The 72,089-nt window shown below is 41.5% G+C and overlaps 2 protein-coding genes across 2 annotated transcripts; both read right to left on the bottom strand.

Annotated features, from left to right (window-relative positions):
• Nucleotides 1-11,816: 11,816 nt before the first annotated feature.
• Nucleotides 11,817-30,663, bottom strand: LOC139451720 (protein mono-ADP-ribosyltransferase PARP15-like). The gene is made up of 16 exons (XM_071233037.1): nt 30,635-30,663; nt 28,974-29,128; nt 27,952-28,010; nt 26,453-26,686; nt 25,758-25,973; nt 22,710-22,761; nt 22,469-22,579; nt 22,095-22,160; nt 21,077-21,256; nt 20,268-20,450; nt 19,639-19,745; nt 17,211-17,378; nt 16,337-16,496; nt 14,950-15,089; nt 14,299-14,473; nt 11,817-13,124 (listed from the first exon to the last, which is right to left on the bottom strand). The coding sequence occupies exons 1-16, from the start codon at nt 30,661-30,663 to the stop codon at nt 12,820-12,822; spliced, it is 2,340 nt and encodes a 779-aa protein (XP_071089138.1). The 3' UTR covers nt 11,817-12,819.
• Nucleotides 30,664-41,769: 11,106 nt separating this feature from the next.
• On the bottom strand, nt 41,770-50,728 carry LOC139452885 (uncharacterized). The gene is made up of 6 exons (XM_071234522.1): nt 50,618-50,728; nt 47,196-47,261; nt 46,688-46,798; nt 44,410-44,484; nt 44,060-44,201; nt 41,770-42,088 (listed from the first exon to the last, which is right to left on the bottom strand). Exons 1-6 carry the CDS (start codon nt 50,627-50,629, stop codon nt 41,979-41,981), a joined length of 516 nt encoding a protein of 171 aa, XP_071090623.1. The 5' UTR covers nt 50,630-50,728; the 3' UTR covers nt 41,770-41,978.
• Nucleotides 50,729-72,089: the final 21,361 nt, after the last annotated feature.

The raw sequence follows: 72,089 nt of genomic DNA, 5'->3' as shown, positions 1-72,089 counted from the left end.
GCGTAATGATCTACAAAAACTATACGACCAGCTCCCAAAGCCCTGTGTCATCATGGGTGATCTAAATGGGCATAATCCTTTATGGGGAAGTTCAACCATTAATCAAAAGGGAAAAGTGATCGAGGATTTTGTTTCCGATAATGATCTTTGCATTTTTATTGATGACTCCAACACTTACTTACACCCTGCTACTGGTACCTATTCATCTTTAGATCTGTCTTTGACGGATTCAGTTTTGTTAAATGAATTCTCATGGTCCGTCCATGATGACCTATGTGGGAGTGACCATTTCCCCACGGTGCTTAAGCCCATTAATCCCGCTGATGATCCACCTTCACCTCGATGGAATTTTGTGAAGGCTGATTGGCTTTTATTTTAATCTTTATGCAAAGATAAATTACAACCTACGTCTTTTCAGAATGTTACTGACCCGATTCAGTTGTTTTCAGATCAACTGAATGAAATTGCTAATGAATCAATACCTAAGTCCTCTGTCAACCCACGTGTTCGTAAACCATGGTTTGATGCTAATTGCAAACAAGCTAGGACATGTCGTAAGAAGGCGTAGAAATACTTCCGTAAACATCCTACTGTCCATAACTTGAACATCGTCAAAATTTCAAATGCTAAGGCGAGACGTCTATGCAAACAAAAAAAACGTCAATCCTGGCAGAATTATTTCTCAAAAATTAACTCACGTACACCTATGTCCAAGGTATGGAACATGATCAAAAAGATCAAAGGCAAGGGATCACATTCTACAGTAAACCATCTAAAGGATGGGGATACTTTGCTAACGAATAAATCTGATATTGCCAATAGACTTGGGAAAACATTATCTCAACATTCGTCTTCATCAAATTACGTTCCTGAATTTCAAAAATATCAGCTCCAACAGGAAAAGAAAAAAGTAAATTTTACATCTGATAATGGTGAAGATTACAATGAGGTATTTTCACTACATGAGCTATATACTGCCTTAGGGCAAGCTCATGATACAGCAGCAGGCGCTGATAATATTCATTATCAGCTACTGAAACACTTGCCCGAATCATGCCTTGAAACTTTGTTGACTATATTCGATGACATTTGGACATCTGGGACGTTTCCACCTTCATGGCATAATGCCATTGTTATACCAATACCCAAACCTGGGCGGGATCATTCTGATCCATCAAATTACCGACCTATCTCTTTAACTAGCTGTGTTTATAAAACGATGGAACGCATGGTAAATAATCGATTAGTGTGGTACTCGGAAACAAATAATCTTCTTACCAATATACAATGTGGTTTCCGGAAAAACAGAAGTACTGTCGATCATTTAGTGCGTTTAGAACCGTTCATTAAAAATTCCATTGTAAATAGACAACATGCTGTATCTATCATTTTCGATTTAGAAAAAGCTTACGATACAATATGGAAACATGGTATTTTAAAAGATCTTCATGATTTTGGATTAAGAGGCCGTCTGCCTCATTTTATATCCCAGTTTGTAACAGAGAGGCAATTTCAAGTCCGACTTACACTTATACAGGTCACTGATCCGTTCAAAACTTGATTATGGCTCCATCGTCTATGGTGGAGCCTGTAAAAGTAATTTAAAAAAACTTGATAAGATACACCATCAGGGCCTGAGGGTTTGCCTTGGTGCCTTCAGGACGTCTCCAATTCACAGTCTGTATGTAGAAGCGGATGAACCTTCTCTTAAACAACGCCGTCTAAAATTATCTTTACAATACATCACTAAATTATATTCTAATCAGTCCAATCCAGCTTTTAATTGCGTCTTTAATCCTCTTTACCAAGATATTTACAATAAAAAGTCATCTCTTGTTCCACCACTCGAAATCAGAATCCAGTCTGCCATGTTTGCTTCCAATATTAAACTGCAAGATATAGCTCCCACTCAACTGTTTTCAACACCTCCTTGGCAAATGGTAAAGCCAGAGGTAGAAACCTTACATTAACAAAATTAAAGAAATCTGATATTAACCAATTAATTTACCAACAAGAATACCATCAACTAAGAAACAATTATGACACTTATAAATCTATATTTACAGATGGATCCAAGGATGGTGGCGCAGTTGCTAGTGCCACTGTCATTGGATCCAGAACAATATCTTCACGTTTACCTGATAACTGTTCCATATTCACTGCAGAAGCAAACGCCATTTTTACAGCACTTAAAATTATCAGTAATCAATCCAAACATAAACAATTCATTCTGTTTTCAGATTCTCTTTCATGCCTTCATGCAATCAAAAATATGTCATCCAAACATCCACTTTTAATCGAAATTATCGAGTTATTTAATGATCTTGCTACTGGCCAATATGACATCGTCTTTTGTTGGTTACCAAGCCATGTTGGTATCAAAGGTAACACAATGGCCGATGCTGCTGCTAAAGCAGCGCTCAACAAATCTGTGACACCACTTCTGATCCCATACACTGATTTTAAATCCATGATTCGATCTTACATCCGTGATCTTATGCAACAGAAGTGGGACGCCCAAGTAGGTATCAATAAATTACATGAAATTAAACCAAATATCGGTTACACCTACTTGGACTGTCAGTCCAGATTTGAAGAGGTCATTATGCGACGATGTCGTATTGGCCATTCAAGATATATACATGAGTATCTTTTGAATGGTGAGGATCCTCCGTTTTGCATCCCTTGTGATGAAAGAATCACAGTCAAGCATGTCCTGCTTGATTGTATTGATTTTTCCATCACAAGGGATAAATATTATCATGTAAAAACAGTAAAGGACCTTTTTAATCACGTACATTCTCATTTAAAATTGTGCTTTTTAAAAGAGATTGAATTAATTCATAAATTTTGATGTCCATAATAAGTTTTTAGACATTGGTAGTGCTAATTAATAACTTAGATTTTTAGTGGCTGTACCCTCGAGGGGGGTTGAAGTAGCGTAAAATTATTGTCCCCCTAAGAGGGTATGTAATTCCCAAATCATTCGAAGTATTTTTATGCATGCCAGGCTTTTAAACGTAGTATTTTTGTCATTTTAATCTTAGGCTTAACTGGTCAATTATCGTCAGTGACTGTAGGGTGATATAAATCCTGCCAGGACCCATGCAGGAAGCAAAGGTACTGTAAGTCCCCATGGTCCCTTGTGTGGTAATCTCCCTTTAGTTACTGACGATCTCTGGCCCATTTTTATATTGTGTTGTTCCTTAATACGTAATGCTTTTTAAATGTTCCACGACTAGTTTTAAATCTTATCTGTGATATTCTAGTTATCATACTGTCCTTCGATGACAGATTTTTCTAAAGTTTAAATATATGTATATTTCATGTCTAACTTCTCGTCACGATATGGCTGAAATATTGCCGATGTGACGTAAAGCATTACCTTACTCACTCACTCTGGCCTAATGTCACGTCAATCATGAAGAAACTGAACATACGTAGAGAATACCAGTATCATCTACAGTTGCATTAACTTGCCAGGTAATATAGGGATCCACATATAGCGCTCAATTCAGTGTAGCTGGCATCCTTGCCACAGGATTCGTGGCACAGCTTCGTGGCATACATCTCGTTCCTCTAACGCTGCCAATGTGTAGATAACGAATGTCAATTGAAACGCCCATGCCTGACATCTTTGTTCTGTAGTTCATGTAAAATGTTAATAGTGTCACTTGTACTGAGTCTTCTCTTGCCAAACTAGGAGTCCACTCAATATGGTGTTGGAACGACCTCTCATAAAACCGTTTGTGGCGTCATGTCAATGATTTATGCCAATGATGGCACAGCGCTAATGTACATTTCACAAACAATAACAACAATGGACGGATAATGATGTAATTAAACAGCACGAAGCAAAAATACAATGCAAATGAAGAGTTACTTGAAATAGGCCCTTATCCGTGCCCCTGTGGTTAATAACTAGTTGCACGTGGTTGTTACCATCTGTTACAAACAATTTATGCCAGTCTACTGTAATGGCAACACATTTTACAATGCAACATCACGTCCTAATATCATTTATATGATATATGTTTTGATCACATAATGGGTTGGTTTCTCGGCAGGATAAAGCCAACGGATAAAAATGATATCCGTTGGGTTCATATGCGGATAGAGATGCAAATATCAAACGTCAAGTAGGGACTACTTTCACTCTTTATAAACAAACATGGCGATCGAATCAGAATAAACCATCGGGAATTTGGATAAACTACAGGGATAAATGCTATCATTATCAAAAGAACAGTCTAATATAATGAAGAGCAGTGTCTAACTGTGACGGAGCTAGCGCATTTGGCAACTTTGCAGATATACATTTCGAAACAATTTTGCGAGGGCACGAGGCCTAGCCAAGCTTGTAGACCTCTGTGGCTTGAAACCTTCTCCACAAACTAAAATAGTTGGATTTGGCCTAAATGTGTTTAAATTGTTAAATTGTTTCGTTTTGTCGCTGTGTGTACATCTGTCTACACTTCTTAACGTTATGACAGGACAGACTGAGTGTCAACAACGTCTGACCGTGGCCGTGACGTCTAAATACGTGGCTCGCTAAATACAATGTTTATTTCTAATGCAGGATATTTACCATCCCCAAACACACACGCATGAGACCTCTATATCTTTGTCAGTTTTTAGCTTTAGTATCTGTATCAATGTATAACCTTTGTGTGATGTATATATTCCGTGATATTTAACGAAACAAAAACTTACGAATTGATAGTGGTTGACTGCGTGAAGAAATGTTTTAAAAGTTAGTATAGGAATGTTACTTTGATGTGTACACACTACCAATGTACCAATGTACCATGGTACCACGTGTGCCTCTCCCCTTGACGATCCGGATTAAAAGTGGTCTTCAGCAACCCATGCTTGTCGTTAGAGGCAACTAACGTTTCGTGTGATCAGGCTCATTGACTTAGTTGATGCATATCTGCATATCCCAATTGCGGAGAAATCGAAGAAAGGAGACGTTCGGACTCAGATTTAGATAAGAGATGACCATATATTTTTGAAAAGTGCCAACATTAATGAACATATTTATACTTTATCTTTCCTCTTAGCATAGTGGGCCTACCCGTTCTTTACGCTACACGAAGTGAGAAACCATATTCAGTGAAATATGTTGGTCTGTATTAGAAATCGAAATGATGACAGCTAATGTAGCAAGCTCTACGACAAAGGGATAATGTCGAATTTCCATTCCCCCCTTCTTTTCCAGGAATATACAACTAGCTCTTGCTGATGGCTCTACTGATTTTCATCGCTATATTACCCTTTTCCACCAATGGAATCTGTTTCGGCAGATGTTGAAGACTGGTGTTTAGAACTATATCAATGAAAATTGGAACCTGGAAACATACTAGTGAGTGAGTGAGTTGGGTTTAACGCCGCTTTTAACAGTATTCCAGTCATATCACGGCGTGTCAGCTTAATGTGGGAGGAAAGCCCGAAGTGATGCAGGTCCCAGACGTTTACCACTTTGGTGAAACCCACGAGCACGCGTATGGTGCTGACAAACCTAGTAACATTATCAGGGCGAGCCAGGATTCGAACCCACAATCATAGGTTTCTGGCGTGCCCAAGACACGCAACTCTGCACAGCGAATCGCGGCGCCTTAGACGACTGGGCAACCCGTGGCCCCAAAAACATACTAAATATAAAAGTGACAAAACCCTTTTCATAATCATAAGAAATCCACTTTAAGATTCCGACTCACTCATAAGCATGTGTTTGTAGCGTTTTAGTATCATATAACCAGTCACTCGCTTTATCCATACGATGTCTCTATATAAATGAGTGCGCACGTGTAACAGCGCCGGAAGTGTGTATTGAGCGCTAGCAGACCACATGGCTGCCGACTACACTTGACAGAGTGTATGGACATGTAATGAGAGAATACAACCTTTCCCTGGAAAGCCGAGTGTTTGTTGTAGCTGCCAAAGTCATCACACAAATTGGCGACGAGGTAAAACTGGATGTCTTAGCGTTTTTGTGGACATTTTGTGTGATTAACGTCCGTCGTGTTTCACTCACTCCATAAACATGGCGTCGTCTACCTACGGGAAGATCGACGAATTTAATACAGAGACTGACAGCTGGGACATTTATTGTGAGAGGTTAGACTTGTACTTTACGGCTAGAGGTGTTGATGACGAGGATGATGAGATGAAACGGGCTATTCTGCTTAGTGAAATGGGTAAGACAGCCTACACACTTCTCCGGAATTTGTGCGCTCCTACGAAACCTAAGGAAATGAGGTTTGCTGAGATAGTGAAAGTCATGCGCGATCATCAACACCCAACACCGTCAGTGATAGTTGAAAGACTTAAATTTCACAAGAGGGATAGAAAGTCTCAAGAGAGTGTTGCAGCGTATGCTTCCGAGTTGCGCAAATTGGCAAGTACATGTGACTTTGGTACTACTCTTGATGATTCACTTAGAGACAGACTAGTTTGTGGCATTAATAATGATGCAATACAGAGAAGATATTAAAGTTGGTGCTTCAAGTGTTTCAGCAGCTACAGGGGGTAACATGCACAAGATGTCATCATCTCAACATGCTCCTGTCTACCCGCCATGTGACAGATGTGGTTTACGAAATCACAAATCTCCGGACTGTCATTTTCGTACCTCAAAGTGTTACAATTGTGGTAAGATTGGCCACATTGGGAAGGTATGTCGTCAGTCACAGAATAGTAAAGATTATCGTTGTGGACGTGGCTCGTATCGATCTAGAGGTCAAGGTCGAAGTCGGGGTCAGCACAAGCGTTCAGCGACAAATCAGGTCACTCCGGATAACTATGATGATGTTGAAAGTGAAATATATGACATTTACAAGATGGAGACTAGCTCTACACCTTTTGTTGGGAGGAGAGAGAAGGAACCACCAATGTTTATTGATTTAGCACTTAATGGTCAGCCATTAAGCATGGAGCTGGATACAGGTGCAACATTTTCAGTGATTAATGAGGACACTTACAGATCGTTAGGGAAAGATCCACCCAAACTAGGACCTCCTCATACCTTGTTACGTACTTACCTAGGTGAGAAGATACCTCTGCTTGGTTCATGCTCAGTGAAAGTGAACTACGGCAAACAGTCAGCAGAACTGCCAGTGATTGTAGTGAAAGGGAGAAGAGCTAATCTCTTTGGTCGCGACTGGCTGCGACATGTTCGTCTAGACTGGGGAACAATCCTCAGAGTTGATTGTGATGATGTGCAAAGTATCCTTAACTCACATTCCGATGTCTTCAAGGAGGAACTTGGTGAGTTGAAAGATACAAAAGTGAAGATTAACATATCTATTCCTTCACAACCACACTTCTACAAGCACAGGAACATGGCCTATGCCTTGAGGGACAAGGTTGAGAATGAACTTGAATGATTAGAGCAGCAGGGTGTCATAAAACCAGTGCAGTACTCAGAGTGGGCAGCACCCATCGTACCAGTGTTGAAGTCGGATCAGTCTTCAGTGCGCATATGTGGAGATTACAAACTAACAGTCAATCAGGTAGCTAAACCAGATTGTTACCCAATACCCAGGATTGAGGACTTATTTGCATCACTCTCAGGTGGTCGCAAGTTTACGAAATTGGACATGAGTAATGCCTACCAGCAGTAAGTGTTGGATGATGATTCCAAGAAACTCACCACAATTAACACCCATAAAGGTCTATACGAGTACCAACGATTACCTTTTGGGGTGTCGGCAGCTCCTGCTATCTTCCAGCGGACAATTGAATGTCTTCTCAGCGACTTGCCACATGTGTGCGTCTACCTCGATGATATTCTCGTCACAGGTGTTGATGATGCAGAACACAACAAGAATCTGAATGGAGTCCTTGACAGATTGCAGAAAGCAGGTTTGCGTCTAAACGCTTCAAAGTGTCACATCAAGAAAGACTCAGTCACTTACCTGGGACACCGGATTGACGAACAGGGACTGCATCCATTAGAGGAAAAGGTAAACGCTATTGTGTCCGCACCAGCTCCTCAGAATGTGACAGAGTTAAAGTCATTCCTTGGGATGGTACAGTACTACCAGAGATTCCTGCCAAATCTCTCCACGACGTTAGTGCCACTACATGGGTTACTACAAAAGGACGCTCCATGGTCATGGACCAAGAAGCATGATACAGTATTTTTAAAGGTGAAATCTCACTTGTCTTCATGTAAGGTCTTGACTCACTACAATCCAGACTTTCCTCTCAACTTAGCAGCTGATGCTTCTCCATATGGAGTAGGTGCCGTCCTGTCACACATCATGCCAGATGGTACTGAGAAGCCTGTGGCGTTTGCGTCACGTTCCTTGTCACCTGCAGAAAAGAACTATTCACAGCTTGATAAAGAAGCACTGGCAATAGTGTTTGGCATAAAGAAATTCCACCAGTATTTGTTCGGACGGAAATTTCAGCTGTTATCAGATCACAAACCCCTCATGGGTCTACTTGATGCAGAGAAAGGCATTCCAGTGATGGCGTCAGCCAGACTCCAGAGATGGGCCTTGATGCTGGCAGCGTATGATTACAGTATTGTGTATAAACCAGGCTCAAAGTTAGCAAACGCAGATTGTTTGAGCAGATTGCCTTTGCAAACCTCTGTGTCTGTGCCGCCTGTTCCAGGAGACACAATAATGCTCCTTGAGAACATGGCAGAATTCCCAGTGAATGTGCGACAAATTCAGTTTTGGACAAGGAAGGATCCCTTGTTAGCTAGAGTGAAGAAGTTAGTGGAATGTGGTTTTCCAGAAAACCTGAAGCCAGATACAGAGCTAAAGCCATATATTCAGAAGAAAACTGAGCTAAGTGTTCAGGATGGTGTGATTCTGTGGGGTAACAGAGTAGTGGTTCCACCTCAGGGTAGGAAACAGTGTGTAGATGTGTTGCATGAAGCTCACCCTGGAATAGCGAGGATGAAAGCTATTGCCAGAGGTCTTGTATGGTGGCCGTGCATTGATTCAGAGCTGGAGAACAAGGTCAGGACTTGTTCCATATGTCAGGAGAGTCGTTCTTCACCCTGCGAAGCAAAGTTACATCCGTGGGACTGGCCGTCCAAACCATGGTCACGTCTGCACATTGATTATGCAGGTCCCTTACAAGGTCAAATGTTCCTCATCATCGTAGACTCTCACTCCAAGTGGATGGATGTTTTCCCTGTCAACAGTGCAACTACGAGTGCCACACTTGAGTGTCTTCGGAGAACATTTTCCATTCATGGTCTACCTGAGACAATAGTGTCTGATAATGGGACATGTTTCACAAGTGATGAATTTGCTATATTCATCAAGAGAAATGGTATTCAACACATCTGTACATCCCCTTACCATCCAGCGTCCAATGGACTGGCAGAGAGGAGTGTCCAGACGTTCAAACAGGGATTTAAGAAGCTCAGCGGCGGTTCCATCAACACCAGGGTGTCAAGATTCCTGTTCAGGTATCGTAACACACCGCAGACTACGACAGGGTCATCTCCAGCGCAGTTACTATTGGGAAGACGTCCACGTTCCCATCTTGACTTGCTTCACCCTGACATCGGTCTTAAAGTTCAACATAAACAAGAGAAGCAGGCAAACTACCACAATAGACATACAAAGTCACGAGAGTTCGCTGTCGGTGATCTTGTTTACGTCAGGAACTTTCTTGGTAAGCCTAAATGGTTACCAGGGGAGATAATCCAGTGTACAGGTCCTATCTCCTTCAGAGTCAGCTTGGAAAATAACAAAATGGCGAGGCGACATGTAGATCACCTCATCAAGCGTTATGTGGACCCCGATGCTGTGAAACCAGAATCCCCAGAATTGTTGGAAGAAAGTGAAGTGTCAAAGTCTGTCATCACTTTCTCACCAGAGCTCCCAGAGCCTAGTTCTGTACCAGTATCACCCGCAGACACGCCATTTCCGCGTACCAGGTTACCTACATGTGACACCAAGTGAATGAACATTAAGTTTTTGAATTTCAGTGTTCAAGAATACTCCAGTGAACTTTATGGGAAAATTTCCATGGAACTCTTTGATCAACGTTTCTTTGATTTCTTTCTCAGTGACTGACGAGTTAGTAACATTGTTCACTAATTGCTTAAACAACAAGTTGTTAACTAAAGGGGGAGGAATGTAGCGTTTTAGTATCATATAACCAGTCACTCGCTTTATCCAAACGATGTCTCTATATAAATGAGTGCGCACGTGTAACAGCGCCGGAAGTGTGTATTGAGCGCTAGCAGACCACATGGCTGCCGACTACACTTGACAGAGTGTATTGACATGTAATGAGAGAATACAACCTTTCCCTGGAAAGACGAGTGTTTGTTGTAGCTGCCAAAGTCATCACAGTGTTTATGGATCACAATCAAACAGAGATGATACTAGGTGCTTGCGAAAAGGTGAACATATCCTGCCCATCCGTCTTATTATTATTATCCATCACAAACACGTGCAAAGGCAAGTCAAATGTACACTTGAAGATATGGTACACGGGGACGTGTGGTTCAGGTCAAAATAGGGAATTGCATCGGGCATAATTTTGGTCACTGATGCGACACCAAATGATAAAGCAATATGTAGTTAATATCAGCCACCAGAAAGGTGCGATGTTACCTTTTCAAATGTGTTAGGTATTTAAAGATAAATGTACATATAAGATAAATACTGTGAACGGAATTACACATTTTACTTACAGCTAATCATTTCAATATAGGTTTCAAACAGCATGTTACGAAATTCGAGAAATTTAACGGTAGACATTCAGAGGGATTTACTAGATATGACAGGTCGTATGTTAACATGGTGTTCAATGCCATCCCATTCTATGAGCTTGATATGGAGTGTTCACACATTACTCGTTGGCGCTCAATGTTTTGACAAACATTATGGCACTATGTGCCCTTTACGCCCTATATTCGAGACTGATTATTCTCTGACATTGATGTTTTGAATTTAAGTGGAAACATTAACTCAACTTGGATATACTAGACAGAAGTTCGTTCCCAACATCATATATGTCTTCCTCCTATGATTTCGAAACACGAAAAGAATACCATTTGGGATTTATTCAGTATAAATAGTCATTGGCATTTCAAGTCAACTTCGGAACGTCTGAGTTACAATGCATTGTTCGACAGCGCCAGGAAGGTGCACAACAATTCATCATCAACAACAACAACGTCTCAGTAAACTTAGGAAGTAAAGCATTTGAACATCTCGGACATTGCTCTGATCGTGGTTGATTCTGTGTATCTCATGAGGTAGCAAATCCACAGTGTTCAAACTGGCAATTTAACACTCATTGTTTAAACGGCCCTTTGGCCTTCTGACACTTGTTAAAATGCAGTTGAGACACAGATTACCGAACGTGTTGTGTGATAATACACTTGTGCCCTGGACTATTATAGTCACTGCAACACGACATGTATAGTTCCCCAAACTTCCTTTCTATTCTCTGACATCAAGGGCTGGTGCTATATCGTATTGTTTTAGCCTATACTGAGCTAGAGCAAAGTATATGTCATGGTGAAAATCTTGAGTATGATGGACCAATCTAAAGCATTGATTTCAATAAACAATGAGTGCTCTTGAACTCGGAGGGTCTATCATGACATGAAATGATTGTGTTCGACACTGGTCGTATTGGTAACATATGTACTATCTCAGACTCTCCATATAGTATTGTCAATGCGCATGTTGACGATGAATTATCTCTTGGGGGAATAAAGGACAAAATCGACATCACTGTCCCGGAACGCTTTATGCACAACATGTAAACAATAAACAACAATTGCACAATGAGCGGAATACCTGCTCTGACAACACAAACACAGCGATGAGCGGACCTTCCAGCTGAGGCATACAAGAGGGGTGAACAATTAAGGCAATAAATGTCATACTATAAATAACAGTAATTAACGGGAAGTGATAAAGTAGCCCTGGTTGGCTGTCAGTCAATATTCAATGAAATGTTGGTGGTATTAACAACGGGGATTAGCGCCTAAAACTTAATGACAATTAAGTTATGGAGACATTGCTACAGGGTAATTTGTCTTTGGAGTCAAATGTACTTCAGACAATGGTAGTCGTAAATCAGTCGCTATGACAGTATTGATGTGAATAAAACTGAAAACAACCATTAAGATGTGACATTTACATGTATATGATGATCCTTGAAGAAACGCAGGATCGTGACTAAAGCGAGCTCATATTGCTGATACATCCGTATAAAGGGTTAGTAGTAATGATCAAGTATAAGCAGATGATGGCCATGATGACAGCATCACTATGGAGATACTGTTGGTTTTGAAAGACTTGGACAATAAACGTGGAAAATATGTGACAAGGGCTCTAGGGGTTCTCAAGTCTATGTTCGATAGGTTGCCCACAAAGAACATTCACCTGAGCAATGCTATATTTTGATATCTTAGTGAGCGGAGAAGTCCCCTGTATACAGTTATAATTGGGATATTGAGACATGGAAGTAACCAGTGTTTTGCTGTGCAGAGTTGCGTCCCTTGGGCACGCCAGAAACTCTGATTGTGGGTTGGAATCCCGGTTCGCCTCGATTATGTTTCTAGGTTTGGCAGCACTATACTCGTGCTCATGGGTTTCACCGAAGTGGTAAGCGCCTGGGATCTGCATCACTTCGGGCTTTTCCCCCACATTAAGCTGACACGCCGTGATGTAACTGGAATACTGTTAAAAGCGTCGTAAACCCAACTCACTCACCCACTCACTGTTATTACATAATGGGAATGTTCCAATGAAGAGTTGAGAGGTACTAAGAGTTCTTTAGGGAACCATTGGTACTTCTGACGCTGTCCTGAGTTCTGATTTATGATTCTTGCTGCACTGACAGTTGGAAAGAGATGAGATATTCAGGGTAGGAATATGTGTCCCGGAAGATGGTGAACAGCGATGGCCGTGAAGCGTTGTCAGTGGTGGAGTTAAACCTGACAGATTTCGTGGGGTTAACAAGGGGAGCGTCCCTCATGGTGGCATTCCCCTTGGTGTATCTGCCTGTCAGGACCCGAGCTTGGTAGATGTATTTGATTCCGTGTGTGTCTGGCGGAGAGTACTTGTCGTCAGAAGAGTAGATGACACTCGTGGCAAAGTACACACCTTGTCCGTACTGAGAAGCTAAAATCAGAAAATTGAAAAAGAATGGAATCATGTGGTGACATAGAACGTTTGGCTTAACACTGCTATGAGAAGTATTTCAGCCTCAGGTGGGAGACAAGCCTGAAGCGATGGATGTCGTAAAGGCGTTTACCACTTTGGTGAAACCCAACAGCACGGGTATGGTGCTGGCAAACCTAGAAACATAATCGGGATTCAAACCCACAATAATAGGTTTCTTGGGTGCCCACGGGACGCAACTCTGCACAGCGAATCGCGGCGCCTTAGACGACTGGGCCACCCGTGCCCTCGCTATCATGTCCCCTCCGTTTCTACTGTTTGAACCAAAACACATACACGTAAGCCATACAAACCAGATTAAAATCATTGCTCCATTCTACGGGGTGGTCAGGATCGGTGACTAGGTTAATTCTTTTCATCGTATACGGCGAAGATGTTGCTCATAATATCATCCACAGGTTTGCTTGGGACAAACTCAATCATTTAAATCTGACTGCGGCGGAAAACAACAAACCCTGAATCAAAGCCATGACCACTGGTTTCTGCCACGCCTGCCTCGTTTGAGTGTGGGAGTGAGTTGGTTTAAGACGGCTTTAAACAGTATTTCAGTTATATTACGGCGATTTGGCGGAGGAAAGCCCGAAGAGATTGAGATCTAGAATCTGGGTTGGAAGCCACGATGACAGATGGTGGGTGCATATAGATTCTCTTACGCATAAAAGGCACATCTTAAAACAGTTTTGAGGCGTCTTTGGAATACAACTCAAAATGTTAAATTCTTTCTAACACCTGTTGTCATCACGGATTTTTACTGATCCATTCAAATAGTTTTAATCACTTTTTTACCTTTTTCACCCCATGACATATAATTGAGACTGGTTATTCTCAGACGCTGGCGTTTTGAATCCCTTTTAGGCCAAATATAATATTCCCGTTTCTCCCCCTCTGGATAATACAACATGGTATTGTGTATATATCTAGACTACACAACCAACCAACCAACCAACCAACACAATTGCGTGGATCGATGCTCATGATGTCATCACTGGATTGTCTGGTCCAGACTCGACTATTTACAGACCGCCGTCGTATAGCTGGAATATTGCTGAGTGAGGCGCAAACAAACTACCACTGGTCTCATTTAGTTAACAGGTTAATCTGATAGTCAACTAACCGTTCTTTCCACTGTAAGACCTATTAAAGCCATATTTGTTGATATTGGGAATCGCTTCGATGTCGGTTCCGTGCCAAAGGATGCGTTCATTATCTTGAGAGGGGTGTTCCTTCTGCACAGTCTGTCTCTCGATCTGAAACTGCCTGTACAAGTGCGGAAGCTGAATCCTTTCGATCTGAGATGAAAAGAGAAGACACTGATATGCTTTTGTTTGTTTGTTCAACGCTGCACTGAGCAATATTTCAGCTATATGATGGCGGTCTGAAAATAATCGAGTCTGGAGCAGACAGTCCAGTGATTGATATCATAAGCATCGATCCACGCAATTGGGATACGATGACATGCATCAACCAAGTCAGCGAGCCTTGACCATCCGATCCCGTTAGTCGCCTCTTGCGACAAGCATAGTCGCCTTTTACGGCAAGCAGGATTGCTGAAGACCTATTCTTCCCCGGATTTTCACGGGTCTACTGATATTGGTCAGTGGGATATTAATTGATATGTTTGTGTGCAAGTCTCTGTACATGTGAATGACAATGTTCTTGCATAATGTCTCCATCAATTTTTAATGCATCTTGAAAAGTAATGCTTAAATGAGTTCATATAGACTTACAGCTAGGTAATCTTATTTCGGATGTCAACTGCGTTTACCTTAAGGATGGTTACACGTTTTGCCTTGTCTCCAAAAGACTTCATCAAATTGTTCTTCACACATATGTATTCTCTGCTTCCTTCAGCCACGCAGAACACCCTCTGGTCAGTGTCTACACTTTCCCAGCAAATTGGATAGGCTAGACAGACAAACACAAATATTCACGTCAGGAAATAGAACAGCTGCAGGTGAACATGGCATGTAGATGCTTCATTCTTCGATTGAAATGTTGTATTTGTTTGTTGTTTAACGCCGCACTTCATCTATATGAAGGCAGTATGTAAATAATCGAGTCTGGACCAGACAATCCAGTGATTGCCATCATGAGCATCGATCCACGCAATTTGGTTAGTTTGTTTGTTGTTTAACGCCGCACTCAGCATTATTCCAGCTATATGACGGCGGTCTGTAAGTAATCGAGTCTCGACCAGACAGTCCAGTGATTGATATCATGAGCATCGATCCACGGAATTGGAATCGATGACATGCATCAACCAAGTCAGCAAGCCTGACCACCCGATCCGGTTAGTTGCCTCTTACGACAAGCATGGTTTGCTGAAGACCAAGTCTATCCCGGATCAATTGAAATGTTTTAAGTAATGAATTAATGACCTGTCCATGTTGCCATTTCTGCATTTTAGAGAGCCCGAGTCGACCAAGATTTCAAGAACATCTACCGAGAAGATAAGATCAAGACTGACTTTCCGATTCTCGACTCGGGTACAATGTGTGAAGCCCATTTCGGGTGTACCCCGCCGTAATATTGCTGGAATATTGCTAAAAAACGGCGTAAAACCGCACTCATTCACTTCATGAAGGAACAAGCACCTGCAGACCGCCTCCGTGGTCTAATGGTAGAGCGTCCGACCGGAGAGCGGAAGGACCGGGGTTCGATCCCCGACAGCGTCATACCAAAAGACGTTAAAAGATGGTACTTGTTGTTACCCTGTCTGGCGCTCGGCATTAAAGGGCTAAAACAAGGACTGGTCGGCTCGGAGTCAGTATACTGTGTCTGAGTGGGGCATGGTATATCAGTGAGCTAGTACTATAAATCGGCATCAGTCCGGCCTAGTACAAGCAGACACACACATACATACACGTGCATGCACGTCGATATATAATTAGTGCAATAATATTGGACGCGACGTTAAACCCCATTTCACCTCACCTCACCTCACAAGCACCTGCACCGAGACATGGCATTGAAAGACTAGAAGCTTAAATCCATGTCAAGCCTGTCTTTATTATTTCTTCTAAAATGTATCTTAGAGATATCAAGCCAATATACTTATCACTTTATACAATTCGTCTACAGTAAGGAAGACTCCGAGATAACAACCCTAGGTAGAAGCTGAACTGATATTTAACCAAAAGGATTACACTCACCCACAAAACCAAACTCAGCAACTGTTTGTAGCATCTCATCCAGATGATGACTCACTTTGGTAAGGCCGTTATATGGACCCTTCAGAATTACCGTTCCACTGTCTTCTACAATGTCGACAACCACCCCCTCTTTCTTTGCAAACACCAAAAGGTCTTCAGTCTGAGGTTGATAAGAAAGGTACAGTATTGGTTGCTGAACATGACATCGAGAGGAAATGCAATGAAAGCTATTTGCTTTGCTCAGATCTTAATTTTGTTTCTGTTTATCCAACCTATAAGCTTCACGGTGCACGTCACCTCACAATTCAACTTAGGCGACATCAATATCGGTTGTAATTTTAATTGTATTAAAATGTAAAAAGTGGATCTACATTAGTCAGAATGGCCTCAAAATCCTGGTGATGTATAGTAGGAAGAATTGCATACAATTAAAGGGATATTGAATACTACCCACTATTTGTCAATCTGGGAATCAGGGCCCCGTTCCATAAAGCGTATGTAGCGCTAAGACCAATGTAACTCCCATACTATAACAAAGTCGCAGCGCTAAGATCGCTTAGTTGAGTGTGAGTGAGTTGGGTTTAACGCCGCTTTTAACAGCATTCCAGTTATATCGCGGCGTGTCAGCTTAGTGTATAAGGAAAGCCCGAAGTGATGCACCACGAGCACGGGTATGGTGCTGACAAACCTAGAAACATAATCGGGGCGAACCGGGATCATAGGTGTTTGGCGTGCCCAAGGGACGCAACTCTGCACAACGAATCGCAGCGCTTTAGACGACTGGGGCACCCGTGTCCCCTCGCCTGGTGGAAAGGGGCCCTGGAAGATTACCCCGGGGACCATTCCTTACATGGTTTTACTGCACATGTATTACCTGTGAAGACTTCAGCTTCAGTGTTCTCTGGTCCACGACTATCCTGGAGTGGTCTTCATCACATCTGTCTGCCAGTTTTTTAAAGATGACGTCACACTTATTTTCCTGGCAGAACACTGAGACTAACGCTGCAGACTCGTTCCTACTACGGTGTTCTGTTGCAGGCATCTGCAGATTAAAGTAAGTTATTATGTATTGAAATTCAACACGTTATTTCACGCTAAAATGTGTAATTTCATATTCAAACATGTAATTTCATATTGAGACATATTACATATGGAAACAATTTATTACATACCCAAACATGTTATCACATTTTCAAACACTTTAATGAATACTAAAACATGATCTGACGTACAGTTCATAAGTATACTAAACCAAACTAAAAACTTCACAATCCTAAAATTTTAACATTTTGACCAGTTATCATTGTGGGCCCTTATTGTGTATTTAAACAGTAATGGCCACGTATTGTCTTCAGATAACACCCGTTTCTGTGCAGGTGAATCGATCAAAATCATGTGCACAGCACTATAGTGGCAAAAGTAGTTTTTCACGTGCAACTGGTCACGTGGCCATAATATCGCACATGTTTTCAGCCATACTTGTTAGCAGTCATTAACAAAAAAGAAAAACACAAGAAAACAAAAGTCTTTACGGCCATTTGTCATGTCACGCCTTTCAAATGTGCAAGTCGACGGACTGTTTATGATTTACAAACATGTCTACAGCAAACGGGTACCACAGCTGATCGCCCTCGGCCAGGTCGACCACGTGTAACGTCACATGCAGAGGATCGTCAGATTGTCTTCCGTCACCTCCGTAACCGATTTTGGACGTCTACATCAACCAGAAATGAACTGTTTAGGGGTAGATTGAGTGCGCAAACTGTTCGAAACCGTCTGAGGACTGCTCACCTTCAAGCACGACGGCCATACTGCGGGCCGATTCTGACTCAATTACACAGACGTCAACGTCAATTGTGGGCACAGCGACACTTACGATGGACTCAGAGGAATTGGAATCAAGTCGTCTTAAGTGATGAATCCCGATTTAATCTTTGATTTGCTGATGGTAGGGCGAGGGTGTGGAGGCGTTGACATGAACGTTTGATCTTCCAACACGACAATGCAAGACCCCCACACAGCAATTTTGACAAGGAATTTCCTTCAGAATGCGGGAGTCAACGTCATGGACTGGCCGTCAAGGTCTCCTGACCTCAATCCCACCGAACACGTCTGGGATGCTCTTGGCAGAAGTCTGCGCACTCTCCAGAACCAACCACAGAATTTGCAAGATCTTGGCACCATTTTGCAGCAACAATGGCGTCGTCTTCCCAATCATGTGTTCACAGGCATCACAAGGTCCATGCGGAGGCGTTGTGTGGCAGTTGTCAACGCACATGGGGGCCATACACGCTACTGAACTTGTGTGCTATTAGATTCTCGTGCTTGGGACTTATGATTTAAACTGTTGATGTTATTACCGAATACCGTAGGTGCTTGGAACAAATTATGGTTACCACCGTTAATTAAAATCCTTCTTGGACATTAATGATTAAAAATTACCTTCTCTGATACATTTGTTCTTTGTATATCGTATATTGGATTACTTTTAAAAATGTGAAGTTTTTAATTTGAATAGGTCTTCAGCAACCCATGCTTGCCGTAATAGGTGACAAACGGGGTCGGGTGGTCTCGATTATTTTACAGCCCGCTGTCATTTAGCTGGAATATTGCTGTGTGTGGCGTTAAACAACAAACCAACCAACCAGTCATAAGTATGTTATTCCAAACACATGTATGTGCTTACATACTATATACGCAACACACTGAGACGCTGATAAATGTTTTAAGAATAATATTTTACATGTACATGTACATGTACATGTATGTCGGCCAGCAAGATATATTTTACGTCCATTTCCTAAGGTTCATGGGAAGTGTGTTGATATTTGTTTCTGATTTTTCTTTCGGCATATAAGACAAATAAACACTATCATTCAGTTAAAAATGTAAACACTCGTTGGTGAAAGGGTGTTCAACATTACACGTGATGACTTCAGTTGTCTGCATGTTGCACGTGATCTTTCTCTGCCCGCTGTCATCAAATTCGATTATACCGCTACGCTATTGTGTCACTATAAGGTATCGCGATGTTTTTGTCTGGTATTTCTAGCACTAAGACGGTTTATAAGTGGGATAAGACACTCTTCCTCGGGCTTGTTGAGAATGTAAACACATTGAGTAGGAACAATCTCTTGTGCCTTTGGCCAGCGTCATTTTCCCTCACCCTCGCGTTTACATTTTCAACCAAGCGCTGGGTATCGTGTTTTATCCTTTACTTCGCGTGCGAGTCTTCGGCTTGACGAACCAACGCTTTAACCACTTGTTAGCCTAACCGCCACTATTAATGATATTGGATTTACCTTTTTCAATACACTACTGCTTGGTGTTTCAAGCACACCGTCTTCCGTAGGAACCTTTGTTCTGGAGGTTGTCCTCTTAAGTGCCTTTATACGAGACTTCAGTCTTCCTGTGAACGGAACATGATACAAACGAAAGGTGAAAAACAAATGATTACAAGGGTTTGTTGGATGTTTTGGTGTGATATACAGGAAGGTATTATTGAGGGATGATTACATACAGCACGTGTAAAGACAGGCCAGAGGAGCTCGCTTTTGGTCAGTAAATAAACATGTATACTACCTATCTATAAGACCCGTGAAGATTCCGGGGTAGAATAGGTCTTCAGCAACCCATGCGTGCCGTAAAAGGTGACTATGCTTGTCGTAAAAGGCAACTAACGGGATCGGATGGTCAGGCTCGCTGACTTTGTTGACGCATGTCATCGATCCCAATTGCGTTGATCGATGTTCATGATATTAATCACTTGATCGTCTGGTCCAGTCTCGATTATTTACAGACTGCTGTCATATAGCTGGACTATTGCTGAGTGCGGCGTTAAACAACAAACCAACCGAGTTATTTCCGATTTACTATTGTTGAGCACACCCACTATTAAAAACATCCACTCGGCTCTTCCCGTTTTACACACCTGCCTTAGTACAGAGTTCTGGTATAGCCCTCAGCACTGCCTCTGTGTACGTCGCTAAAAGGGACTTGTTGGGGCAGAAGACTCGGATCGTGGTCACAGTTGTTGTTTGCAAGGTCGTTACTGCTGCAACCATTTCCCAGGCTGCCTTTTTGTAGGCATCTCCAGGAGAACCCGGGAACGCATCTGTTGAATATAACGTGTAGACTGCATAGGAATATTTAGGTTCTGCAATGACTGCAAATCGTATCTTTATGTTCAACAAATCTGCCTCTTGTAGTCTGTCCACTCGATTACTATGAAAATAAATGCATCTATGGCATAAACGTGTTGGATATTCTTCTTCTGCGGGCCGTAAGTAGACCTCAATCACCAGATTATTACTTGTAAATGTGAACAAACTAAAGTTGATTATTGTTGAAAAAGATCCATAAAACATTCTTTTGTTTCCTCCATAATATTATACACATGTGAGTAATTAAGCATTGTTTATTTTTACTTTATCTTTACTTAAAATTCATCGTCACGATATGGCTGAAATATTGCCGAATTTTCACTCACTCACTCACTCACTAACTCACTCACTGCCGTAAAAGGCGACTATGCTTGTCGTGAAAGGCGACTAACGGGATCGGGTGGTCAGGCTCGCTGACTTGGTTGATGCATGTCATCGATCCCAATATGCGTTGATCGATGTTCATGATGTCAATCACTGGATTGTCTGGTCACTTCTGTTTTGTTTGCTTTCTCTGCACTTTCTTTACATAATGACCAAGGCGACTTAATTGCCGTAATGTGTTTAACCAACATACCAGCTGGAACAGCAGGGAAGGCAATAGACGTGTATTCGTCTGTCGCATCCACGTGTTTGATGCACTTCTTCACAGTTTTCTTCCAGCTTCCAAAATGTTTCGGGGCAGTGTGCAGGATCTTTGTGCACAGTAAACCTGGAGCCCCGGACAGGAACAAGCCCTTCTCCTTCATGTCCCTTGCTGAAAACGTCATACTTAGGGACATGGTTATTCTGTACTTTGTAAAGGCAGTTGAGTCAAGAATAAAGAAACGGCTTCGTTCAGTCATTCCGTCATGTTTTGTATTTCCTAGTATAAATCACAATCTGTTCAAGATTGCTTCGTGATACTCTAAATACACAACCCGTGAAGATTCCGGGGTAGAATAGGTCTTCAGCAACCCATGCTTGCCGTAAAAGGCGACTATGCGTGTCGTAAAAGGCAACTAACGGGATCGGGTGGTCAGGCTCGCTGACTTGGTTGAAGAATGCCATCGATCCCAATTGCGCGGATCGATGATCATGATATACATCACTGGATTGTCTGGTCCAGACTCGATTATTTACGGACCGCCGTCATATAGCTGGAATATTGCTGTGGGCGGCACGAACCAAGCCGAATACACAACACCAGACAATAGATGAACAGACACTTTCGCTATTCATGATCTGTTTTGCGTTTCCAGGTAAACTGAAGGTGAGATTTGTTCCAAGAACTGTTATTATTTCCCAATGAAAATTTTAGTATCAGGACAGATGAGACTGGTGCCAACTGTTTTTTGGTTGTTGTTTTTTTTTTGCCTGTGTATGTGTTTGTGACGGGTGGGGCATGATACACTCCCCCTTCTTCATTTCGTGTACAAGTAACCTACTTTGCTTTTAGATTAAGGAAAATGATCTTTAAAAAAATCTAGATTATGTTAAACTATTAGCATGAAGATTTGTTTGTAAAATGGGTAATTGTCACCTTCATGAGTAATCACAGAAACATTCTCCTCTCATAATCTGGGTAATAAACTATTAACATTGTTCAAATGTACCTCCAGCTTGACATTCTTCAACAAAACCATTGCCACATTTTATTCTCAAAGTTGCTGAAACGTCACCTGAATAGAACAAAGACATATGTACACTTATATTGATAACACAATTTTAGATGTGGTAGGTGTGTTGATATGGAAAAAGATGATAATCAGTCAAGAAATTATATCTACACCTGTGACCTGAAGTCTTAAGTGTGAAGTTTGAAAATGTTGATGTAAAAGTAAGTCAGATTTTAGAAGTCTAGCACAACACGTGAGACAGACATTAATGGGAACATTTCCAAGACTTGATATATCTGGCATTTGGGTCGTCATGTACAATTTGAACCTGTATCATAGTAATCTTATTGAGCTGTGAATGATTGCCCTACCTGAATCAAAAGACAGTTGTTTTGTTGTGGGATGAACGATGACATCCGAACAATCGTCAGTTATCTCCCCTTCGAGAAGGACAAGGCTCAGTTTGCCAATCGTAATGGTTTCTATGGAGACAGAATTAGTAATGGCCAAATAAATGTGAACTGTCATAAAATGGAATCTATGTATTATTAAATACGTTGGACTGTTATTGGAAAACGTTTTCAGACTTTTATTTCAAATACTATGCATTACCTGAGTTCTTATCTTCAGACGCCGTTACTTTGTGTTGGTGCCGTTTATAAGCCTGAAATGGTAAAATACACTCCTGTAGATGGTCAATAATGGTCTTAGTGGAGGAGACAAATCAAACATAAAAATGACGAAAGAAGGGTTTCAAAAAAAGTTCCGACACACCTCAAATAACATACCCATTATAAACACCACTATATTACTGATGTAACTTAAGAACTTTGTATGAAGGACGAATGAAATAATGCCACATAAAGACTAGTATGTTAACCATGACCTGACCATCATTTGCAATGATACAGGCGAGGCAGAGAAGCTGACTGAAAAGATGCTTGGGATGTTGATCGAAATGTCAACCAAAGATTGGACTAACTGGGCAAGCGTTATCGGCTGGTTGTGATCCTGTTGTAGGCGTCGACCCATCTCATCCCAGACTTGTTCTATGGGAAAGGGGTATGGAGAAACAGCCGGCTTTTGCAGTATGCTGCCTCATAAAAATCTGCAACATGTGGGCGGGCATTATCTTGCAGCAACGCACGTGACGTCCCTGCATTTGGACAAAGGGTAGAACATGATCTCACACGATGTCGTCCCGGAAGAATACCCCATTCACATTGCCATGAATAAGTTAATGATAGCGTCAATGATGAGTTCTGTTCTTCCATGAGATGAGATGCCATCCGATATCCTTATACGTCCAACCCCAAACTGACGACGCTGAGTAAAAACGTTCTCCTGAACGCCTGCAGACACTTGCACGGCAATCAGAGATGTCCAGTGAAACCTGGAGTCATCTGTGAACAGCATACTGTTCTAGTCATGTCTGCTGAACCTCTGATGGCGTCTACGCAAAGCTAGGCGTGCCTGGCAGTGTTTGGCGTGTTTGGCGTATTGCTGGACGTCGGGACCTGATAAAGTGCTCCCTCAACCGGGTGCGAAGGGTTCTGACACTAACTGGTCAACCCAGGATGTGGCAGTTTCGTGTAGATTCCGTAGGTGCACCAATCGAAAATGATTTTTGTTGACGCGACGTCCCACATGGACGACCGGCCCATGGTAAGTCGTGATGATTGTCGTCCTGCTGTAGATAACCTCTGAAGAGAGATGATATTGTGTTTTGAACCATTCCTGTTGGCAGCCTAGACGTTGATTTTCAGCAAGCCGTGTCGTAATGTACGGTCAAACAAAGGTGTTTTATGAACATCTGACAACTAAACAAACATTCTGTGCTTGTCACACACATTCAACAGTATGTGCGAATATCATGCTCCCAACAAACACGCAAACATTCAAATTAACATGACCATGCAAAATGTGAATTACGGCCGTAAAGTCGATTAGATGTCTTCATAAATTGAAGGGGCGGTCGGGTAGCCTAGTGGTTAAAGCGTTCGCTCGTCACGCCGAAGACCCAAGTTCGATTCCCGACATGGGAACAGTGTGCGAAGCCCATTTCTGGTGTTCCGTGATTCTGCTGGACTTTTGCTAAAAGCGGCGTAAAACCATATTCACTCACTCATAAATTGAAAGGTGCATGATTTGATTTCAGAATATATTGCATAATTATATAATAATTCATACCAATCACAGTTATTTCTCCATTTACTATATTTACATGTCATTTACATCTTTGAGTGTTCAGAACAATCTATCAACAAATGACAGTAAATGTCATCTGAGGTTCACTGTGAATACATTATGTGAAATGCTTGACCTCTCGTACATATAACATTTATGTGGAATTTAGGCTTAAGACATTTAGGGAAGAAGTAAGCATCCCCCTTGGCAACAATTGGAAATTCTGCTTGGATTGGTAAAATCAAAAGAAGGGAACTTAAGCTTCAGGTATATCGATGATTAACCAAATCACACAAGTCTTCCCAATTTAAACGTTATTTGATGAGGGTAACAGGATTTTAGGCTAAGAGTTTTGTGGTAGACATGTGGATGACATTTCCAAATTTGACGCATCAGTGACGAATATGATGTCAAATGCAATCCTTAGTTTGACTTAAGATTACAAAGAGAGAGTTTTTTTTATCAAGGTTGCAACATTCATGACCTCAGGAAAGTTATCAAAAGGTTTTATGGTAAACATGTGGATGACATTTCCAAATTTGACTCATCAGTGACAAAAATGTCCGATGCAATTCCCTATTTTGACTAGTACAATATGTTCCCATGTTTTGTTCAGGTGAACAATTGACTTGCCTTTGCATGTGTTTGTGACGGGTGCCACCGGTGGGGCAGGATACGCTCACCTTTTCGCGAACATCTTGTATTATTACTATTTGGTTCATAAACACATGCTCATGATATAGTCGGAATTGAACAATCAACTCAGTATGCAGATATTTCTACTGGATATGGAAAGGGTTTTGTCGCTTTATTATACTATAATCATATTCCCGTGTTTGTTTAGGCGTTCGATCCGTGAAGATCCGGGGTAGAATAGGTCTTCAGCAACCCATGCTTGCCGTAAAAGGCGACAATGCTTGTCGTAAGAGGCTACTAATGGGATCGGGTGGTCAGGCTCGCTGACTTGGTTGATGCATGTCATCGATCCCACATTGTGTGGATCGATGTTCAAGATATTAATCACTGGATCGTCTGGCCAAGACTCGATTATTTACGACCAACCAACCAACCAAAAATGCTTAGGTATTCACTTGACTTATGTTTGCAGGTGCTTGCGACGGATACCACCAATGAGGCAAGGTACCAAGACACCTCGTTTCATCTTTATTTTATATTGATTCATTAACAGAAGCCTATGATAAAATCGGAATTGTACCACAGACCACTGACAGGAAAGAGTCTTGTCTGTTGATATACATCATAAGAAATACTACATTAGTAATATTAGAAATACTAAAATATCATTTTACGATAAAAGCGACAAAACCCTTTACACAATTTTAAGAAATATGTGCTAAAACAGAGTCCTTTGTATGAAGCACATCCTGCCCCACCGGTGGCACTGTCACAAACACATGCAAAGGCATTTCGGTAGTTCAAACACTGGGCTCTCTACAGGTTTCAGGTACCTACCTTTTCAAAGTCAAGGTCTTCCTGGAGACCGACGACATGCACGTCCGCTAGGGAAAGGGGGACATCGGCAAACTCCCGAACAGTATCAACAATGGATGCTACTGTCACGTACTTCGGATAGCCAAGATTACCAGATCCAAGGGCAGGAAAGGCAATGGATTTGTATCCTTCAGCCGAAGCGGTGGTGATGCATGAGCTGACTACTTGTTTTAACACCTTACAAAACAAAAACATTGGATACTGTCACGTATAAATATGTGACTTAAACAGTACTGATCTACGTTATGGTAAGCAGAGAGAACTAGATCACCTTGTTTCTATTATTGCCAGAAAGAATTAATCACAAAATAATCAACTGTTTTCAGGGATATATTAAATTTGATACGAATTAAAGAATATACTACTTAAACACATGAAGATCCGGGGTAGAATAGGTCTTCAGCAACCCATGCTTGCCGTAAAATGCGACTATGCTTGTCGGCGACTAATCGGGTGGTCAGGCTCGCAGACTTGGTTGATGCATGTCATCGACCCCGATTGCGTGGATCGATGCTCATGATGTCAATCACTGGATTGTCTGTTTCAGACTCGATTATTTACAGACTGCTGTCATATAGCTGTAATATTGTTGAGTGCGGCGTTAAATAAAAAAAAAAAACACACACTTAAACAAAAACGTAAAAAATCAGCCTTACATCTTCTGGACTAAGCTGCTTGTTGCTCCAGGGGGGCAGGCAACAGTGGTATATTGCCTTACACTTTAGTCTACCTCCAGATGTGACAACCATCCCACCAACATTTAATCCTGTTGGACATTTTTTCCTACACTCTTCCCCTATCTCTTTCCCTGCAGCCTCCAAAACACATCTGGAAAGTTGGCCAGTCAGCATGTCCAGATTTGATCCCACGGAACTAACGATGACGTCATCCTGCAGTCACAAAGTCAGCCGACGTTGATGCTGATAACGAAACGTGTAGTTTCAACTTAACTTAACAATGACGGCTACAAACGAATTTAAATTCAGAATTAAAAAAATGACCTCAGACTTAAAATGTAACGATAACTTCAGGCTACACAATCGTGCTTTTGTTGATACCATTATACAAGACATGAGGAAGAACCATGTTAGCAGACGCAATTTGATCACTACAGTTCCTGAATACCCATGAAGATCCGGGGTAGTATAGGTCTTCAGCAACCCATGCCTGCCGTAAAAGGCGACTATGCTTGTCGTAAAAGGCGACTAAAGGGATCGGGTGGTCAGGCTCGCTGACTTGGAATATTGCTGAGTGCGGCGTAAAACAACAAACAACCAACCAATTGCGTGGATCGATGCGCATGATGTCAATCACTGGATTGTCTGGTCCAGACTCGATTATTTACAGACCGCCGTCATATAGCTAGAATATTGCTGATTGCGGCGTAAAACAACAAACCAACCAACCAACAGTCGGCGTCATATTTAAGCAACAATTGTGCGTGAGTGAGTGAGTTGGGTTTAACGTCGCGTTTAACAGTATTCCAGTTAAATCATGGCGTGTCAGCTTAATGTGAGAAAGCCTGAAGTAATGCAGGTCTCAGACGTTTACCACTTCGTTGAAACCAACGAGCACGGGTATTTGGCTGACAAATCTAGATACATTATCGGGGCGTGCCCAAGGAACTCAACTCTTCTCAGCGAATCGCGGCGCCTTTGACGACTGGGCCACCCGTGCCCCCTAAACAACAATAAGCAAGCTGATCGTGAATCACTTATATCAAAAGCACAGAACAGTAGTATGGAATACTGTAAGGGACATTCTCGCGATCTCACATTCTCGCGATCTCGACCTTTGGAAACGAGGTAAATATGCCCAAAACACGAGAATGCGAGATCGCGAGAACGCGCGATTTGGCCAAAATCTCGTGTTTAGGGCATATTTACCTCGTTTCCAAAGGTCCAGATCGCGAGAATGCGAGATCGCGAGAATGTCCCTTACAGTATTCCATACAGTAGCCTTAAGAATGATTATACATCATATGTGATCATGATCCGAACTGCATAACACAATTTAAACCCATCATAAGATTTAACGCCAGCAGAGCATGAATTCATGTTAAATCATGATATCAGCTTACATCATTTCAGTCATGTTTTTAAAGTTAAAAATAGTCCTGCCTTGAAACTGTCACTGTGTACAGAGACTCACTTACCGTGACCTCTGTTATCTGCTGCTTGAGAAATGACAAGTTGACACGTGTTGCAGTATCTTCTGTAACAACGAAACAATTTGATCGTTTTTTTGTTAGCGCGGTACATGTGAATATTGATTTATCGCTTGTCGCGCAATAGGTTTTGTTTTTGTCATGTAAAGCCTGTGATTTATATTTACAAGTCTGTTGTTGATATTGTAAATCAAATAACTGTAATTACTTTATTTTTATCATGCAGGACATGTTTTCGGGTACTGCTTTCTCTGGAGGGGGGACGCCAATTTTGTTTCCTTCACAACAAATACTTATCAGGACATTCGGCATGTCCAGCTAATATCCGGGGGAAATAATATTTTCCCAGCATTTTCTATAAGAGAAACATTTCAGGTCAAGCTCTTTAACCCCCCAAAAGTCAGTCCATAATATTCCACAGCCTGGACCGCATCCGTGGTCTAGTGGTAGAGCGTCCGCCCGGAGAGCGGAAGGTCAAGGATTCGATACCCGGCCGCGTCATACCAAAAGACGTTAAAAGATGGTACTTGTTGTTATCCTGTCTGGCGCTCGGCATTAAGGGGCTAAAACAAGGACTGGTCGGCTCGGAGTCAGTATACTGTGTCTGAGTGAGGTATTCATGTTAAAATGCGGCATGGTATCTCAGAGTGCTAGCACTATAAATCGGCATCAGTCCGGACTAATACAAGCTCACACGCATTGATCCCAACTGTGTGTGTCGAGGTTCACGCTATCAATCACTGGATTGTCTCATCGCGACTCAATTTTTTACAAACCGCCGTCATATAGCTGAAATATTGCGGAGTGCGGCGTAAAGAACAAACAAAAGAAACAACAAAAATGGTTTTACGCCGTTTTTAGCAATGTTACAGCAATATCACGGCGGGGGACACCAGAAATGGGCTTCATTCATTGTACCGGTTTCTGGAATCGAACCTGTGTCTTCGGCGTGACGAGCGAACGCTTTAACCACTAGGCTACCCGACCGCCCCTCCACAGCCTGAACTCACCAGTGTCTATCTCCTTGACTTCTAGGATACATCCTTCCTGCGCCTGAAGAGAGCTCAGCACACACTTGCCATCCTCGGACTCCAGGAACGGCAGGATCTGCGGCCTTTCTAAATGGTATGTTTCCTCAAAGGGACCAGCCATTCTTGTGGGGTATCTGATCCAACAAATTATATGAACATATATGATAGCTACGCGATAAATAGCAAAGAACACAGAAGAACGAAGGGTGTGGGGTTTTTTTCATGATAAAACATTCAACATGTTCTATCATGACGTCAGTTCTGGAGATTCGAATATGTGCTCGCAATTTGATCATATATTGGACGACGTTATTTTTGAGAGGAAGGTGCCCTAGTTAGTTGAACGCCATAGATGTTGCAAGGCTATTCAGATAAACGTAGTGGCCGAACGGTCGCGTCCAAAAGTGGAAGAGGTATGACAATTGGTATTAGGAGAAAAGGTACAGGTAATCGACGTGAGGATTGTGAGAACATGGGGAAAATAGCAAACGTAACCCACCTGTTCATAAAATGGACTTGTCCGACATTTCCTAGGTCGGATTCTATTCAGGGAGTCTTCATCATTAAAATCATGGTAAATATTTCTCAAGCTTGTACATTCTATCAACATCCTTACATAGGCTGTCGATGTTGATATCTCATATAAGAAATAAACGTCTCGTGGTCTTTGTTTATCATGCAATAAAACACCACATGGAGACTAAACGGGCTGCGCCCCTCATAGTTTATTCTCCCTGTAGAGTTTTATTGTAAGATAAAAAGCGAGCACGAGTCGTTTATTTCTCTAATAATTAAACACGTCATACATGTAATGCTGAGAGTGAGTGAGTGTTTTACTTCACTCTTATCATCATGTTAGCCATAACAGATGGCAGGGTGCACAGAACAGACTTCATTTATCAACGTGGGGAGTTAAACCCAGCCCCACAAACGTTTTATCCACTCTGTGAATTTATACCGACTTTCAACAAAGGAAGAATGAATGGGAATGCTTTACTGTTTATATTCCAGAAGGAGTGAGTGATTGAGTATGATTTGACGCCGTTTTTAGCAATATTGAAGCAATATCACGGCGGGGGACACCAGAAATGGGCTTCACACATTGTACCCATGTCGGGAATCGAACGCGTGTCTTCGGCGTCACGATCCAACGCTTTAACCACTAGGCTACCCGACCGCCCCTATTCCAGAAGGAAGAACGTCAAAATAAGTGTGTCCACAGTTAGGATCCCAGGTGAGCACGCCGCGCTTATGCTCGTCATCGTGGATTTCAGTGAGTGAGTGAGTGAGTGTGTGTGGTTTTACGCCGCTTTTTGCAATATTCAAGCACTATCACGGCGGGGAACACCAGAAATAGGCTTCACACATTGTACCCATGTCGAGAATCGAACCCGGGTCTTGACACGCTTTAACCACTAGACCGCCCCGCGGATATCAAGTTAGATTATACAAGTATGCTCTGGTTATGGTTAAACAAATATTAAATACATGTTTTCGTTACATAGAAATGTTTTGCCAATTAAAACAAGCATGACCGGTTTAAGCCAATGTTGTGCATTTCTCGTTTTTCGCTGTAAGTGTTTGAATTACTGTTGGATGTCAATTTATGATTAGGGAAAAGGTTTTGTCGCATTTCTGACGAGGGCATGTACTTGATATCACTACGCATTCTGAACTATCCTAGCTTAGCCTTGCCTACCTCAGTAATGTAATCGATATTGCACACATCGTCGTCTATTAATAGGCAACTTCCTGGTCTTGAGATGAGCAGATAGATAAGAAGTGTATGGTCTTACCTTTCACTTGAAGTTTACTAAGAAATATAAACCTGTTCTTCGTGTTGGGTGACATGGTATTACATGGTGGATTTATTGGACGACGTGAAAGGGCACACGATTGCATTCCTTGGTGTCAAGGAAAACAATAACTCGTCTATATAATGGGTAGGTTTCTCAGGAGAATACAGCCAACGGATAAAAAACGGCATATACTCATATATATATACAAAACATACACAATATACACACACATATATAAGGATTAAGTAAGGATAGGATATATGGATGAACAACTTTTTTGTTACAATTAGGAGCGACGTTTCGGTGTAGGTTCTAACACCGCTATCAAATAAGTGATGTACAGAGTATGGTTGACAAGTATATATACAGGATAGGAGGCAGTGTTTATACAGGTCAGTAGGTCTTCTTCACTCCGGCAGTGTAACTGCATCTTAAACCTACTCAACTGTATAAACATTGCCTCCTGTCAACCATACTCTGTACATGAAATACAAAAAGCTCAATTAAACAGACAATACCTAGCCGCAGTATTTCTGGACTTCAGCAAAGCCTTCGACATGGTATGGCATGACGGACTCAAAACTAGCACAAAATGGAGTAGAAGGGAACATGGCAAACTTCATAGACAGCTTCCTGCAAGACAGGTCGCTATCAGTTAAAATAGGGAACAATCGATCTGATCCTTTGGCACTGGACAATGGCACGCCACAGGGCAGCATTATAAGCCCAACCCTGTTTAATATCATAATCAATGATCTTTTTGACCATGTCAACTCTCCTACCCAAACTTCTAAATTCGCTAAAGACGGAGCAATATGGGTAAAGCACAGAGATATTTCACAAATCAGAAAAAAAACTCCAGTCAGCCCTGGACGGGGTAGATCAATGGTGCAATAAATGGGGATTCACCCTTTCAAGTGAAAAAACTGTTGGAGTTCTATTCAAACGCCGGGGTAAAGATGCTATGATACCCCGTCTCTCCATAAAAGGCAAACCTATCAAATTCGAAAAATCTGCAATATTTCTTTGGGTGATCCGTGATCAACACCTCACTTGGCGCAAACATATAGAATATGTGGAAAACAGATGTCAAAAAGACCTGAACGTATTACGGGCAATTTCAGGCACATCTTGGGGCACATCGAGGGACACTCAGCTGGACCTCTACAAATCTCTTATCAGATCAAAAATTAACTATGGTTGTGAGGCTTTTCATTCAGCATCAAATACTGTCTTGAGGCGCCTAGACAGAATACAATACAAAGCCCTAATGCTGGCCACAGGCACCTCACGAGAAGCACTACAAGTAGAAACGGGAGAACTTCCATTGAAACTAAGAAGAGAGCAGGCAATATTATCGTTCTGGGGACGAACATCAAACCCTTTGGTTAAAAAGATATGGCAAGACAAAAACACTCGAGATGAAGCCCTAGCTCGAAAAAATCCCTCACTAAAGCCATCTGGGATATTAGTACGTGAACTTATTCGAAGTCACAATTGTGATGACATTCAGCCTCCAGTAAGTCACTACAAAGGGTTACACCCTCCCTGGACTTTAAAACCTCCCAAAGTTGACACTGCTTTAACATCAGAAGTCACTAAAAAAGAAAACCCAACCCTACTACGATCAGTAGCTGTCACTAAAATTCAAACTACCTGGGACAGCTGGGCCGATATATACACTGATGGATCCAAGAATCCTATCAACAACAGTGCTGGTTACTGGATCCATATCCACAGCTCCAAACCCCCAAAACATTCGGTTCTCCTGCCTGATGGTCAGTCAGTATTCACGGCTTAATTGGAGGCTTTTCATAATGCACTCAAACTCATACCGGAACTTCCGGAAGCAAAGGCAGTCGTCCTGTCAGACTCGCTAAGTGCACTTCAGGTCATCGGTGGCAGAAACTCAAACTCCAGGCCAAACACAGTCAACAATTCTCTACGAATATACAAAACTATCGGACCAAGGGCAACAGGTGGAGCTGTGTTGGATCCCCTCTCACATAGATATTCATGGAAATGAAAAATTAGACTCACTGGCCAAGCTAGCTCTAGACAAAGCGGATATATAGCCTATTCCCTTTAGTCAACTAGAGATAAAAAGCAAAATCAAAGCCTCCATAGCAGAAAGATGGCAAGCCAATGGGACGCAAGTAAGATCGGCAGATGGCTATACAAAATTCAACCCAAGGTCCAACAAAAGCCAAACTTATACTCAAATGAAAGGAAAATTGAAATTGCTATCTCACGCCTCAGACTCGGTCATAAAAAGCACTATGACAAGGTTTGTTCATCTTGCAATCAGGCTGAAACCATTGATCACGTGTCACTAGAATGTCAAGACCAAGCCCCAGCCCAGGCTAGGTTAAAACAAGAATTGCAGTTAGATCCGCTATCTGTCATAGATCTCCTAAAGCCAAGAGATGCAATAGCGAAGGCCAAAATAACTCCAAGGATAAAAATGAAATCATATCAATATAAGAAAATAGAAATCATATCAATACAAAAACAGAATTTATGTGAACACCAAACTCACAATAGATATGTGTTCCCCTTCGCACACACAGGAGTCCCAAAGAGGGACAGGTCAGCCGAAATTGCCTAGGCAGAAGGCGACCTCTTAAACACATAATGCAACAACAACATCTGTACATGACTTGCTTGATAACGGCGTTAGAATCTACACTGAAACGTCGCTCCTAAGTGTAATAAAGAAGTTGTTCATCCATATGTCTTATCCTTACTTAGATGTAGCACAATGGTGTTGGTTTTACCACGTAAGCTTCATACAGACCCCAACAAGCGTACAACCAACTCCATATAAACTATTAATATCCCCATCTAACGTACAACCAACACCATGTAAGCTACATGCATCCAGATCTAACGTACAACCCACACCATGTAAGCTACATGCATCCCCATCTAACGTACAACCAACTCCATGTAATCTACATACATCCAGATCTAACGTAAAACTAACACCATGTGAGCTACATGCATCCAAATGTAACGTACAGCCAACTCCATGTAATCTATATACATCCAGATCTAACGTAAAAGCAACATCATGTGAGCTACATGCATCCAGATATAACGTTCAACCAACTCCATGTAAGCTACATACATCCCCATTTAACATGCTACCAACTCCATGTAAGCTAAATACATCCCCATCTAACGTACAACCAATTCCATGTAACCTACATACATCCCCATCTAACGTACAACCAACTCCATGTAACCTACATCAATCCAGATCTAACGAACAACCAATTCCATGTAAGCTACATACATCTAGATCTAAAATACATCAAATCCCATGTAAGCTACATAAATCCAGATCTAACGTACAACCAACACCATGTAAGCTACATGCATCCAGATGTAACGTACAGCCAACTCCATGTAATCTACATACATCCAGATCTAACGTAAAACCAACATCATGTAAGCTACATGCATCCAGATGTAACGTGCAACCAACTCAATGTAAGCTATATACATCCAGATCTAACGAACAACCAACTCCATGTCAGCTAAATACATTCCCATCTAACATGCTACCAACTCCATGTAAGCTTCATACATCCCCATCTAACGTACAACCAATTCCATGTAAGCTACATACATCCCCATCTAACGTACAACCAACTCCATGTAACCTACATACATCCCCATCTAACGTACAACCAATTCCATGTAAGCTACATACATCCTCATCTAACGTACAACCAACTCCATGTAACCTACATACATGCCCATCTAACGTACAACCAACTCCATGTAACCTACATCAATCCAGATCTAACGAACAACCAATTCCATGTAAGCTACATAAATCCAGATCTAACGTACAACCAACACCATGTAAGCTACATGCATCCAGATGTAACGTACAGCCAACTCCATGTAATCTACATACATCCAGATCTAACGTAAAACCAACATCATGTAAGCTACATGCATCCAGATGTAACGTGCAACCAACTCAATGTAAGCTATATACATCCAGATCTAACGAACAACCAATTCCATGTAAGCTAAATACATTCCCATCTTACGTACAACCAATTCCATGTAAGCTACATACATCCCCATCTAACGTACAACCAACTCCATGTAACCTATATACATCCCCATCTAACGTACAACCAATTCCATGTAAGCTACATACATCCTCATCTAACGTACAACCAACTCCATGTAACCTACATACATGCCCATCTAACGTACAACCAACTCCATTTAACCTACATAAATCCCCATCTAACGAACAACCAACTCCAGGTAACCTACATATATATCCCCATCTAACGTACAACCAATTCCATGTAAGCTACATACATCCCCATCTAACGTACAACCAATTCCATGTAAGCTACATACATCCCCTTCTAACGTACAACCAATTAAATGTAAGCTACATACATCCACATCTAACGTACAACCAATTCCATGTAACCTACATACATCCCCATCTAACGTACAACCAATTAAATGTAACCTACATACATCCCCATCTAACGTACAACTAACTCCATGTAACCTACATACATGCAGATCTAACGAACAACCAATGCCATGTAAGCTACATACATCCCCATCTAACGAACAACCAACTCCATGTAACCTACATACATCCCCATCTAACGTACAACCAACTCCATGTAACCTACATATATCCCCATCTAACGAACAACCAACTCCATGTAACCTACATACATCCCCATCTAACGTACAACCAATTCCATGTAAGCTACATACATCCCCATCTAACGAACAACCAACTCCATGTAAGCTACATACATCCCCATCTAACGTACAACTAACTCCATGTAACCTACATACATCCAGATCTAACGAACAACCAATTTCATGTAAGCTACATACATCCCCATCTAACGAACAACCAACTCCATGTAACCTACATACATCCCCATCTAACGTACAACCAACTCCATGTAACCTACATACATCCCCATCTAATGTACAACCAATTCCATGTAAGCTACATACATCCCCATCTAACGTACAAACAACCCCATGTAATCTAAATACATCCCCATCTTACGTACAACCAACTCCATGTAAGCTACATACATCTCCATCTAACGTACTACCTACCAATGGGAACGTCATACATCACCCAACTTATATAGTAATTGCTGTCTGAATCAAACCTACCAGGACGCCTGAAGCTGTGGATTGGAACAATTCCAGTATATATATATTGCAGATCCACAACGTTTCAGAACCTGAAGGGTGAACAGCACACAGCCGCCATATTGGTGGCTTGTGTTGTCACTTCCTTGTTTATGGTGACTGTGTGTGCTTTGTCATCTACAAATAGGTACAGTGTCACATGAATGCATATTCGCGTTAGTATTTCAGAGGCAACAATGCATTTCAATCGTACCCGTGTCTATAACAACCGTACATGCAAGAACAGCTTTCACGTTTTGAGTACAAAGTGTCGAGCTACACGAAGCTACCCCGTGTTACTGGTGTTATCAGAGCGAGGCGTGTTCAAGTTTTTCTTTACTTGCGAGAAGCTGAATATCTGCACTTGTACACAGCAGACGTCATTCAACATATCGTTTTCTAAGCTTGAACTAAATCACTAACACATTGTCGTGTCACAGGAATGTCTGGTCTATCGATCACGCGATTGTCTAGTTTGTTCAAAGGCAACCGTCGCATGGCTGGAATACCGATGTGTCAAGCTAAAAATATTTACTTTTTTTATGCAAATTGTGTGAATGGCGGGTGCTTCCGGTAGGGCATGACATGTTTAGCGAACACCTGGTGTCATCATTGATTTTCAGTGGTCCATCCATATAGTTTTCACATATATTTTGTCCTTTATTCTCTTAACGTAATATTTACAGAGATTTATATCAAACCTTGAGGCGACCGTCAAGCTACCGAGGATTGAGGGGTCAAAATTATGACTTTCGCCGCACTTGGCAATATTCCAGCTATTAGTCTGGTCATTCTGTAATTTAACCTCAAGAAAATTGCAACAGAATATTTTACGACTGTTTCCTTTTAATTGAATGTATTTGAGTTTGTATTAAAAAGTCTACCAAAATCAACCTTCGGGAAAATGGTTAATTCCTGCATCAAAAAAGATAAAAGCCAACGAGGAGAATATGGCATCTACGGGCCGCCGTACATCAAGAAGAGCTCGCACAGGGAGATAATTCGTAATGATCCTGCTAGTGACTTGGAAAATATTCAGAAAAAAAACAACGATAACGGAGCCGTATTATTTCATGGTAAGTTAACAAATACACATTTATTTAAAAATGTAATTAATAATGATGAAAATAATAGCAGTTGGCTTCCAATATACTTCTTACATGCCCATCAACCATAAATTGTGTAGCATCGTCTGCTATGTAACTACGGCCGCACCAGCAGAGAACATGTGTGTTAAACACGACCGAGAACCATATTCCTGTCTTTTATAAATTCATCAAACATTGTTACAATTATTAGAAACAAAATCATGTGAAAAATTATATCGAAAAGTGGACCCTCCTTGATAAAATAAAAAATGTATGGAAGCCCATGAGTGAAATGTATGGAACCAGGAAAATTCAGCAAATGCAGATGTAATTACTTGAAATATATAGGAATTTAAACAACTTTACTCTCTTTTGGCACGATGCTGTAGGACATTTTCTTCTTTCAGAATTACGGCTACCATTCTGGAACGGCATGATCTCAGACAACAGCGCCAGTGGATTCTGTCTCCGTTTCTTGACTTGAAACTAAATTTGTAGCAGGATTAGACCAAATACTGTCCCCAAAGATTGTTTGGAATACAGCGAGGCACTTGTGTGTTTATTCGCCGAAGGCCCGGGTTCGATTCCCCACATGGGTGCAATGCGTGAAGCCGATTTCTGGTGTCCCTCGGGGCAATCTCATTAAAATCAAATCTTTGTACTCGCTACCGCCAAACAAAGATCTGAGGACATCCCATTAGGGGTCGCGTCAGAACGACCTTTCATCCGACCAGTCAGAGCGTCGCTTACCAGATCATGAAAGTGACAGTCGGAACTTGTTTTCTAATCATGCAACCACGAAATATTTGACATGGGGTATTCCGAACGACGGTTAAGTGTTTTATGATTATATTCATACAATCTAGGCCATCTATAAGCCATTCCAGAGTGTTCTTCTTATCAGTTTTAATTTTTTTAATCGAGAATACGTCAAAATATGTTTCGAAGCGTAGTCGCCAGTTTGAAACTAGTGTCGTAAAGCTCGAGAAAGCTGATTGGCCAAAATCATTTCATTGGTCGGTCAAAATTCGAGAAAGGTCGTTCTGACGTGACCCGTAATGGGATGTCCTCAGATCTTTGTTTAGCGGTGGCGAGAACTAAGATCTGATTTTAATAAGATTGCTCTCGGGGGCACGGGTGGCCCAATCGTCTAAGGCGCCGCGATTCGCTGTGCAGAGTTGCGTCCCTTGGTCACCCCAGAAACCTATGATTGTGGGTTCGAATCCCTGTTCGCCCCGATTACGTTTCTAGGTTTGTCAGCACCATACCCGTGCTCGTGGGTTTCACCGAAGAGGTAAACGTCTGAGACCTGCATCACTTCGGGCTTTCCTTCCACATTAAGCTGACACACCGTGATATAACTGGAATACTGTTAAAAGCGGCGACAAACCCAACTCACTCACTCAGGTGTCCCCCGCCTTGATATAACTGAAATATTGCTAAAAGCGGCGTAAAACCATACTAACTCACTCACTTGAGCGTTTGCCATATTGCTATGCTATGCAATAGTCTATGATTATCTTGTACTTATACTCCAATTGAATAGATTTGCTCACTAAAATAAATGAATCTATAGTCAGTATAGCCTGTGTTCACTCAGCGTATCAGCGACAGTAATAGGTAACCGGCTGACATTAGTTTCGCCGGGGCCCCTTTCACCAGAATAGACTATAGTCGGCCAACTACCCATGCGTTACCAAGTTGCAGTTCTTTATGATATTAACATATTTATTTCCATAAAAGGAGGGATTGGCAAACAAGCAAATTTTGCTTATCTGAATGCCTCTCCAAAACATGATACACATACAAATTATAATGTATTAAAGTGATATGAGAAAGAGCATACATGATATAATTAACATTAAAGATGATTATTGTTCTGTAAATGTTTTATTACTGGATTATCTTTCGAAACTACAGCTACGTTATATTATTTACATCTAGCACAACAACATCACAGTATCATATATACTTGCCGTAAAAGGCGACTGTGCTTGTCGTTAAAGGCGACTACTAACGGGATCGGGTGGCCAGACTCGCTGACTTGGTTGATGCATGTCATCGATCCCAATTGCGTGGATCGCTGCTCATGATGTCAATCACTGGATTGTCTGGTCCAGACTCGATTATTTACTGGCCGCAATAGCTGCAATATTGCTGAGTGAGGCATTATACAACAACAACAAAATTAATATCTGGAAATACAGCAACCAATATATTTACTTAAACGAATGAGTGATCAACTATCAGTAGTTGTGAATAAGCATCGGAGTTTATAAAAGTTGGGATTTATACGACAATAGTTTGGTAATAATTTTCTTTCAAATCTATAACAAGTATACTGGAACATATGATATTCATTTCCCCTTGTACACGAGTCACAATTCGGGCAGAGTCTCAATCCAAGGAACATTCTGCCACGACCCGTTTCTACGGACAAAATAGTAGTGCTTGTACGAAATTGTAAAACTTGTATTGAAGGACACTTGACTAAACAAAACCATCCATTGCCTTTGGAATTATATAAACGTCAAAACTTGCATCCAAATAACATAAAATAGCAAATATAACAGTCGGAGGCTTGGAGGCTTGCTCATTGTTACCTCAGACTGTCACTAGCTACAATTATTGTAGGCTATGTATGACTGCTCCTCTTCCCCCCCCCCCCCCCCCCCCCCCCCCCCCCACACACACACACACAATTAGGTGATTTCTTCCACAATTAGTATATTAAGTTCTCAAAATGATATATGAAGTGTGATTATCTTACATTTGAATATAATATGTATGACTTCATTCCAATATTTGAAAATCTATGGCAACATTTAACTTCTCGGCCACTCTTCATATATGTCCTCTATTTGACCTTGAACTATTATAATGAATTAAATTGTCCCTGTGATATTTTTTATAAAGTAAATAAAAGTTGTATACCCAGATCGTTCTTTAATTTAGTTATATTAGAAAGAAAACTATAATAAATTTGAATCTCTTCCATCCTACAAATATCCAAGAATACGAAAATACGAATTATGTAGACCTATATCTTGTGACCTTGAGAAAGGTCATTCCCATGAGTTAATTTTGGTAGACTTTTTTTTCCTGGAAGCTGACATGCTACCAAATAACATAAAGTATGAATTAATTCTGTTGCAATTTTCTTTAGGTTGGCCATTTATTTCGACCAAAATGACCAGACTATATATGATGGGGGTCTGTAAATAATCGAGTCTTGACCAGACAATTCAGTGATTTACATCATGCGCATCGATCCACGCAATAGGGATACGATGACATACGTCAGGGAGCCTGACCACCCAATCTCGTTAGTCGCTTCTTATGACAAGCATGATTGTCTTTTACGGCTGGAGGGCGCGATTCGCACTGCAGAGTTGTGTCCCTTGGGCACGCCAGAGACCTATGATTGTGGGTTCGAATCCCGATTCGCCCCGATTATGTTTCTAGGTTTGTCAGCACCATACCCGTGCTCGTGGGTCTCAACGAAGTGGTAAACGTCTGAAACCTGCATCACTTCGGGGTTTTCTCCCACATTAAGCTGACACGCCGTGATATAACTGGAATACCGTTAAAAGTGGCGTTAAACCAAACTCACTCACTCACTCTTTTACGACAAGCATGGGTTGCTGAAGACCTAGTCTATGACATGACCTCTCAAAACCAATGAAGATGAACCTTTTAACACCCACTTGACTGCTGCTGTAGAGGCTGATCAAAGGTCAGACTCTTTGTTCAACCACGTGATGGTGGATGAGGAGAGTGCGGATGCAATAACCATTTATTACTATGTCCGTTTCCCACTTTCTCCTTGCCATGGATCAAGCTTAGACACAAGTGAATGTGTACGGTTAATTTTGTTCTGATCTGTTTTGTTAAGTCCTCAAAGACGGCGGTGTAGCATCATGGTTAAAGTGTTACCTCTTCACGCCTAAAGACTGGGTTCCATTCCCAAATGCCTCCCACCGTGCTGTTGCTATAATACTGCTTAAAAGCGCCGTAAAACTTTATTCGTTCGTTCGTCCATCGTTCCAGCTATACGACGGTGTTGTGTAAATAATCGAGTCTGGGTCAGACAATCCAATGATTGACATCATGAGCATCGATCCACGCATTTTCAAAACAATACACAAACTAAGTTACTTTTTTATGCAAATTGATGGAATGTTGGGTGCTGCCGGCGGGGAGGGGCATATTTGCCCTTTTTCGCAAGCACATGGTGTCATCGACGATTCTCAGCGGCCCATTCACCATATAGACTGCATGTGATTCCAGGCTTCTTTGTATTTGGAGGCTGCATTAGGACCTAGTAGAATTAACTTTTAGGCAGTAGTGTAGTAGCCATAAATGATTTGATGGATCACAAAGTAAACCTTTGTGCATATGTATTTCAAACCAAGACGTGGCGTTTAATATCATGACAAGTGAAAAGACTTTTAATGTGTTGGCGTTGATGTGTGTAAAAATTCTTAATCAGCTGCTTTTATCAAATATTGTAAAACATTTTCAACTCGAACACCATCAGCTCGACATATCGCTTAAGACGACGTAGGTAATGGTCTAATACAGAAATGTGGATAATGTCGATGGTCTCAAGAACCCCAACTAAACGAGAACGAATTGTGCTATGAAAAAAAGTATTGAAAAAAAGAAACACAACTCATCTTTTCAGTTTACGTCTTTATTTCCGTTTAACGCCGGTTCTCACAAATGCAAAACATGCCATCTCTTCATCTTTGGCCATGATAAGAAGCAATTTCAATACAGATAGTAAGCACAATTACAAATAATCTACACAAGAGGAAGTCTTGAAAATTCACAGATTATTATGGCAGCTTTGAGTTTGGCCTGGCATGTGTCAATAATTTGATTCCTCAGCAGAAAAACAAATATCTACAATATCTGTACCATCTGTAAAACCACCCAGATCGGATTCTAAAGTAATAGCAACGGTAAAAGTAGCCGCAACCTCTCTTCTTTCTACCTGTAAAGAGAATAAAATACATCTTAATACCAAAGTGAGTGAGTGAGTTAGTGAATATTGCTTAACGCCGCATCAGCAATTTTGCAGCCATTCGCGGCGACAATAACATTATTTTCCGAGGAACATTGTTTCAATAAATATCTCAACTTTATCATATGCTTTATATGGGATATAAAAAGACTTTTACGAAGAGATTATGTACGCAACTAAGCAAGGCCACCGCGGCGCATACGCAAGACGTCAAACTGCGCGGTCAGGGGCAGGCCATTTGATATTAAGGGTGGGGGTGGTGAGGGATAACCCCTTATATGTGATCAATTCATCATATGGAGAGAGAATGTTACCATTTTCCACTGTTCACTAAAACGTAGGTGATTTTAAGACAGTACATTGAAAAAACATTGTAATGTAACAAAAGACAAATTTTTACACCATGTGCAAAACAGTTTGCTGAATAATGAGCCTGCTTCAGTACCCACATCAGTGGAACTTGAGTTTGAATTGAAACTTTGGCTGCTCTTACAGCAGGTCAACTTACAAAGATATGGGTATAAAATAACGATGTACACCCAAACCGCTGGACAGTAGCATGCCACGATTACCTTGCCCCTACACCAGAAAGAACAACTGTTGGTGTTGTTGTTTTTTGTTTATCATCCAAAACTGGCTCCCACGAGAGATATCGCTTGGGGGAGATATAGAGGTTAACATGCGAGTGTGTTTGGGGATGGTAAGTATCCTGCATTAGGAATAAACACTGTATTTAGCGAGCCTTGGCGAGCTAAATATATAGCGTTTATTCCTAATACAGGATATTTACCATCCCCAAACACACAAGCGTGATAACCTCTTTATCATATAATTTATTCTTTAATTATGTGCTTTAAAATCGCTTTCCCTCTCTCACAAACATTACCGAAACATTGCGAGTTTTCCTGGAATGCGCGCATTAATATTTATTACGTCACAGGGTAAGTTGCCTTTCGAGGCAATCCATCGGTCTTTCCGCTAGAGTAACTGCCCTTTGTCAAAGGGAAGCTACTCTAACTCTAGTCTATGAGACGTCACAGCCACGGTCAGACGTTGTTGACAGTCGGACTGTCCTTTCATAACGTTAAGAAGTGTAGTCAGATGTACACACAGCGACAAAACGAAACAAGGTACAGTTCAAACATATTTCGGCGGAATCCAACCATTTTGATTTGTGGAGATGGTTTCAAGCCACGGAGGTCTACAAGCACAGATATTGTTACTGATCCCGCTTGGCTAGGCCTCGTGCCCTCGCCAAATTGTTTCGAAATTTATATCTCCAAAGTTGCCAAAACTTATAAAGTGCCTTAGCTACGTCACAGTTAGACACTGATTTTCAGTATATTAGACTGTTCGGTTGATAATGATAGCAATTATAACTGTAGTTTATCCATATTCAAGATGGTTAATTCTGACTCGATCGCCGAATGACGAGGGCGACGCCATGTTTGTTTATAAACAGTGAAAGTAGTCCTACTTGACCTTGATATTTGCATCTCTATCCGCATATGACCCCAACGGATATCGTTTTTATTCGTTGGCTTTATCCTGCCGTGAAACCTACCCATTATATGATAACAAGCAATATCTATACTGTGGGTATCGCTGCAATGAAATTGCATCACAATGCTTTGAAGACCATTGTGACGTCATTGGTTACCTTGACGTCACAATCAAATGACATCACTAATGGCTCTGGTACTGAAGCTGTTAGCAGTACTTTTTACACTTAAGACACTGCTTATTACTTTATACAAACTGAAAAAGTATGAAGAATGATGTTGATAAAAGAGTTGATAAAAGTGGAAAAAAATCCTCGGCAAGCCTCGGAGTTTTCCCACGTTTATCAACTCGTGTTGATATATTTGATATCAAAAGACACGAGGGTGAGATTCTCTATTTATCGCTGCACTCGAGACAATCGAGCAGCGATACACGTACCTGTGGCTGGGTCACTTGCTTCCGGCAACAGCTCATAGATTGAGCGACCAGCACACTCGGGGACCAGAGCGACGATGGCGTTAGATACTTCCACACTGGCCTCTGCTCTGACATCTGTCTCAGTTGCCTCCACGTAGTCAATCTGTTGACAGTATGATTGATGCAATAAAACGCAAACCCTTTCCATAATGATAAGAAATCACTCCGTTGTACGATTCCGAGAATGATAAGCATTTGCTTGTGAATCACAGTCGAATGGATTATAAAGTGAGGCGTTGGATGGAGAAAAAAAAGGTAATGACCAACATATCAATTATTTCAAAAGTGTGAATAATGTTTTATGTACATACTCCATCTGGTAAGGCGACCGAACGTTGAATGTAGCACGAGGATTTGTCGTTTCCAAGTTGTATCACCGACAAGGTCTGTGAAATAAAAATTGCATTTCACATAAGTATTAATTCCATGTGTACTAAACAGAAAGGGGAGGGGTTGATGAGAGGATGTACGCTTTTGTTTCTGCATGGAAAAATAGATTTCGAGGTTTCTTCACTAAACCTCATTTAACATGACGTCATTTACGTATGCAGGGACATGAGGCGGAAGCTCCAAACCGACCCGTGAAGGTACGGGGACATACATCAATCAAGTCAGCGAACCTGACCACCCGATCCCGTTAGTCGCCTCTTACAGCAAGCATGGGTTGCTGAAGACCTATTCTACCCCGGATCTTCACAGGTCTCTTCAGTTTGAAAGTGACCTGCTATGGATACTGGTACATGTATGGATACTGGTACATGTATGGATACTTGTATCTGATGGATACTGGTACATGTATGGATACAGGTACATGTATGGATACTGGTACATGTATGGATACTGGTATCTGATGGATACTGGTACATGTATGGATACAGGTACATGTATGGATACTGGTACATGTATGGATACTGGTACATGTATGGATACTGGTATCTGATGGTTACAGGTACATGTATGGATACTGGTGCATGTATGGATACTGGTACATGTATGGATACTGGTACATGTATGGATACAGATACATGTATGGATACTGGTACATGAAACTGGTACATGTATGGATACAGGTACATGTATGGATACTGGTACATGTATGGATACAGGTACATGTATGGATACTGGTACATGTATGGATACTGGGACATGTATGGATACTGGTGCATGTATGGATACTGGTACATGAAACTGGTACATGTATGGATACTGGTACATGTATGGATACTGGTACATGTATGGATACTGGTACATGTATGGATACTGGTGCATGTATGGACACAGGTACATGTATGGATACTGGTACATGTATGGATACTGGTACATGTATGGATACAGATACATGTATGGATACAGGTACATGTATGGATACTGGTACCTGATGGATACTGGTACATGTATGGACACAGGTACATGGATGGATACTGGTACATGTATGGATACTGGTACATGTATGGATACAGGTACATGTATGGATACTGGTGCATGTATGGATACTGGTACATGTATGGATACTGGTACATGTATGGATACTGGTGCTTGTATGGATACTGGTACATGTATGGATACAGGTACATGTATGGATACTGGTGCATGTATGGATACAGGTACATGTATGGATACTGGTACATGTATGGATACTGGTGCATGTATGGATACTGGTACATGTATTGATACTGGTACATGTTTGATACTGGTACATGTATGGATACAGCCACATGTATGGATACTGGTACATGTATGGATACTGGTACATGTATGGATACAGGTACATGTATGGATACAGATACATGTATGGATACTGGTACATGTATGGATACTGGTACATGTATGGATACTGGTACATGTATGGATACTGGTACATGTATGGATACAGATACATGTATGGATACTGGTACATGTATGGATACTGGTACATGTATGGATACTGGTACATGTATGGATACATATACATGTATGGATACTGGTACATGTATGGATACAGATACATGTATGGATACTGGTACATGTATGGATACAGATACATGTATGGATACTGGTACATGTATGGATACTGGTGCATGTATGGATACTGGTGCATGTATGGATACAGATACATGTATGGATACAGATACATGTATGGATACTGGTGCTTGTATGGATACAGATACATGTATGGATACTGGTACAAGTATGGATACAGATACATGTATGGATACTGGTGCATGTATGGATACAGATACATGTATGGAAACTGGTACATGTATGGATACAGATACATGTATGGATACTGGTACATGTATGGATACTGGTGCATGTATGGATACTGGTGCATGTATGTATACATATACATGTATGGATACTGGTACATATATGGATACTGGTGCATGTATGGATACTGGTGCATGTATGGATACAGATACATGTATGGATACTGGTACATGTATGGATACAGATACATGTATGGATACTGGTGCATGTGTGGATACTGGTGCATGTATGGATACAGATACATGTATGGATACTGGTACATGTATGGATACTGGTACATGTAGACTCAAAAGTAAATACATAGTAGTATCGTATCGTACCACTTGCATCAAATACTCTCACCTCGTTTGCATAATACTGTATGTCAATCAGGGTTCCGTTGGTGTCCCTCGTTTCCGTAGTGGAGCCGCACGTGGTTGCTTGAATGTCAGCCTCAAGATTCACAACGGAGCACTGTCACAAAAAAACCACGCTATGTGACAGGGTTTTGGAATTCATGTCAAATATATGACACAGTCTCTGAGCTAAAACGTACAAGTAAATTAGATAACTGTCTGTTGAAAGGTGCCCATTTCAGAGAGTCAGTTTGTTGGATTCATCACTGTGTTCCATAAATATCTCGACGTGGCCGTTTAACGTGGAAGAAGGACCAAAGTGTGGTTGAATTTTGGTGAAACCCGCGGTCTTAGGGTGAATCTTGGATTCGAACCCATAATTACTATTTGAGAGGCATCGTCACGTAGATGGTATCTATCGTAAGATTTTGTCTCACCACTATGACATCAGTACTTTCCGATGACATTCAGTTCTCGTTAGATACTTTATACTTTTCAAAGGACTTCATACTTACGTTTCGGATCACAGGTATACCGAAACAGCCATTGATGCTAATGGCAACAAGAGTCAGGATTGCAACCTGAAAAATATAAACAATTTGTTATATACTCTAGCGTGAAAGACTTAGTTTCCAGAAGTTGAGAAAAGTGATATTTTCATTGCAGTAAACTTAACACTTGAGTTTCACTGCAGTGAACATAACACTTTGAGTGAGTGAGTGAGTATGGTTTTACGCCGCTTTTAGCAATATTCCAGCAATAACACGGCGGGGAACACCAATATGGGCTTCACACATTGTACCCATGTTGGGAATCGAACCCGTGTCTTTGGCGTGACGAGCGAACGTTTTAACCACTAGGCTACCCGATCGTCCCCGTAAATGACTAGCCCGTACACAAACTGTTGACGTTCGTCTTACGTTAGTTCCACATTGTCAAGGCAAAATAATGACGGATAAAGATGATTTTGTAAATAATCAATCAAAATGTATGATAAAGAATTATCGTGACCCTTAATATTTTTCATACTTTTGTTTATATTTTTTTGTAAGATTTTGCAAACACGAAACTACTTTTTAAGTCGCAAATACAAGGGATGGTGAACCGTCCCTGTGTGTCAGGTAGGGAAAATTTACGTTTCAGGGTTTAACATTTGTAATGAACAATTCCGGTAGACAACTGCACAAAAAGTATATAATGAATAAGATAGTCCATATGCCTCGTGAAATGTCATGTTTCTCGCACCTCGTGACGGGGTAAAAGGTGATATTTTAAAATATCTCCTTGCCCCCCGTCACTCGATGAGAGAAACATGATGTTTCACTCGACACATGAAATATCCTCTATATGTAAATTATTGTTGTTAGATAATTGCATGTAAAGAGTTACACTTACACTTGAGAGTTCAAATAAAGGTTTAGGCAAACCAATGACAAAATAAGGATTATATGATGCGCCGAATATTTCAGACCTTACCCTAATTGCTATTATTAAGGTATCTGTAACGAAATCAATAATGAAAAGACCAATTTTGGAGAAACAAGCCTTGTCTTACTTGACAATAGTTTCTTTGTTGTTTAACGCTGCACTTAACAATATTCCAGCTTTATGACAGCGGTCTGTAAATAATCGAGTCTGGACCAGACAATCCAGTGATTGACAACATGAGCACCGACCCACTTAATTGGGATACGATTGCATGCATCAACCAAGTCAGCGAGTGCCCAATCACGTTTGTTGCCTCTTACGACAAGCATGGGGTTACTGAAGACCTATTGCAATCTCATTAAAATCAGACCTTTTTTTTCGCTACCGCTAAACAAAGATCTGAGAACATCCCATTACGGGTCACGTCAGAACGACCTTTCGCGAATTTTGACCGACCAATGAAATGACTGACAGGAAATCGACATTTGCCAATCAGAAGGCAGCTTTCTCGAGCTTTACGACACTAGTTTCAAACTGGCGACTACGCTTCGAAACATATTTTGACGTATTCCCGATTAAAAAAATTAAATCTGATAAGAACACTCTGGAATGGCTTACAGATGGCCTAGATGGTATGGCTATAATCATAAAACCCGTAACTGTCGTTCGGAATACCCTCTGTTAAATATCTCGTGGTTGCATGATTAGAAAACACATTCCGACTGTCACTTTAATAATCTGGTAAGCGACGCTCTGATTGGTTGGATGAAAGGTCGTTCTGACGTGACCCTAAATGGGATGTCCTCAGATGTTTGTGTAGCGATAACGAGAACAAAGATCTGATTTGAATGAGACTGGACCTATTGTACCCGGGATCTTCACGGGTCATGGACCTCCGTCATATTGCTGTAACCATAACCCTGGGGCTCACATATTTTATGTTTATACAACCTACACACGCTTCTTCCATTCCCCTGGTTCTTGCGTTCTTAAATACCCAACCTTGATTTTCATTTACATTATACCGATCAAACAAACGTCGGGATAAGGAAGACGGAAATGGGTAAGGGAGGTAACTCGTAATGCCTAGAAACCAAAGTCACCGCACGTTTTAATGGACATGAAGGCAGTCTTACTGACTGTCGCGCTAAACAACAACCACACATTCAGAGCAGAAGAGTCTATAACATAATATTTTGCCTGTGTCCCGTAGCATGATAACGGTGCATAGACTATGTGAAAATAAGCAATTCGAGTTCTTTAACAGAGATGTGAATTTAAAGAAATTGGGATTGACATATTACTATTCAGGGATATACTTAGTCCTTAATATTGATTAAAACGGACATACAAAGCAAAGTGATATTCATCCACAATGTCATTCAGTGCGCACCTTTGACAAATGCGTTTCTCTCTTTTAATGCTCATGTAGCGCCCAGTTTCATTAAATCGGTCATGTGAACAACATCGAAATCTTGCTAAGGAAACCCGGAATCTTTTAACATTTAAACATTATAAATACTGTTCTTGATATAAATCAGTTTTTACCATTTTGTTTGATTCATATACAGATAAAGACCAGTTTTGTTAAAATGTATCCTTTGTGTCAATTATCTAATGAAATGAGATTGACATTGTACATTTTGTTCACACCAGCCATACATAGCCATAGCAAACGGAAAACAGCAAGTCGTACACGTCTGTTACCCAATTTCGTTTTCCAATTTTTATCAAAGATTTCCTTCACAAAACATTTTTTTCGGGAACCTATTAGATGTCATATCCTATCGTCCTAACCAATATAAGCTATAAATTAATTGGAAATCTCCCACAATCACCATACACCAAAAAACATAAGGTATATTAACCTTATCACCAAGACATTTCATGCAGGTTTACAAATGTACTTTTTCTATTATCTTAAGCTATTACTGAGCTTCCAGATCGCTCCCTATAGTAGTATCGAACGTATCTTTAAATCAACTATCTTGAAGAACGATTTGTAAGTAATATTTCCAAGAGTATAATTTGGTTTCAACACACCAATTAGTACCGTTTGAGCTTGCGTCGATGCTTGCTTTGCATGCATAGACCAGTAAATTGATTTGTAAAATATACACCTAAATACTTGTAGAAAAGGGTAGTTTCTAGGTGTGCCCCTTAGTAAAACTCCTGAAAACCAGTAATGAATACCCGATCCATCCCTTACACAGCTCTTGACACCACATCCAACCCTACCCAATCCCATCCATGCAGTGACATGCCGGCCTAACCAAAACTATTACTTCCCAAACAAGGCGACAACTTGGAGTTTAGTAAAAAAGCACTGTTCTTCATGACTTACGTAAATGTAAAGGTCTTTGCGCAATCACGATCTCAATAAACAGTGAAAAGTCCATACTGGATTTTATCTGGGAACGGTTTTAAACTTGTTCAAGAATTCCACAGAGCAATAAAGAAAATAATAGAAATAGAAGCAGAAAATAATGAAAATATGAATAAAACCAACCTTGGCCATCATGGTGAAGCTTTCTGGGAGATTTGTGCACGACTTCTCTGCTGGGCGACTGGTTTCACGACTTCTCTGCTGGGCGACCAGTTGTCGATCCAAGGTGATTTTCTCAATTCTGCGTTCCCTTTATATACTCTTTAACTTAAAATCCCCATCTGCACCCTCCACCTGAAATCAACCAATGATCTGATCCCACTTCTTCCTGGTTCCCGAAAAAATTGTCGTCTTTGTAATCCACAAACTGGATCTTACTGAGTAAAACCGGTTTGCACCGCTTAGAACAGTTTACAGCTACTTGCCATACAGCCACCCAGTTAAAGTACACGACTTGACATCATTTTATGTCAAGGACAAACGACCTTCCTTGTATCGTCATGTATCAATATGTCTGTCAATTATTTCCCATTCCAGAAACCAGAATATGCAAAATGTGAAATCTATTTGTCATTGAAAATTTATCAAATAATTCCCATTTTTCTCAAATTCCCTCTTGCATTCGCTGTTGGTTTGACTGGATGATATTCGAGTATTCATGCTTTTTTGATTATTCAATTTCCGAATGAAATACACGAGGGAGTGTTACTTAACTCCGTACTGATGAAGAAGATACACGTGTGGGTTGTATCTCACCTACCTGTCATGGCCTGACAGCGATAGAAACTAAGTGTTTTACTCCACTAGTCCCTATAATGATAACATACAACAAAACCCACAAAAATGGCAAATTTCTACTAGTCCTTATGATACCTTAACTATTGAGCAGTTTGGCAAGGACTATAGGACTGGTGCCAATTTCTAACACTGCCTGATCACTAGATCCATTAAAAGTCCTCTAACCTAGTGGAGCTTGGAGTTAGAATAGGTCCACAAGCACCCAGATGGCCTAAGTGGCGACCGCATGGGTCCGGCTCTGTGGATTGTGTGTTTTCGTACCCCAACGGCGTCGATCGTTGCTCGTGAACTGAACCCATGCCTGTGGTATAGTCGGAATCGACACAGCTTTTAGCAGGGATTTTCTTATGACAATGGAAAGAGTTTTGTTGCTTATATTCATTTACTATATGGATTGTCAGTTTCAGATTATTTACAGGCCGTCGTCAAAAAGGTGAAACCGGAATTTTTTAACATTTAAACATTATAAATACTGTTCTTGATATAAATCAGTTTTTACCATTTTATTTAATTTATTTACAGATGGAGACCAGTTTTGTTTAGATGTATCTTTGTGTCAATTATCTAATGAAATGAGATTGACATTGTACATTTTGTTCACACCAGCAATACATAGCCATAGCAAACGGAAAACAGCAAGTCTTTCACGTCTGTTACCCAATTTTGTTTTTTAATTTCTATCAAAGATTTCCTTCACATAACTTTTTTTTCGGGAACCTATAAGATGCCATATCCTATCGTCCTAACCAATATTTCATTATCTCTCTCTATGAGTGAAATAAAACTATAGATTTATTGGAAATCTCACACAATCACCATACACCAAAAAACATTAGGTGTAGTAACCTTATCACCAATATATGTCTTTCAGGTATAATTGAGTGTGATTTCAAAGAATAATGTGCAAACAAACGGTTGTGCATTTGATAACAATGATAGCTTATGCTTCTCAGAAATCTTAAACGGAACTTTACACAGAATGATATACTATATGTGATACACATATACCCCCACCCCTACCCCCACAAAGAGGCCGATTACCCATTGTTATCCATAATTAAAATGTCATTTGGTCATGTTACGGTTCATTTTGTTATAACAGTAACAGTTTGTAAATAGTCATATTGATATACAACAAGGTAGTTCATTCAGTGGACCATGATAGTCGCGGATGAACCCTGTACAGATTATCAAGTGCAACAGGTAAAGTGACCTTGGTTGTGGTAAAGAAAGAGGTAGATGTAGGGTCGGGAGTCGATGCAGAGTTACCATGAGCCACAAACCATTAACACTCTGAAAACAAATATTTCGCTTTTCGGTATCTTGAAATGCAAGACGAGTAGATTGCCAACAATGTATCACAGTACTTTGAGGGTTGTGTGGGGATCATGAAATGCTAGACTAGTAGATTGCCAACACTGTATCACAGTACTTTGAGGGTTGTGTGGGGATCATGAAATGCTAGACTAGTAGCTTGCCAACACTGTGTCACAGTACTTTGAGGGTTGTGTCGGCATCATGAAATGCTAGTCTAGTAGCTTGCCATCACTGTATCACAGTACTTTGAGAGTTGTGTCACGATCATGAAATGCTGGACTAGCAGATTGCCAACACTGTGTCACAGTTCTTTGAGGGTTGTGTCGGGATCATGAAATGCTAGACTAGTCGATTGCCAACACTGTATCACAGTTCTTTGAGGGTTGTGTCGGGATCATGAAATGCTAGACTAGTAGCTTGCCATCACTGTATCACAGTACTTTGAGAGTTGTGTCACGATCATGAAATGCTGGACTAGCAGATTGCCAACACTGTGTCACAGTTCTTTGAGGGTTGTGTCGGGATCATGAAATGCTAGACTAGTCGATTGCCAACACTGTATCACAGTTCTTTGAGGGTTGTGTCGGGATCATGAAATGCTAGACTAGTCGATTGCCAACACTGTATCACAGTACTTTGAGGGTTGTGTCGGGATCATGAAATGCTAGACTAGTAGATTGCCAACACTGTGTCTCAGTACTTTGAGGGTTGTGTCGGGATCATGAAATGCTAGACTAGTCGATTGCCAACACTGTATCACAGTTCTTTGAAGGTTGTGTCGGGATCATGAAATGCTAGACTAGTCGATTGCCAACACTGTATCACAGTACTTTGAGGGTTGTGTCGGGATCATGAAATGCTAGACTAGTAGATTGTCAACACTGTATCACAGTTCTTTGAGGGTTGTGTCGGGATCATGAAATGCTGGACTAGCAGATTGCCAACACTGTATCACAGTACTTTGAGGGTTGTGTCGGGATCATGAAATGCTAGACTAGTAGATTGTCAACACTATATCACAGTTCTTTGAGGGTTGTGTCGGGATCATGAAATGCTGGACTAGTAGCTTGCCAACACTGTATCACAGTACTTTGAGGGTTGTGTCGGGATCATGAAATGCTAGACTAGTAGCTTGCCAACACTTTGTCACAGTACTTTGAGGGTTGTGTCGGGATCATGAAATGCTAGACTAGTAGATTGCCAACACTGTGTCACAGTACTTTGAGGGTTGTGTCGGGATCATGAAATGCTGGACTAGTAGATTGCCAACACTGTGTCTCAGTACTTTGAGGGTTGTGTCGGGATCATGAAATGCTAGACTAGTAGATTGTCAACAATGTATCACAGTACTTTGAGGATTGTGTCGGGATCATGAAATGCTAGACTAGTAGATTGCCAACACTGTGTCACAGTACTTTGAGGGTTGTGTCGGGATCATGAAATGCTGGACTAGTAGCTTGCCAACACTGTATCACAGTTCTTTGAGGGTTGTGTCGGGATCATGGAATGCTGGACTAGTAGATTGCCAACACTGTGTCACAGTGCTTTGAGGGTTGTGTGGGGATCATGAAATGCTAGACTAGTCGATTGCCAACACTGTGTCACAGTACGTTGAGGGTTGTGTCGGGATCATGAAATGCTGGACTAGCAGATTGCCAACAATGTATCACAGTTCTTTGAGGGTTGTGTCGGGATCATGAAATGCTAGACTAGTAGATTGTCAACACTGTATCACAGTTCTTTGATGGTTGTGTCGGGATCATGAAATGCTAGACTAGTAGATTGCCAACACTGTATCACAGTACTTTGAGGGTTGTGTCGGGATCATGAAATGCTAGACTAGTAGATTGTCAACACTGTATCACAGTTCTTTGAGGGTTGTGTCGGGATCATGAACTGCTGGACTAGTAGCTTGCCAACACTGTATCACAGTACTTTGAGGGTTGTGTCGGGATCATGAAATGCTGGACTAGTAGCTTGCCAACACTGTGTCACAGTACTTTAAGGGTTGTGTCGGGATCATGAATGCTAGACTAGTAGATTGCCAACACTGTGTCACAGTACTTTGAGGGTTGTGTCGGGATCATGAATGCTAGACTAGTAGATTGCCAACACTGTGTCACAGTACTTTGAGGATTGTGTCGGGATCATGAAATGCTAGACTAGTAGATTGCCAACACTGTGTCACAGTACTTTGAGGGTTGTGTCGGGATCATGAAATGCTAGACTAGTAGCTTGCCAACACTGTATCACAGTACTTTGAGGATTGTGTCGGGATCATGAAATGCTAGACTAGTAGACTGCCAACACTGTGTCACAGTACTTTGAGGGTTGTGTCGGGATCATGAAATGCTAGACTAGTAGATTGCCAACACTGTGTCTCAGTACTTTGAGGGTTGTGTCGGGATCATGAAATGCTAGACTAGTAGATTGTCAACACTGTATCACAGTTCTTTGAGGGTTGTGTCGGGATCATGGAATGCTGGACTAGTAGATTGCCAACACTGTGTCACAGTGCTTTGAGGGTTGTGTGGGGATCATGAAATGCTAGACTAGTCGATTGCCAACACTGTGTCACAGTACTTTGAGGGTTGTGTCGGGATCATGAAATGCTGGACTAGCAGATTGCCAACAATGTATCACAGTTCTTTGAGGGTTGTGTCGGGATCATGAAATGCTAGACTAGTAGATTGTCAACACTGTATCACAGTTCTTTGATGGTTGTGTCGGGATCATGAAATGCTAGACTAGTAGATTGCCAACACTGTATCACAGTACTTTGAGGGTTGTGTCGGGATCATGAAATGCTAGACTAGTAGATTGTCAACAATGTATCACAGTTCTTTGAGGGTTGTGTCGGGATCATGAACTGCTGGACTAGTAGCTTGCCAACACTGTATCACAGTACTTTGAGGGTTGTGTGGGGATCATGAAATGCTGGACTAGTAGCTTGCCAACACTGTGTCACAGTACTTTAAGGGTTGTGTCGGGATCATGAATGCTAGACTAGTAGATTGCCAACACTGTGTCACAGTACTTTGAGGGTTGTGTCGGGATCATGGAATGCTAGACTAGTAGATTGCCAACACTGTGTCACAGTACTTTGAGGATTGTGTCGGGATCATGAAATGCTAGACTAGTAGATTGCCAACACTGTGTCACAGTACTTTGAGGGTTGTGTCGGGATCATGAAATGCTAGACTAGTAGCTTGCCAACACTGTATCACAGTACTTTGAGGATTGTGTCGGGATCATGAAATGCTAGACTAGTAGATTGCCAACACTGTGTCACAGTACTTTGAGGGTTGTGTCGGGATCATGAAATGCTAGACTAGTAGATTGCCAACACTGTGTCTCAGTACTTTGAGGGTTGTGTCGGGATCATGAAATGCTAGACTAGTAGATTGCCAACAATGTATCACAGTACTTTGAGGATTGTGTCGGGATCATGAAATGCTAGACTAGCAGATTGCCAACACTGTATCACAGTACTTTGAGGGTTGTGTCGGGATCATGAAATGCTAGACTAGTAGATTGCCAACACTGTGTCACAGTACTTTAAGGGTTGTGTCGGGATCATGAAATGCTAGACTAGTAGCTTGCCAACACTGTATCACAGTTCTTTGAGGGTTGTGTCGGGATCATGGAATGCTGGACTAGTAGATTGCCAACACTGTGTCACAGTACTTTGAGGGTTGTGTGGGGATCATGAAATGCTAGACTAGTAGATTGCCAACACTTTGTCACAGTACTTTGAGGGTTGTGTCGGGATCATGAAATGCTAGACTAGCAGATTGCCAACAATGTATCACAGTTCTTTGAGGGTTGTGTGTGGATCATGAAATGCTAGACTAGCAGATTGCCAACACTGTATCACAGTTCTTTGAGGGTTGTGTCGGGATCATGGAATGCTGGACTAGTAGATTGCCAACACTGTGTCACAGTACTTTGAGGGTTGTGTCGTGATCATGAAATGCTAGACTAGTAGATTGCCAACACTGTGTCACAGTACTTTGAGGGTTGTGTCGGGATCATGAAATGCTAGACTAGCAGATTGCCATCACTGTGTCACAGTACTTTGAGGGTTGTGTCGGGATCATGAAATGCTAGACTAGTAGACTGCCAACACTGTATCACAGTTCTTTGAGGGTTGTGCCGGGATCATTTAATGCTAGACTAGTAGATTGCCAACACTGTATCACGGTACTTTGATGGTTTTGTCGGGATCATGAAAATCGGGACAAGGCGATTGCCAGCGTTGTACATTAGTTCTGTTAAGGACTGTGTCGAGATCATTAAATTACTTCGTCTAAAGCGATACATGGAGTTAAAAGAGGTTCGAGTAAAGGCTAACTTTAAATGATGCAAAATTGTCTGTGGCGAGAATTGCAACGATATTACAATTATACGAAGCTAAATTCACAACGCAGAGGAAAATGCAGCTATACTGTCACCCCACCCCAAAGTACCACAAAAGGCCCAGCTCGCTTTAGTACGATTGGTTATTTCAGTACAATGTGTTTGTTATCAGTATTGTCAGTAGTTCGTGGAAGCACACGCAGGATTACTGGGAAGGCTGAGTATTTTTCATTTGGAGTGTAATTGAAGCTATATATCAAGGAGGTAGTAAAATTTGTTTGAACCAATCAACATGCCCAGATGATTTAGTTACAAGTAAGTATATTACGTTACGCTTTGCTCGCCTTTGTTGCTGAGTCAAGGACTTCCTTGGTTGGACTTAATTTTCTTGGAAAAGTGCTCACATGATCCTCCTCATTTTCTCGTGTTCTTCCTGGTACAGCAGTTGACAGGGGAGACGCTGTAGGTGTTGAAACTGTAAGCAGTGTGCAGTCACCTGTAAACACAAGGCTTTTTCACTCACTCACTAATCTCGCTGTGTGTCCATTATGTAATCCTATGTGTAGGGGACTTTCCCTGCACTGTTGCAAAAGCATTGACACAATGAGCTTTTATGAACGTTCTGTAAGGTGAGGTGAAATTGGGTTTAACGTCGCGTTCAAGATTATTGCACTTATATATAGCGACGTGCATGCACGTGTGTGTGTGTGTGTGTGTGTGTGTGTGTGTGTGTGGCTGCCGATTTATAGTGCTAGCCCACTGAGATACCATGCCGCAGGAAAATCATGAATACCCCACTCAGACACAGTATACTGACTCCGAGCCGACCAGTCCTTGTTTTAGCCCCTTAATGCCGGGCGCCAGACAGGTTAACAACATGTACCATCTTTTAACGTCTTTTGGTATGACGCGGTCGGGGATCGAACCCCGAACCTTCCGCTCTCCGGGCGGACGCTCTACCATTAGCCCACGGAGGCGGTCTAAACGTTCTGTAAAGCCATCTATATATTATCTATGTCAATAAGATAGGACACGTCCAATGATGTACATAATCGTCTGAGCATGTTATTGTAATAGCACAACTCGGAGGATGAATAATGAATAACGATTACAATAATGCTTGTCGTAAGAGGCATGTCATCTTATTCCAGTTGCATGGATCGATGTTCGCGATGTATATCAGTCTCTTGTATTGTATGGGGACACGGGTGGCCTAGTCGTCTAAGGCGCCGCGATTCGCTGTCCAGAGTTGCGTCCCTTGCATGCTAGTTACCTATTGTGGGTTCGAATCCCGGTTCGCCCCGATTTGGTCTCTAGGCGTGTCAGCTTAATGTGGTAGGAAAGCCGGCAGTGATGCAGGCCTCAGACGTTTACCACTTCGGTGAAACCCACGAGCACGGGTATGGTGCTGACAAACCTAGAAACATAACTGGGCCGAACCGGGATTCGAACCCACAATCATAGGTTTCTGGCGTGCCCAAGGGACGCAACTCTGCACAGCGAATCGCGGCGCCTTAGACGACTGGGCCACCCGTGCCCCACCAGCACATCAGAAATACTCTGGCTCTTCAAGAATTCTGTTACAACACGTGCAACATGTGAGCAGATATTATCTACCTGCAACGTGACGTCATGGCCCTGCATTTGCACAAAGGGTAAACAAGATCTCGCCCGATGCGCCGGTAGTGTATGTCATTCAAATTGCCATTAACAGTGATAAGTGTCCTCCCAAGTCGGAGGTCTATACTTGACGATACACCCAGATTCAGCACTGACATAAATGCATTTAGTTAAACGTTGACAGTCGTTCAGCTAGCCACTAGGACACGCGCACTGACACTGTGCAGTCAGACGATTAACGTCGTTTGTAGACATACGCCTGACCCTAACCCAAATCATTTCTTGTTAATTGCCACATGATTTCATTCCATCATTGTATGAGTAGCAGGTCCCCGGCACCATATATCTTGTCACAAGAAACTCGGTGACTTTGTTCATTGCATATGATCATACCCGAAAACTCAACTCCATTATTACGTTTCAAACCATCCAAATATTTGGTGTATTGTGTCGTCATAGTTCACCTGATGCTGACACCTCGATCATATTTACAGCCTGACACTTGCTACACGATATTGTCACTGATATTACGACGTGCATGTGCGTGTGTTTGCCGGATTTACGGCGAGTTGAGGTGAAATGACGTTTAACGTCGCAGTCAAGATTATTGTACTTCTATAGCGACGTGCATGCACGTGTGTATGCACTTGTTGGTTGGTTTGTTTGTTTGTTTGTTTGTTTGTTTGTTTGTTTAACGCCGCACTCAGCAATACTCCAGCTCTATGACGGCGGTCTGTAAATAATCGAATCTGGACCAGACAATCCTGTGATTGACATCAGGAGCATCGATCCACGCAGTATTGGGATACGATGACATGCACCAACCAAGTCAGAGAGCCTGAGCACTCGATCCCACTAGTCGCCTCTTACGACAAGCATAGTCACCTTTTACGGCAAGCATGGGTTGCTGAAGACCTATTCTACCCTGAATCTTCATGGGTCTATCAAATAGTGATGATAGCAGGTGTACACGAGTGAGTGAGTGAGTGAGTGAGTGAGTGAGTTGGGTTGAACGCCACTTTTAACAGTATTCCAGTTATATCGCAGCTTGTCAGCTTATTGTTGGAGGAAAGCCCGAAGTGATGCAGGTCTCAGACGTTTACCACTTCGCTGAAACCAACGAGCATGGGTATGGTGGTGCTGACAAACCTAGAAACATTATCGGGGCGAACCGGAATTCGAACCCAAAACCATAGGTTTCTGGCGTGCCCAAGGGACGCAACTCTGCACAGCGAATCGCGGCGCCTGAGACCACTGGGCCACCCGTCCCCCCAGGTGTTCAAGAAAAGGTGAGAGAGCAATATGAGTGATAAAACGTTTGGTATAACAAGACATATTCTAATCTCAATGGATGGAACAAACAATTTTCGAATACTATTAGTAGTTTAATAGGCAGATTTTGGTAAGATGTTCGGGGAAAAATTGCCAACGCAATGGTACCACCACGCACACACAGAAAGTGGATTATGAAGAGGCAAGCGTTAGCATCCATATAAAATAGAACTGCTTGAAATCTCTGTCTATCACTCTCTATTATGGCAAAACTTCTCATAACCGGAGAGATTGTGAAAACTGTTGAAATGACACGTCTGACAAAAAGGCGTGAACCATTATACAGTAATAATTGGGTTAACTATATTCTGTGTTATAGAATAAAAGTGTCGTTGTAAATACAGCACATATATTTAAAAGTGTTAAGATGATGTGTCATTCAGTAATCAGTGCGATGTTCAAGTAAAAGAAAATAAACTTCAAAGTAGACAGGTGTTAACGGTTTATAACGATAGAGAGGTAAATAAACGCAGGTCGGGTTAGTATTATTCCCTTTATTATAGTTAATATTAATTGACATTATTAAAACAGATGAAACATATGTTAGTGTGGACTGGTAGCAATTTACTATACTCGTAACTATAACCGTGATGCAATCGCGTTACTCAATGCATCTTAAGAGGAACAATATATTTCTTACACAGCGAGTGGGGCACGGGTGGCCAATGTCGTCTAAGGCGCCACGATTCGCTGTGCAGAGTTGCGTCCCTTGGGCACGCCAGAAACCTATGATTGTGGGTTCGAATCCCGGTTCGCTCGGATTATGTTTCTAGGTTTGTCAGCACCACCATACCCGTGCTCGTGGGTTTCATCGAAGTGGTAAACGTCTGAGACCTGCATCACTTCGGGCTTTCCTCCCACGTTAAGCTGACACGCCGCGATATAACTGGAATACTGTTAAAAGCGGCGTTAAACCCAACTTACTCACTCACTCACAGCGGTCTGTAAATGCTCGAATCTGGACCAGACAATCCCGTGATTGACAGGCCGAGTATCGATTCAAGCAATTGGAATACGATGACATGCATCAACTAAGTCAGCGAGCCTGAACACCCGATCCCACTAGTCGCATCTTACGACAACCATAGTCGCCTTTTACGGCAAGCATGGGTTGCTGAAGACCTATTCTACCCCGGATCTTCACGAGTGGATGGCCATTATGGATACAACGTCTTGACCAAAGAAGACGAAACATTCATACAACACCGTCTGAGGTTTAAAACATAATTTATCCACTCTCTAAATCTACCAAATATCCTGCAGAAGATTTATGATGTTTCAGCTTGTCAAAGCCATGCAAAGACTGTCAACATACGGTTTATTTGTGTCTGGCACTTTGCCACTCTCATTATCTGTAAGAGTATAAATAAACGTTTTAAGTAAATCATGCTTCTTTCAGTCACTGTGTTAAAATCTACGGAAACAATTCCATGCCTTCTACGCTCATATGTTTATGTACTGAACAACACAGGTTCCTGTGACATTGAATAAGATTTAATGCAAAGTTGTGTTTTTTACCAAATCTGAAACAATTTCGGTTTGCAAGAGATAAAAGACTCCTGTAAGTCGTCAAATGTTTTAATTTGCCATACTGACTTCGGAAAAAAACCATGAATATGCCAAATTGTCAATTTACAAATCAATAGCGTGTGTGTCCACCTCTTGTTGCGATGCAAGCAACACATCTTCGTCTCATGGAATGGACCAGGCGTCGCACAAAGTCCTGTGGGATATCTGTCCATATCTGCTGGAGCATGTTTCGAAGTTCCTGGAGTGATGTGGAACACGTGGTTGACGTCGAAGGCGCCGATCCATTTCATCCCACATGTACTCGAGATCAGGGGAGCGAGCCAGCCTCGGGATGACATTCACGTTGTTATGTTGAAGAGACTCCTGAACAAGTCGAGCAATATGAGGCCGGGCGTTGAAAGGTAATGCCCGGGCCATGACGACGCAATAACGGTAGAACAACAGGGCCGATGGTCTCGTCGCGGTAATGATGTCCATTGAGATTTCCCTCTACCATTATTAAACGGGTCCTCTGTCTTGCTGTAATCCCACCCATACCATAACGCTGCCCCATACCATCTCCCCCCCCCCCCCCCCCCCCCCACCACCACCACCCCCAACCGATCTTCTTCCATGACACGATGATTGACGTAACGTTCACCTCGACGTCGGTAGACTCGAATCCGTCCATCGCCGTGACTGAGGTGAAAACGAGCCTCATCAGTGAAGAGAACTTGTCCGCACCGTTTGACCGTCCAGCCTAGACGCTGTCTGCACCGCTTCAGACGTGCTTGACGGTGGTTTCCTGTCAAAATGGGACGTCTGGCGGGTCTTCTGGCGACAATACCTGCACATCTGAGGCGACGACGTACGGTTTGTGAAGACATTCGTCGAAGACCAGGGATGCTTCTTGCAGTCACTGTTGCTGGCTGGAATCGATGGTGTGTTGTTCGAATCCTAAATTGTCTTGCAACATCACGTTGACTCGATCCTGCTTCAAGCATACAAATGGCTCGCAGATGCTCATTTTCGGACAGGCGTGGCATTTCGTAATGTTGAATAATTGCGTAATTTTGATGTTTTTCTGAGTGGTTGTTGTCAGCACGATGCTTAACAATGCATATGGAATCCCGCTAACGCACGTATTTTGGGGGGTAGTGAAATGCACGGGGTTTGCATAAAAGTCAACGTTTGCATGGAATGCATGCTTTTCTGTAGCAGTTGCGTTTTTTGTGACTTGATTCCATACATGTACTACAATATTGAAAACCAAACTTTACTTGTTTGAAAAATACACTGAAATATTGGTGTCTCGGGAACTTTTGTTGTTGAGCATATATCTTCTTTTTCAATCAATACATGTTCTGTTTGTATAACTCTGTGATCCTTTATTGTTCGACCCGTGTTTACGCAGCACTCAGCAATATTCCAGCTATGTGACGGCGGTCTGTAATTAATCGAGCCTGCACCAGACAATCCAGTGCTTTACATCATGAGCATCGATCCACGCAATTGGGATCGATGACAAGCATCAACCAAGTCAGCGAGCCTGACCACCCGATCCCATTTGTCGCCTTTTACGACAAGCATAGTCACCTTGTATGGCAAGCATGGGGTGCTGAAGACTTATTCCTCCCCGGATCTTCACGGGTCCGTATCGTAGGATGCGAAACAGACCTGAAGTTATATGTGCATGTGATGCAACCCATCATGCAACCACATAGGACAACGTGTCATTGCATTTCACGTGACACTAACACATGGTCCACGCCTTGCCGATATACATCTGTTGCCTTTCCACATCCACCACGTGAGCAGAATAGAGTGATCGCTGTTTATCCTGTAACTTGTAAAATGGCAAACGCGCAAAGGCTTGTAACATCGGACTATGTTGTTCTGGGAACCATGCTCTCCATATCGCTGGGAATTGGTTTCGTTTTCGCTAAACGAGGTAACAACACAAAAGATGAATATTTGCTGGGAAACAGGCGTATGGGGGTGTTTTCAGTTGCACTTTCAATGTTTGTGACTCTGCAGTCGGCTATAACCCTGCTTGGTGTGCCTGCCGATGTGTACACATATGGAACAATGTACATTTACCTCTACGTGGGTGTCGTACTTTGCTATGTATGCGGTGTGTACACCTGCCTTCCTCTACTGCACCCTCTCAGGATCACAAGTGTCTATGAGGTATGTATAGACCTTACCCGCGTTGGGGACGCGTGTATCACGCGTGTGACACGGGTGCTCAACGGGTTGCACACGGGATGAGCACCCGTTGTACATGCTTGTGCATTGCGTGTGTAACCCGTTTTTCACAATTGCCCAATGCGCACACTGAGTCGGTGATAGTTTCTTATCAGATAAAGTTGGTTCTGAATACCTTATCCCATGTAGATGAGATATCTTTATGAGTCTTTGTCTTTTCGTTCTCTGTGGGTAATCATTTCACGATGATTGAAAGGAAGTAACTCGACCAGTTAATGAATTCCATGCCTGGGTCTTCTCTCCTGCTGAGAGGGAGACAGACAGCAGGGGTCGTCTCAATTTTTTATTAGTTTTACATTTCTAAGAACTATCATGTCATACAATGTCCTAACAATGGCTATGCACAAGTAGTGTTGGTGGCTGGACATGCAGCAAACTGCATTACCATTGTATGCAAGCACCTCCTGTTCGTTTCACTCGGTACTAAAAACCTTAATATACAAGGCTACCATTGTTAAGAATGAACTGGACATTCATAGGTGCATTTGCAATTAATTTGTTTGGCCTCAATTGATTAATTGATTACTTGTTGACAGGTCATAATTTTAGCGAAATGGTGATATTTACATGTCAGTTTTCAAGGATGTTGATGGATACTCATTAATCCTGAGTTAATCATTAATCCTGAGTTAATCAATAACCCTGAGTTAATCATTAATCCTGAGTTAATCATTAACCCTGAGTTAATCGTTAATCCTGAGTTGAGTTCATTCACTAACTACTGTGAGCGCTTTTGCCATGAGCCCTGTGCTTCTATAAACACAGTTACTGTTAATCCCCTGCAAAGTGGGGGCAAAGGGAGGGTAAACGTCAGTGTAAAAAAAGATCAATCTTCGTAAGAATCCGTGTTTATCTGTGACTTTCAGCTGGTGACATTTTAGTGAACTTGACAAGGGATGATGAATGTCAATATTCATTAAATAATTGTTTGTCATATTGTAAATAAAACTATAATATAAATTATTTTTATATTCAATAGTCTATGTGGGGAAATGCCAGTGTCTGGTTTTGTCCGAGTGGGGAATTGTTTGTTTAACGCCGCACTCAGCAATATTCCAGCTGTATGACGGCGGTCTTTAAATAATCGAGTCTGGGCCAGACAATCCAGTGATTAATATCATGAGCATCGATCCACGCATTTGAGATCAATCACATGCATCAACCAAGACACCGAGCCTGACAACCCGATCCCGTTAGTCGCCTCCAACGACAAGCATAGTCACCTTTTACGGCAAGCCTGAGTTGCTGAAGACTTATTCCCCCCGGATCGTCACGGGTCAGCGAGGAATTGTCCTACACTGACGCAAAATATAGTTTGTCTGTGAGTGAGTTTAAATCTTACGTCATACTATCAATTATTCAGCTATATTCTGAGCAAGTTATAGCCAGTTTGCTGGACTGCATGAAACATGGCTGCTTCACTTGACATGTATATTTTCTAATGATACAGGTGATTGACTGCCAATCATAATCAATCAGCGTTTTTATTGTGTAAACAAATCAGTCAAGCTTGTCGCGATTGATGAATAAGCTGAAAAATTGGGACCGCAGCATAATGAATGTTACAATTAAGAACTAAATACATCGAGACAGAGAGTCGATATATAACCAAAGTTATGGTCCTATGGAGACGATTGACAGTTCCGAGAGACGGCTCTCAACTATATCTTGAATGATCAATCACTTTTAAGTATAACTCACTTTAAGGCACTTGGTAAGTCAAAATTGACCGCCAGGATTATGTTGTTAAGTTTGACAACATTCATGACTATTCTCGTGGATTTCAGACATGATTTGTTACCTAGAAGTTATCACAATAAGCCAATGTAAGCCAAGTCTACATGTAAAGGAAGATGTTACACTGCAGGCGATTTTCTCAGAAATCACTGAACAGTCCACTCTCCAGAAGATAGAGACAAACTCCCGTATCTCAGCACCATCAGGAAGAGAGCCCGAATGAAGCTACGTGGATGCATGCTCAGTACAGCGATGGAGTAACCAGACTGGGCCCCGATCTGATTCCATTCCTACCATCTTTTCCATCTTGGTGCTATGTACAGTTACAGACACAGACGGAGGGCCATACCCGTCTGTCACAGACAAGAGCTCAAGTTCGGCTGGAATTATAATGAACACGGACCTCAGATCAGTGATGGTGATGACAACAAGATCCTGGCCTTTTCATCCCAGCAACAACATGAAGCTCGACAGTCTGCTGAAACTATCTACATGGATGATACGTTCACTGCCTGTCCTGACCTGCTGAACCAAATCTATATCATACATGTTAGTACTGGATCCGTATCATACCCTCACCTCTATGGAAGACGCCAGGAAGAAACATTCAGAAGATTTTTCAGCTTCATCAAGACTGAAGTGCATCAGAGACTCAATCAGCCTTTGGCTCCATCCAAACTGAGTCCAAACTGATTTTGAACTTGCTATAATCCGTGCAATTGAAGATGAATTTCCAGTGCAGAAAGGAAGAGCTGCTTCATCCACTTTGGACAGGCGCTTTGGGGGAAAACCCAAGATCTAGGCTTTGCTGTCCAGTATAAAGAAGATCCAGCAGTACAACAGTGGATAAGATGAGCCTGTGGCCTAGCCCTTCTCCCGCTGGCTGCTGAATCTCCAGGACACATGGATAGAGGTCATGGACTCCACTTCAGAAGTTCAGAGAGCCATTGAATTCAATGACTGCATGGTTATGAACTGGATGGATGACGATGCACGCTTTCCCCTGCTGTCTCCGGCACCAGATCAGACAAGGACAGAAGACACCTATGGAGTTCTTGGATGGTGTTGGCCGCCATGTACCTCTTGGATAAACTCTTGAAATTGGACTTAATGAGATTTGCTATTCTATGTGGTATTTTACTGTGCCATGACTTTATATTGAGCAAAACAATTTTTGAATTTTAATGTGCTATATCTGTTTGCTATGAATAAATGCATGTCTGTACATATATGTAATACAAGTAACAAAAGCCTGTATAAAAGAATATTTATTTTATACATTCTTTTTTTGTTATTTCTTTTGGGCTGTCATTCCATTTATAGGTATTATACAGTCAGCACTGCGTGCTCTGGTCCATGATAAGTGTTGTTTTAATCTAGAGAAGTTTTGGCATGTAGAAGTTTTTGGAGGATACCACCCTGTCGGTAGGAATTATTTGATCGGCGCGCAAATAACCCTGTCCGGTCTACCTCGAGGTTTGATGTGATGTCAGTGCCGAATTCGAAAAATTCGTTAACAGATTGATCTATATCGTATATTATTATATCAGCTAACTGGTGGCTGCTGCATTCCTTATAGAGGACAAACCATAAATATGTATAAGACAGTATTATGAAATGGAACCGAAATACAATATGTCCAGGAAACATATGCTGTGTATCAGATAATGGTTGTTCCCCTGTATGTTATAACATGGCGAAACATGGGCGAAACATGAACAGGTTTTATGATACACGAGAGTTGAGATACTGGCTGGGTTATACCAAAACATTCGGTTTGACATGAGTCAATGACATGAGAAACTAGGTTAATCAAGCAACATGGTAATGCATAAATAATTGCATAGAAGGTAATGATGAAATAAATTGAATTATCTTTTAATCGGGACTGAATGTGCTCAACAGCCTTCCTGTGCACATGCAGTGTCCAAGAATACGATATTGCTTAGACGCTACAAAGTTGTTTGACTAATTTGAGCTGTTGACTGACGATAAGAAGTGTTCTTCATCCTATACACATGCTTCCACATATACGCACAACAAATTTAATATACCACCTGCCTAAGAAGAACCTGCATTGAGAAGCTGAGAACAAAGGAGCCAAGTATTACTCGCATTCACACACGGAAGCAAATTATAGTAGATATAGTAATGAATGAACCTATAATGAAATTTTACAAACTCATTGCGTAGTTTTTGTGGAGGACTTTTGTATTTCAGTGTAAGTAACAAAAGAGGTAGTGCCCCCATGGCATAATGTATACACAATGTTTTAATTAATTTCAACACATTTATATCAAGGACTGGTCGGCTCGGATTCAGTATACTGTGTCTCAGTGGGGTATTCATGTTAAACTATGGCATGGTATCTCAGTGGGCTAGCACTATAAATCGGCATCAGTCCGGACTAGCACAAGCTGCCACTCGCACGCACACACACACACACACACACACACACACACACACACACACACACACACATACACACACACGTGTATGCACGTCGGTATATAAGTGCAATAATCTTGGACGCGACGCTAACACCCCATTTCACCTCACCTCACCATTATTTAAACAGATAAAACATATGTTGGTGCTGATTCAGACAAGCAATTAAACAATATAACCGTGATGCAATCGCCTCTTCAACCCTCACTTCGAAGTGGAATAAATTCAAATTTATATCACGTACACTAATGCACATCACAGTTTCACAGCGTTATTTACTCAGTGTTTAGAAATCGAGTTATGGAATTATGAATATATATATTATAATTACAATGATCAGGTTACTTCTACAGAGATCGTAATAGATTCCGCCCTGTGTGACGCTATGACTGAGGCAAATTCTGGCTAAAACGGCACCTCAGCAAAACGTCACCAATTTCCGTGGCGAAAACGTCACCTCTATTTTTAATAACGATGTATTTAGTTATATATGCTTTATTCACAGTTATCCTTATCTACCATTGTTTTGTTTCTTTTCACAAATATCATTCATCGTGACAATTTCATCTTAATGTCTCATATCATTTCAAAATTGCTGCGTGTGGCGTTAAACAACAAACAAACAATCATAGCATTTCACAACGCTGTTCCATAAAGAACAGAGCACTGTGTAAATAACTGTGTCAGGGAGAGGTCATTATCTCTTAAATCTTTGTCACATATACACGTCGTAAATCTCGTCCTGTCGTGATGTGGATGAATTCCTCACATAGACCCTGAGTCGACCCTCTTGTATCAACCTTGTCTTGAGTGGCCACCTCCTCCGTGGTCTAATGGTAGAGCGTCCGCCCGGAGAGCGGAAGGTCTGGGGTTCGATCCCAGAAGGCGTCATACCAAAAGACGTTAAAAGATGGTACTCGCTCAGCATTAAGGGGCTAAAACAAGGACTGGTCAGCTCGGAGTCAGTATACTGTGTCTGAGTGGGGTATTCATGTTAAACTGCAGCATGGTATCTCAGTGAGCTAGCACTATAAATCGGCATCAGTCCGGACTAGTACAAGCAGCCACGCACACACGTGCATGCACGTCGCTATATGAGTGCAATAATCTTGGATGCGACGTAACACCCCATTTCACCTCACTTGTCTTGAGCGGAAGGAGAACGGCCTCTCTGAAAAGCTCATGAGTCGGGTCTGCTCACCCACCTTGTTGTTGCCTCGCCTGTACCAACCTGCAACGAAAGAAAACAGAAGTTAGAAATCAATGTATAATAAATACATAAACATTATATATTTTTTATTACGTGTATTTGTATTTGTTATATTTGTATTAATATTACCTTCAACAATGTTGTTGGTCCTGATCGATGTAAACATTATTGTACATATTTGGTAATTTCTTTGAGGAGAAAATTATGAACTCTGCATCCAGCGAGTTCTTTGATCTTATCTAGTTTGCATGATTATCATCGCCTAGATAATCCCCAGGTGGCGGAAATATTTTCTGTGTAGGGTCACGTTATTTATGAATAGTAAACAGTACGTAATAGTGCGCCTATGCTATCATGAGAATAGACAAAATGCTAAAAAGGTGCAATTTTAGGTACGGTGAAGTGAATTTGGGTTTAACGTCGCGTCTAAGATTATTCCACTTATATAGCGACGTTCATGCACGTGTGTGCGTGGCTCCTTGTACAAGTCCGGATTGATGCCGATTTATAGTGCTGGCTCACTGAGATACCATGCCACAGTTTAACATGAATACCCCACTCAGACACAGTATACTGACTCCGAGCCGACCAGTCCTTGTTTTAGCCCCTTAATGTCGAGCGCCAGACAAGGTAACAACAAGTACCATTGTTTAACGTCTTTTGGTATGACGCGGCCGGGGATCCAATCCCGGGCCTTCCGCTCATCGCGCGGACGCTCTACCACTAGACCACGGAGGCGGTCTGCAAATTTAGGGTGTGTAAGAAACAGATAACTGCACTCGTGCCTGTCAGATACCATTTAACTCGTTGTAAGGTAAATGGTATCTCTGTAAGGCGCCATTTTACTAGTTATTCATAAGTTTATGACATCAATAATTTACTGATACCAAAGAATGAATTTATATCACCAATTTGATTTTATCATTTCATGACAAATTTATTGATATCGCTTTTTGATACATATCAATATATGCATTGATTATATCAACTAATGTATTTTATCATATAAAAAATATCTACTTCTGGGCATGTGGAACATAAGCTTTAGTACTACAGATGTATGTTATCATTGTATTTCAATGCGATTTCAATATTATTATTTACTCTCTTACTACACGATGTACGTGAGACGTTTTATATTTAAATTCCACCACAATTGTTGCTTGTAAACTCAACACACTTGACAACTATTCTAAAAGACATGATAGTAAACTATTAATGTACGTTGAATTGTTTTTTTGTAAATGCCAAAATTATGTATCTAGGATCGAGTGGAAGATATATTAACAGTAGCGCTTGGAGTTTTTTCAACAAAACCGCGAAGACATCACTACTTTATCCCTTTTTACTGACGCGGTCAAAGCTCAAGTTTTACTTCTCCTGGCGGCCATTGTGCAATGGTCATCTTATACAGAACCCAGCGCTCAAGTCTGCTGGTCGTTTCATGTGGTACGGCAGTTAGTAGAACACCCTCCCTCAAACGTATCCTCCATAATATAACCTACTCTCATTAATTAAATGCTGCTCTTTTCCAACGTCACGGTTATGGAGTTTAGACAAAGAGATCCACTCCATCGAAACGTAATTAGCGTGCACTAAACACAATGCCAAGCCAAACTTCATAAACATGATCACTGGAAGTCGCACTACAGAAGTTTAATGTCAAATCACACAAACTTGTACTCTCTTGACACCATCGCAAAACATCCTGTAGAAGCCAATGGTCGTATAAATAAGATGGATCTCATTGATCATAACAGTGCTCATATTTTCCTACAAAATTACATCTAAAAAGGAGCCATATCATAATGTGTTTTAACATTTTCGTCAGGACATCAAACATTGCTCTCCTTATTACAACCTCCAATTTCAGCTTAACATGGGTCCTCCTTGGTCAAACGTTTGTTGCCAACGAAATGCGTGTGTCACAGATGTGCAACATGTGACACACGCATTTCGTTGGCAACAAACAAGTGGCGAAGGGGGTGAATACCCGCGTTCAACAGACAGAAAGACTTGATGTTGACTCAGGCCATATTTGGCCTCTGGCCATGTACACAAGATACATTGAATGTTTGCTGTAGTTGACATAATTATATTACGATACATTATTGTTTGTACAGAATAAAGTTCAGAACTTTGTCGAGGATAATTAATAAATATTTAACTTAATTGTTTTAATTAATTCACAGATACAACCAATATCAGTAAATACTATCAAATGCTTTTTGATAATCTATGAATGCACAAAATAATTTACCTTTATATTTAAATATGTGTTCTGTACAAAATTTCAAAATAATTAATATAAGAACGCGATGCCCGCGGGTGTCACACGCGTGGTGGACTTGTTCCATACGAGTGAGCAACAGGATGCACACGCAGCGCGTAAAACGTTGGCCATGCGTGTACGGGGAATTTACTTCAAGGCAGCAGTGTATATTTGTGTCACTTTCACCTCTTCATCCTGTCATTTGGTTTAGAATAGGTCCCCAGTAGCCTAGCTTTGTCGCAAGAGGCGATTACAAAGGATTGGTTGGTCAACTTCTCAAGCTCGGACTCGATTATTTACAGATAAAGCTTGAATGTTACTGAAAGTGGCGTACATTCAAAAAGTAATGCTGGAGAATGATTAATCCCGAGTAACAGTCGAAACATTCCACAGAGCGTGAAATGCAAAATGATAATGAAAACTGCACAAACGGATCACGGAAAATAAGTGATATTGCAAACACATCTTGATTAATACGAAATGTCAACTTTCCCCTTATGTCGAGCATTATTCCAGCAGCTGCATCTTTTGGTACATTGTATATGCTTATTCTAAAGAGACTTCAAACAGCTTTATACGATTCTCGCTCAAACAGCTGTTTCATCAGTATTCAAGCCCTTCGTTCATAGACTTGTGGAGGTAATTTCCAAATTTGATGTTCCCGCTTTGTTTTAATTTGAACAGGGGCGGTCGGGTAGCCTAGTGGTTAAAGCGTTCGCACGTCA

This window comes from Haliotis cracherodii, unplaced genomic scaffold, assembly GCF_022045235.1.
Source record: "Haliotis cracherodii isolate W230 unplaced genomic scaffold, xgHalCrac1.p SCAF_9, whole genome shotgun sequence".
Taxonomy (NCBI): Eukaryota; Metazoa; Mollusca; class Gastropoda; order Lepetellida; family Haliotidae; genus Haliotis; species Haliotis cracherodii.
This window is presented reverse-complemented; position numbering and strand designations above follow the sequence as displayed.

What these genes read in the sequence shown, in the direction of transcription:
- LOC139451720 (XM_071233037.1), bottom strand. Translation starts at nt 30,663, where the DNA reads ATGCGTAGTGATATCAAGTACATGCCCTC. An exon ending in GATATCAAGTACATGCCCTC is followed by an intron (nt 29,129 to 30,634) that starts GTCAGAAATGCG and finishes TTGTTGGATCAG; the next exon opens with ATACCCCACAAGAATGGCTG. An exon ending in TGAAGAATGTCAAGCTGGAG is followed by an intron (nt 21,257 to 22,094) that starts GTACATTTGAAC and finishes TGACGTTTTCAG; the next exon opens with CAAGGGACATGAAGGAGAAG.
- LOC139452885 (XM_071234522.1), bottom strand. An exon ending in TACAGTATTATGCAAACGAG is followed by an intron (nt 44,485 to 46,687) that starts GTGAGAGTATTT and finishes TTTATTTCACAG; the next exon opens with ACCTTGTCGGTGATACAACT. An exon ending in CGGTCGCCTTACCAGATGGA is followed by an intron (nt 44,202 to 44,409) that starts GTATGTACATAA and finishes TACTGTCAACAG; the next exon opens with ATTGACTACGTGGAGGCAAC.